A 72089-nucleotide genomic window follows, 5' to 3' on the forward strand; every position below is an offset into this window, starting at 1 on the left:
AACAAGACATGCGCATGCAAGGCCCATGCGTGGACAAAGGCCATGCCCTTGGTTACTTGGTGAGGTGCCGCACGAAAGAAAAGAAGAGGGCTTCAAAATGCTTGATGTGACCCGCCCATGAAGACCTATGTGGAGAAGCCTGTGGACGTGCATGTTAATTGGGGGGAGTAGGTTTTGCTTTTGGGGTATTGATTAGCTAGTTTTTTTTTTTTTTAGCTTTGCTTGGAGAGGGGTTGGCGGTAGCAACAGGGAAGTCTTATGGAGGGGGGACCTAAGTAAAACAGCAGCACTGTTGCTGCAATTCTCCCACCACTCCATGGCCATCTCTCTCTCTCTCTCTTACTTTACCTTTCAATTTCAATTTTGTTTTTCTCTCATCATTTACATTATCTTTTGTTTTAATTTTATTTCTTGAAGTATTTTAAAGTTTAATTTTTTTCTTTAGTAGCGTTAATTTTTAATTTGTGTTTTTTTATTTCCTACTTTAAAATAATTGTTCTTTTGAATTTTGTTTGGGAGTATTTAATTTAATTTGTCTTTTTCTTATTTAAATACTGTTTTAGGATTCGAATAATTGCTTTGGGTATTTTATTAATAAAGTTTGTGTTTTTATTTATTTATTATTATTCAATAATCTTGTTAGATTTTTATTTTGCTTGATCTTAATATAAAATCTGGTACTTTTATTTAGTTGGGGTTTAACTATTAGTTAGCATAGTTGGCCTTTATTTAGTTGAATGATTGCAAATTTATTTCTTCCATTATTCCGGTATTGAATCTAGCATTTACTCAGTTATTTTTATGCGTGTTAAATCTTTAGTTAGGGTTTACGTTGTTTTAAATTCAATTACAAAATCTCAAAAACCCTAAGAACTGAATCAGAATTATGTTCAGTAAACTTCTTTTCTTATTTTCTTATTTTAGTTTTACACAAGTATGGAATTAATCTACCCTCCATGAGAAGATGATCTGACCTTTGAACTAATTATTACACGACAGAACTCCTATACTTGGGATAGCCTTTGCGCTACTCATTTTTAGAGTGAGTCAAGTTTTTGGCGCTGTTGCCAGGGAATGTCAGAATTAGTTTCAAACTAGTGTTTTTCTCTTTTATTTTAATTTTCCTCATAAAAGAAAAAAAAAAAGTTTTGAAGAAAAAATATGGCTGCACCTGCATCACACACGCTTATGGATTTTTTGTAACCTACACGAACCACTACACCATCTTGCATTCCGTTATCTGATGATGTACATAATTTCACGATTAAGCATGGGATGATGTCAGTGATACCTCAATTCTAGGGGATGGATTATGAGAGTCATTACCATCACTTGACGGACTTTGAGTTGGCTTGCTTGCACTACTTTTATTGGAACTGATGAACTTACTAAATTTTTTTTATTTCCTTTCTCTTTGAAGGATAAAACAAAGATGTGGTTCCATTCTTTGAGGCCTAATTATTTTTCTAGTTGGGCTGATATGCAAAACAAATTTTTACATAAAGTTTTTCCCTTACAGAGAACTCAATTTTTTTTCAGAAACAAATCAGTTGATTCATGTGAGTTGATAAGACATTTCCTGAAAGTTAGGAGAGATTTAGAGATCTGGTTAACATATGTCCCCACCATGGATTTGAATTATGGTGCCTAGTCAACTATTTCTACACTACGTTGACTCTTGAATCGAAAGAGTTCGTTTATACTATGTGTTCAGGAGATTTCTTCAACAAGGAGCCTGATGAGGCATTGGATTTTCTAGATCATTTAACTGAAAATGCTCAGCAGTGGAACACTAGGATTGACAGAAGACCAACTGCAACTCAACCATTAAAGGCAATACATGGTGGAGAGTGGTATAAATTGAAAGATGATGTTGATGTTGACGCACGTATAGTTGAAATCACCAGAAGATTGGATGCTATGGAGATGGAAAAGGAGAATAGTACAGAGCAACTTTGGAATCAACCTCCCCAGTCCTATGCACCACCTTATCTGCCATCATATCATTAGGCTGCCTTTCAACATCAGTATTAGCCACATCAGATTTCTCAGATCTGTTCTTTAGCAGTGTTTGCTCCACCGATGAAGTCTCTTGAGGATAGCATGGCACATATGGCTAATACACTCCAGAAATTTATGCAGATTAACACTTAGACCATAAATGAATTGTCGGGTACCATTAATAAGATAAGCATGCAATTGAGTACCCTAGAAAAGGGGAATTTCCAGCACAACCTCAGCCTAATCCTCAAGTGTACCAGCAACAAGTATATAATGTCTCAAGGAATTCTCTTAAGACAGGGAAGGGCGTTAGTACTTTGAGAAGTGGAAAAGAAGTTTCCTAACTTGAGATACCCATCGACAGACAAATAGTTGTCTCGACACCTAAAGTTACAGCTGAGATAGATGAAGCCAAAGAAAAATTAGAGGAAGCGAGCTCATAATTGAAGAAGTTAGTTAATGTGGAGGTCGAGACTAGTAAGGAATCGACTTGTGGTTCCTTATCCTCGGGGATTGACAATCGTGGAGCCGTCATCCTCTACTAAAGTAAATGTTAGGGATTACAATGCTGAAACAAATCTCCATAGCAGTAAGGTGACTAGTACACCCAATACAGAAGCTGATCGGAATGGTGAGAGTTTAACTTTCAAGGAATCAGGTAAAAATTCTAATGTTGATGCTTTTGAAGAACCGAAGGTAACTACTCTAACACCTTTGCTTCAAAGACCGGTTCTTAAAGAAGCGAATTTCCTGGAAAACTGAATAAAGATCATTTCTTGTTAAAACAAGGAAGTCAATCTGCATATGTTTTGTCTGGTACCTTAGAGAACATTGATTTATTTGAGGCTAACTTCTCTGCAGGTAACAAAATTGATTCATTGTGGTGGCTCAAATTTGGAGACTTGCCAGTTCAATTTATAAACCTACACCCACCAGATGAAATTCCTCCCGAACCTCCTCCAGACATACTATGATGTTTTTATTTCCTTTATTTTTCATTTTGTTTTATCTTGTTATATTTTTAGTTTATTTTTAGGCACATATGCCTTCAGTATGAGTCTTTCTTTTCCCTTACTTCTCTACCCAAGTACTCCTCTACTTCCCTCATTATCATCTTTTCCATTTCCTCTATGCTTTTACATTGAAGACAATGTTTCATTTTAGTTTGGGGGGGGGGGGGGAGGGGAGAGAATTTGCATGTGCAATTGTGTGCTTCCATGATAGAATTTTAATGTGATATTTGCATGAGATGTGAGCAAGGTTTAGACAGTTGGTCCACACTTAGAAAATACTGGTATTGAGCTCAGAGCATGTTGAATTCCTTATTTGTGAATGTTACGTGGTAAATTTTTTCTTTCTTTCTTTTTGAGGACATGGAACATATAGAATGTAGTGCAAATCAAAGTTTAAATCAAAAGAGGACTTTATCCATTTCATTTAGTTGCAACCAAGGGAATGATGTTGAAAGTTTTGCTACACACACTACACAGGTTAGAAGACTTAGAAAGATTACCTTAAATCATAGGAATGCCTATTTATAGTTGTTGTGATAATGGTCGGATAAAGGATGCACAACGAAATAAAACACAACAAGCAACACAACTAGTGTATAAAAACAATAAGAACAACAATAACACAAGAATTTACGTGGTTCGACAATACTTACATCCACATAAGCAATCAGCACAACAATTTCACTAAGAAATTATAGAGTACACAATACACTTCTCAAAATAATTTTTCATCTGTCACAATATACTCAGACAAGTATAAATAGACTTTCCTTCGGAGGTTCCCCCCTAAAAACCAACCAACTTAACATTCAAATTCAAATTTTGAATTTCTATCTTGTAGCCTAGAAACAAAATTGTTGACGGTTTTCTAAAATTTCCTGAAACTATCAATGGTTTGAGATATCGAGAGCATTTTCTAAAGATGTCTGAGATTTCAGTGAAACCGTCGACGGTTTTCTCCCAGAATTCTAAACTATGTTCTTCTCATTGTATAACTTAGTCATATGAAGAAATTAGTCACCATTCACAACAATCTCCACCTTGGCAAATTTCTGCCCCTTAGAAGAATCACAAAAAGCATAGCCCGATGCTCCATCTCAACCTTAGAACGTTAAGTTGGATTTGTCTCCCTTCTAGCACTTGGAGACATGAAGTAAGTCTAAGCAATGCTTGAACTTTTCAGAAGTAACCAATTTAGTTAAAATATCCACTGCATTTTCAGATGTGTAAACTTTTTCCAACACGAGTTCACCTGAAGTAATCAATTCATGAACCCTGTGAAACCTCACATCAATATGTTTAGTTTTAGCGTGGTACACTTGATTCTTTGCCAAGTAAATGACACTCTGACTATCACAATGTAGCACCATCTATCTTACTGTAATCCCAGCTCTTTGACCAAAACGGTAAGCTATAAGGCTTCCTTTGCAGCTTCGACAACTGCCATATATTCCGTCTCAATCGTGGACAATGCTACCAGAGATTGAATTATGGATCTCCAACATATAGGTCCTCCTACAAGTGTAAAGACATAACCCGTTGTAGACTTTCTGTCATCCATATCCCCTGCATAATCAGCATCTACAAATCCTATAACTGAAGAACAACCTTGTTGCTTACCGAACATGATGCCATAACCTGATGTATCCCATAAGTATTTGAATATCCATTTGATGACTTCCCAATGCTATCTTCCTAGATTAGATAGAAACTTACTTACCACATTCACAACATGTGCCAAATCTGGCCTCGTAGACACTATGACATACATTAAACTCGCCACAATGCTAGCATAGGGGACCTTTGACATGTCCCGGATATTATTATCCATACTTGGGCAATCTGCAGTAGACAACTTAAAATGACTCGCTAGAGGTGTACACACCGATTTTGCATCAGCAATGTTAAACCTCTCCAACACCTTATGCACAAAACCACCCTGAGATAACCATAACCTCCTTGCAGTTCTATCTCGGCGAATCTCCATCCCAAGTATTTTCTTGGCTGAACCAAGATCCTTCATGTCAAATTCCTTATGCAATAGTTTTTTTTAACTAATTCACCTAAGTAAATATTTTGCAGCTATCAACATGTCATCGACGTATAATAACAAAAAAACAAGAGAACCATCATCAAGTTTGTTCATATATACGTAGCAATCATACTCACACCTTTTGTAGCCAATCTTGATCATGTACAAATCAAATCTTTTATACCATCGCCTTGGAGACTATTTTAACCTGTAAAAAGATTTCTTCAATTTGCAAACTAAGTTTTCTTTCCCTGGTTCACTGAATCCCTCTGGGTGCACCATATAGATCTATTCCTCCAAGTCACCATGAAGAAACATCATCTTCACATCCATTTGTTCCAAATGAAGATCATAATAGGCTACCAACCCCAACACAATCCTGATAGAAGTATGTCGAACCACCGGTGAAAAGATCTCATCATAATTTATTCCCTTTTTCTATGAGCATCCTTTTGCCACCAATCGTGCCTTGAATTTCTCTTATTCCTTTTCTGAAATTGTCTCCTTCTTCCTATATACCCATTTGCAACCTATCGGTCTCTTCCCATCTAGAAGCTCCACCAAATCGCAAGTTTGATTTTTTTGTAATGATTCCATCTTTTCAATCATTGCACCCATCCACCTACCTTTCTCCTGGCTGTGCACTACCTCTTGAAATGTAGTTGGATCGTTGCAACTAGTAAGAAAAGCATAAGACACTAACTATTTAAACCTATACCTTTGGCGGAGTTCTGATAGTACTTCTAGATCTTCATATAGGAGATTGTCAACTTGCTGGTTTCCCGAGCTAGAGCTCCCTGCAACCATGGGACCATGATCATTTCCGTTGCCTAGAACTTCCAACTCCACCTGCACAACATGTTCATCACTACCCCAACTTTCTGGCTCCTATTTCTGTTCATCACATTCTTGAGTACGCTTCACCATAGCTTTCTCATCAAAGACTACGTCCCTACTAATCACCACCTTATTTGCCACAGGATCCCACAGCTTGTACCCCTTCACACCCTCTGGATATTCCAAAAAGATGTTGTCGGCCTAACAAAGCTTACAAATCTTGTTTTGATGATAACAAAGCAAAGGATCTTAACATGTTTTGCTAAGATACATTTCAGGGCTCAAAAGCTTTCATGAAAAGAGATCAAGCTCAAAAGTTTTATGACAGATCATGTTTCTAAAGGATCAAGCTTAAGTGTTTGTAAAGAAGCTCACATGAAGATTATGCTTAGCCCATAATGAAACAAAAGAAAATTGAAGAAAGAAAAGCTTGGATTCAAAGATAGAAAGATCTTATGAAGCTTAAAGTATATTGAAGCTTGAAGACAAGATGGACTCAAAGAAAGACAAGCATGAAGACTTAAGTGCTTAGAATGTCAAAGTTTTAAGAAGTCTTTATGTAAGTACTTCAAACAATTTCAATATAGATGCATGAAACTCTTAGGTTAATTACTTATATCTAGATACCTTTTAAAATACTTGGAAAATATTTTTATAAGGTCAAAAGTTATTTCAAAAAGGTTAAAATTATTTTTGGAATGAAAAGCACCAAAACAGGATTTTCCAAATTCTATTCTTTGTCCTATATCTGCATTGATATGCAATTTTCTCTATCAACGAATTTTTATCTTAAAAAATGATCAACATGAAAGTTGTAGGATGTGTTCTTAGATTTTTGTTGATATCTGGAATGTCTAATTTGGAGTTGTATATAAAAATTTATGGTCAAACTACTAAAGGGTGGTCGAAAATGTCAAGCGACTGACCATATCTGTTTAGGCGACTGAACATCAGACAGAACCTATCCAAGTGACTGACCCATCAAAGACCAATCGATTAACCCTGTACTGACTTTAAAAATACGCTAAAATTTAAGGCCTATGTGACTGACCCAATACCTTAGTTGACTAAACTTCGTTTTTCAAATTTAAAACAGTGTGGGAAACTTTCTAAAAGTGATTTCTTGGCCACCAAACTTTGTGAAAACTTAGGGAATACTCTAAGCAACTTGGGCAACACGAAAAATACTTTTTAAACTCTATAAATACATGATTAAAGCCAAGGATTAAATACCAACAAGTAGCAAAGCAATCTAATTCTCATACTTTCAAAAAGCTCTCTTATTGAATACACACTGTTGAAAGTTCTTGCTAAAGTATAAAAGCTTACAATCATTATATTGATATTTCAAATCTAAGATCAACTTCCAGTGATATTTATCTTGAGCTTCATCTTTCTATATTGTTATTTAATTGAAGTATATTATTTTCAATTGTACTAATATGCTTTTGTTGAGAGTGTCTTTGTACACTAATTAGTTTCTTGATTTTCTTGACAGTTCAGGATTGTTGAATCGTTGTACCGAGCGTGGGGTATCACTTGGAAAGAGGGCTCCACCCTAGTTGAAGGAGTGTATCAAGCATGGGGTATCGCTTGGAGAGGAGGGCTCTATCCTATTGAAGGAGTGTTGTAAAAGGTTTGCTCCGCCAAGGAGTGGTATAGTGGAATCCTTAGGTGTGTTGCCTAAGGCGAGGACGTAGGCGGGTATAGTCGAATCTTGTAAAAATTCTAGTGTCTCTCTCTCTTTCCCTAAATCTCTTTAATTTCCCGCACATATATAAATTGTGTGGATGAATGTTTAATTTGAGAAAATTAACTTGTGATTGGGAATTGTAACGGGAGTACGTTGATTAATCTTTGCGGAAACTAAAAAGGGAGTACGTTGAATGATCTTTGCAGAAACCAGATTTAAAAGCTCGTTGAAATTTCTGATTTGTTTCATATTGTAAAATCAAGCTTATCTTGTTGATTGGATTAACATATTCAAGAAGTAATTCTCTGATTTTGAATATCACAGCTGAAAGGAATTTTGACAAACTAATATTGTTCATCCATACAAGATTAAATTTGTTTGAGATATTATCTAATTATACAAAGGATAGTTGGTTATACTTGTGGAGTTACTGAATTTAATCTTGTACAGTAAATTACTTTATTAAAGCTAGTTTGTTGAGATCTTGAGTGATTTTCAAATATATTGACTTAATAACATCATATTAATTGTTGGGTAATGTAAATAAGGTGGTTGATAATAATTGTATCAATATCAAGTAAAATTGAGTTGTGATTGTAATTAACTTAAAAGGGTTATACTAGGTTAAAGTTTCTAAAGAAATTTTTAAATCCCAATTCACCCTCGCACGTGGGAGTACACCTGATTTTTCAGATGCAACAACGAGACTTCGAATCAAGCTTAGAACTCTCTTCACTAGACATGTGAACATAGGCTAGACACCCGAATACTTTCAATCTGAAGTAGTTTACTGCATTTCCTGTCCATACCTCTTATACCACTTTACCCTCTAGTGATGCCCTTGGTGATTGGTTTATCAAAAAACAAGTCATACTAATTGTCTTGGCCCAGAAGTTCTTCGATAGCCCTGTATTAAGCCTAAGACATTGATCTCTTTCAGTTAGAGTCTGATTCATCCTTTTAGCCACACCGTTTTGTTGAGGTGTCTGACGAAAGGTAAAGTGTCTCTAAATGCCCTGCTGCGCACAAAACTCCATAAACTGAGAATCAGCATACTCAGTCCCATTTTCCGACTTCAAGTATTTGATTCTGCTCCCCATTTGGTTTTCCACTTCAGCCTTCCAAATCTTGAAATTGGCAAATGTATCAAACTTATGCCGCATGAAATATACCAAGACTTTCTGTGAGTAATCATCAATAAAACTCACATAATACACATGTCTACCCTTTGATGCAACTCTAACTAGGCCCCAAACATTGAAATGCACATAATCAAGAATACCTTTCGTTTTGTGAACAATTAACTTGAATTTTGCCCTGTTTTGTTTTCCAAGTACACAAATTTTGCAAAAATCAAGCTAATATGATTTCAAACCCTTCAAGAGTTTCCTCTTGTGTAATTATTTCATACCATGTTCCCCCATATTGCAAGATGCATATGCCACAAGACGGTCTCATCAAATTTAGCATCCACGACTACAGTGCCACATACAACAATAGTTCCCCGCAATGTGTAGATATTCCCTTCTAACTTTTGCCCTTTAATCACCATTAGATTTACTTTCCATACCTTCATAAATCGACCTTCGGACTTGTAATTGAGACCATTACAATCCAAAGTGTCAAGTGATATCAAACTCTTTCTCAACTCCAATATATGTCTTATATTGCTCAAGGTTCTCACAGCACCATTAAACATTTTTATCTTAACACTTAATATGCCAATGATCTTGCAAGAAACATGATTACTCATAAGAACTGAACCTGAATTCACTAACTAGTAAGTGTTGAACCACTCCTTGTTTGGAGTCATATGGTAAGAACAAGCCGAGTAAACTATCCAAGAGTCCGTAAGGTTATCCGACCCTAATGAAATTGAAAGAACATCACCATCGCTGCAAACTGAACCTCCTTCTTGAACCACATGTGCTAATTTTGAAATCCCCTCATACTTTTCAGCATTTCCTTTCTTCCAATTTGGACACTCTGGTTTAATATGCCCTTTTTTACCACATTTATAACATCATATTTCCTTTTTCTTATTTGATTGATTGTGGGATTTCTGACTTGACCCACTTTTGAACTTTCCTTTGCCACGCTCATTATGACCTTTCACCACAAGTCCTTCTCTTTCATCACATATTTTCAGCCTTTGATGAAAATTCAATAAGACACTTGTTACCTCTTCTAGATCAAGAGTCTCTTTTCCCCACGTAAGAGTGGCAACTAGATTTTCATAGGTATGAGTCGACGGCAAGGAGTTCAACAACATCAAAGCTTTGTCATCTTCATCAAATTTAACATCAACTCTCATCAAATCACTTATGATTTGATTAAAGGTATTGATATGTTGATCTAAGTTTGATCCTTCAACCATCTTAAGCCAATAAAGACGCTGCTTAAGAAAAAGTTTATTGTTGAGTGATTTGGACATGTACCGGCTTTCTAACTTTCGCCATAAAGCCGCTGGAGAATCCTCCTCCATCACACGATAGAGCACTTCGTCATCCAAATACAAGCGCACTGTAGAAGTGGCCTTTGCTTTCAAATCTCCCCATGTTGCCTCATCAACCCTTCCGGTTGAACGTTAAGTAAAACCTTAGTCATTCCTTGTTGCACAACAATATCCTTGATTCTCCTCTGCCATAAACCAAAATTTTCGGTTCCATCGAATTTGACAATGTCAAATCTTGTAGAAGATGATCCCGATGCTATAACAAGAATCTCTCTAATACCAATTTGTTGTAATAATGGTCAGATAAAGGATGCACAGTGGAATAAAACACAACAAGTAGCACAACCAGTATATAAAAACAACAAGAAAACAACAACACGAGAATTTACATGGTTCGGTAATGCCTACATCTATAAAAGCAATCGACACAATAATTTCACTAAGAAATTATAGAGTACACAATACACTTCTCAAAATGATCTCTCATATGTCACAATGTACTCAAACAAGTATAAATAGACTTTCCTCCAGAGGTTCCCCCCAAAAACCAACCTATTTAACATTCAAATTCAAATTTTGAATTTCTGTCTCGCAGCCCAAAAGCAAAACTGTCAATGGTTTTCTGAGATTTCCTAAAACCATCAACGGTTTGAGATACCGAGAGCATTTTTTGAAAATGTCTAAGATTTCAGTGAAGTTGTCAATGGTTTCAGAAAAGCCACAAAAAACTGTTGACGATTTTCTCCTAAAATTCTACACTATGTTCTCCTTGTGTAACTTAGTCATCTGAAGAAATGAGCAACCATTCACAACAATAGTCTATACAATGGCATAAGAAAACTCAAGTTTGAGTTACACCTTGATAAAGGAGCTTAAAAGCTATTAAATGGGGATGAGCATATGAGGTTGTTTCCAATTTACTTGAAGCTTTGGCACAAAAATTTTTCAGCACTAGTAAGTTAAGTAATTTACAAGATGCCAAAGAACTACAAAAGGAAAACAATGTTGCTTGAGATCTACAAAAATAGGAGGAAAATCAAGAAAACTTTTATCTTTGCACTTACTTGGAAATTATTTATTTAAATGAAAACCATTTCAGAGGAGCTAATATAGAAAAAAGAAATGCTCTCATTGTTATGAGTAAACTTGATTGATTAAGCTAAAAGAGACTTTGCAACATGAGAATTACATCACTAAGGGAATGGTCATAGATGGGAGAAGATTAGTTATATGAATGCTATAAGAGTTTATGTATGAATTTTAAGAAATCAACATGAAGAACTACACAATTACTTAAATAAAGTAACTTGTTCAATTGAAGTTGATGTCCTACATAAAGTTCATCTCTCGATTGATGATTATTTGAAAATTTTTATATTAATTAGTTATGGGCACACACTATGCGTAGAAAGGATTCTTTATTTTTTTTAAAAAAAATTAAAAATTAAAAATAATATATCAAATAATTAATTAAATAACATAACTTTATGTTTGGAGAGACCTTGAATTTGAATTTGTATTAGATTTAAATAAGATGTGATATAAAATTGTATTGAAACTTGTCCAAATCCACTAAATCCAAATTCAAGGTCTGAAATCCACACTTCCAAACTTAGCGTAAGTGTATTTTGGGATGGTTGTATATTGTTATAGGGATATTTTTGGAAAATTATGAGCAATTATACAGATAAATTTGACATAATTATAACGATATTTTGGGATAGTTGTGCGTAGTTAAATGAATATTTTGAAATAATCATTGATAATTATAAGAATAAATTTAACATTTTTAAAAGAAAACACCAAAGGAGAATCCCGATTATAATGTTAGAGAAGAATTAAATGATAAGTTAAATTTGATGTCAGTGTTTTAGAAGAATTGGTTTTGCCTACAAGGTATAATATTGAGAACATATTAAAAGAATGATAGCTAGTATATAAAAGCACAGTAGACTAAATATGAAAGTTATGACATAAAAAAAATCTACCTTATTACATAGTAAACGACTATAATCTTATACAATGCTAAAGCTCATGTAAAGGAATTTTCTTTAAATAAAAGCCTTGACGTATTAGTCAGCCTTATCAAAAGAAAATCTTTATTATTAAATTATTTTGTGAATAATATGTTGAAATATTTTTTAAAATATTTAACATTATGTGGGCTTGTCTCACCTTGGAAAGAGTGGAAAAAGAAAAGTCATTAATAAATGATAAGGTAAAATAATCTTTTAAAGTTGGTTAAGAGATAGTGTTAGTGTGTAGTCTAGTACACCCTAAAATGGTATTTCGCACCGTTCGCACACGCACACGCACACGTGCGCGTGGGCTGTAGGGCACTAGTGGCGCATTTAGTTAGCGCACAAGCACTTAGCACTTAGCGGATGACTTAAAATTAATCCTATATTTTTATAAGATCAAGTAGTGCGATCTGAATCATATAAATAATCTAACGGTCAAAATAATTGACTTTCGAGAATGTCTCGACCAGGGTACGACCAGGAGACCTTGGAAGTGCGACCAGGTATTCTGAACATGAAGAAACAATTGGTTTTCCAGAATATGTCGACCAAGGCTCGACTAGGGTGTGACTAGGTCAATGCCTGGTGCGATTTTAGAAATTTGCTTTGCGAATGAACAAATGTAACTTATCGAAAAATGTATAATTTTGTCTATTTAAAGACAGAATTCATTCTAAGAATAATATAAAAAATTCGATCATTCTCTCTTTCTTTTCCACTCATAATATTTTTACAAATTATATTTTTATTCAATACTAGATTCTGGTTTCTATAGAAACAAAATTTTAGAAATTTGTTCAGATACTTTTAAGGGTGTTTGTGATCAATTTTTCACTTGTGTATAACGCAAACTGATATCAGATTATATTTTATTTTGGACTTCATTGTATCGTGGAAACATATTTGCTGACTCAATACACATCGATCTGGTGGGGGCAAATAACATTTTAAGGAAAACCACATTATAACGTGCCTTGAAACGTTTTCTATTATGCATCATTTTCTCTCTTTATTATTCTACATAATGTCTTATCTTAAATCTTATATGTAAGTGAAACGACTTTGCTCCTCCACAATTTGCACAATAAGGATTATTCTTAGTGGAAGATGCATAAAAGAATAGACGCTACTTCTAGTATTTCCACTAGTCATTTAATACTATATTTTGAATATTTCTTGTAATATTAATTGAGTGCTTTCTATAAAATTTGTAATTTGTGTATGTTTTATGTTTGCATTTTTAGCAGTATTAATAAATTTCTAGTTAGAGATGTGATCTATTCTATTATATATATGATGATAGCGCCAAAGGGGGCGAAGACTTTGACAACGCCCACTTTGTCGTACATGTTTCCTCGGACAGCCAAGCTTGCAAGCGGCAAAAGACTCCAACCAGCGAGCTAGCTGCAAGGGCAAGCCAAGTGAAAGGAATAGCCGCTGTATTACCTTATATTGTCTCTTAGCAATCGAAAAAGAGCCTAAAGTAGTAAAGAATATATAAATGTTCTATTTGTATAAAGATGTTATTAAGAAAATATAGACACAATTTTAAAATTTAAAAATAACTACAAAAATCTCGCATTATTTCTAGTTTTTCAAATTTTTTTAGAAATATCTGAAAGATATTTTTATTATTTTTAAATTTTTATAAATATTATAAAATTAGAAAATAATATAACATTTTTCTTATTATTTTAAAAACTAAAATAAAAAATAGAATTACTTTCCATAATTGAACTAATTTTTATATGTGAATTATGTGATTTTACTCTATTTCACTCTCTTTTTTTTATTTTATGCTAGTTGATAAAAAATTAAGATAATGCTATTACTATTTAGGACCTCTTTAAAAATAAAACAAGTTTGTGGGTAATGCTGTAAATATCAAATTGCTTAGGCACATCGGACCACCACGTGTGATTGTCTAAGAGCACCCAGTTTCCTGCCCGTGGGGCCGACCGTCAGCGTGGCAAAGCAGGAGTGCAATGCAGCGGGGCGCAACTTCGCTCCTCTCTGGTTCGTACTCGCTCTCCGGCTTTATTGAAGGAAGCAGTTGGGTGTTTTACTAGGAGCATGTCCTTCTCTTCAATGGCGTCTTCTCTGGCAACAGCAGCTTACGCCTCGGCCACTGCATCTCTCACCAAACCCTCGCCTTTCGGTCTTCAGGGCCATCACCATGATTCCTTCTCTAGGCTTTCATTCCCTCTCTCTCCTAAGCCCAAACTCCGCTTCGGCTCCAAGGTAAACTTGCTTTTGAGATCTCTCTCTCTCTCTCTCTCTCTCTCTCTCTCTCTCTCTCTCTCTCTCTCTCTCATACTTTTGTTGTGCCTCGCTGTCCTTTGCCCTTTGTTTGTTTTCTCAGAAACTGAGGGTTGAATTGTATCCCGAAAATGAAATTTCGTAAATTTAATAGTTCTTAAATCACTTGTATTTTCCTACGTTTTCTCTGCGGCGAACTCCAAAATTTTCTTTTATAAAATTTCTATTTTTGCTTTTGCAATTTGTGTTGAGGATTCTCGGTTTTTCTTGTTATTTAAAAAATCTTGTTTCTGTCTATCTAGTTTGATTTATTCTGGATGCTACTCCCAGTTACTGTTGTTTTCCTATGTGTTTGGATTGGAATTAGTTTTGATTGATGGATGATTTGCAGTTTCCCTTCTCCTCCTCCTGAATAATGCAATCAATGGAAAAAAAAATTGTTGCATGTACCCTGAGGATGCTAAAATTAGTTTTTCTTTTTCATTATATTTTTTGTGTTCTTTGATAATGTGCCGCGGGGGTGTGGTGTGCTTTCTTTGCCAAAAGGTAAATTTTTGAGTACAAGACTTTTTTAGAAGTGTATTTGAGAAGTGGATACAATTAACTGTTGAATGGTGGCATGAAGGGAAACTTGTTCCTGTGTTTGTCCAGGTACAAAAGTTTTAATTAGTTGACAATTTAAGTTCTTAATATATATATGAGTGTTTATATGGTGCCATGGTGGTAGGAAATAAGAGCAGAGAAAAGAAAACAACTTAATGTGTAATATTTTAAATTCTAGAATGGCATGAATGGAAACTTGTTCCTGTGTTTGTCCAGGTACAATAGTTTTAAGGTGAAATCAGCTGTAAGTTGACAATTTAAGTTCTTAATATATACATGTGTGTGTGTGTGTATTTTGGTTTATATGACTCTGCCATGGTGGTAGAAAATAAGAGAAGAGAAAAGAAAACAACTTAATGAGTAACATTTTAAATTCTAGAATCAATTTACTTCTGTCTTTCAAATTTATAAAACTAGATTGAGCATATGGAATTAGATATCATGAGTTATGTGTATACTTAGTTTAAATATTGGCTGCATAAAAGTTTGATTTAGTAAGGCTTCTAGTAAGAGTTGTGTTATACAAGGGTTGTTATGAATTGTACTTATAAGCTGAAATATTACAATCTTTCTTGTGTTGCTAGCTCTGGTTAGCAGGCTAAAAGTTGAGCTTTGAAAATCTTTGGATCATCATGAGCATGTTTATGAGACAGGGAAAGGTTGAATTTTGGGTATTTTTTTGGGTGAAAATTATGGGTGTTCTTTGTGCTAGTATTATTATATCACTAATGAGGTCTAATTTGTTAATTTCAGCTGTCAGAATAGGTTGTTATTAGGATTAGTAATTGTTTGTCTATAAGATATAGATTTTGGACTTTAGAATGCTATTTATAATTTAAAAGGTTCTATGACTTCCTCACAAAGCTTCCGTTTGTTTTTGGAATATTATTTACTTTTGGAGTTCCATTTTCATTCTATTTTCAATTGTTGTTCTTTTGAGTTTTTTTCCATTTTTATCCTCGTAAAATTTTATTTTGGAGAAACTTGGGTTCTTGATAGCTTCTTATATCTTGTAGTATTTTTCCTGGATGCTTTTTGCTTGTATTGGAAATTTTGAGTTGATAAATATGGTATGTGGAAAAAGGAAAAATGAGATTCGAATCTGGAAGAGTTTGATTAACAAAATTTGAGTGTTGTGGTTGATTGTTGAATATATGTGAAAATGCGGGTTCTTGTATGTGAATGGGAGATAGTTTTGCATACAAGTAACGGAATGTGGCGGAGGTTGCCAAGAGAGGAGAACCAGGCAATATTTAGGAGCTCAAGTGTCAAGTGGCAGGAGGATGACATGGAGATGATGATGGTTCTAAAGAGAGAGAAGTTCTTGGTTAGAGAAAGAAGGTCTCTAGTGAGAAATGATGGCCAAAAGATCTTCCCAGAAGGGGTGAGAAGGGTGTTATTTATAGTGCTAATTAGAAGCGAGGCTATTGTCTGATGAAGGAGGATCATGGTTGTGGATAAGATTTTGACCATTGGGAGAAAGACAATTTGAGTTGTCCAACAGTATAAAGACACAGTTAGAAAGAAAAACAATAAGTAACTGCCATGTGTCATGCATGGGTCACACTTAAGCTAACTAAGGAAGGGTTAACGGGGTTGGGCCACCCTTAACAGAGCCCGGTTTGAGCCCACCAAGCCATATCTCTCTACAACATCCTTAGAGATTTGGTTGTATGGCAGAACCTGAATGGGGATGATTTTTAATTGTTGTTGTTGTTTGTTTTTTTTTTTTTTAAATTTTAAATTTATATTACTTAATAGCAAAAGAAAATTTCATTGATAGCAAAAGAATTGGCACAAGAGAGAATGAGATATCTTCTGAAATAGACCTGGAATAAATGAGAAAACGACTGAAAAATGATTGTGTCTTTTTTAGCAAATTTATTCCTTTCTGCTTTGTTACGTTTGGACAGTGTCATTTGGAAAGAAAAATCGCCTCAAAAGTCAACGTGTTCTCTTGGATTCCAGTTCTTAACAAAAATCAATACCAGTGATTCAGTGACTTGCTACTAGCAAGAAGGCTGTGAAAGGTATTCAATCTAGACTTGTGTTTGTGCAAGTCTTCAAAGGAAACTAAGCTATTTTTATGGAGCATGTTTTCTTGATGTTTGTGTGAGTTGTGGTTTCCAAAAAAAATTTCATGATGAATCTGAGGGGGTTGGTACTTTGGTGGGAATAAGAAGGGAACTGTTTTGTGGTGTTGTGTTTGTTTTGCTATTTTTTCTGATGTTGTTTATGACACAGAATTTTTTGGGATTCGTTTGCCCTTTTTGCTTTTCTCTGCGACAAAAGTTTTATCTTAGCTTCTGTTTGTGCTTTTCCTTTAGGTTGAGTAATTCTTTGAATGACTCGGAGAGAGTGGATGGTTGTCATTTGTATTTTTCCCCTGTTTTGGAAGTCGCGTTGTTCTCCCTTTTCTATCCAACTCTGAGTGAAGCAAACTTGCAGAGAAAGTTACTTGGGGAGACTAAATATGGCTATCTTTGGCTTATATTGGAGATTAGATCCTTCAAGGAAACAGGCCTAAACTCTTTGAAGCCGGAGAATATAAAGTTGATGAGCTGCATAACAGTGAAGAGCGGGATCTGCAGAAATTTTGCTTCTGCCTGTGACACCCATACATCAATAAGTCTCTAAATTGCGGAAACCTAGCAAGCAGCACCAAGAAGTCAGGTTTTTCTTTGGCTGCATCAGAATGCTTATACATGAATGCTAACCTAAAATGTATTGTGGGATATTGTGGCTGATGCAAACTGGGAATGGACATTATAATGATATTCGACAGTTACAATAACAAGTCACCGTGTAATTATTCAATTTGCTTATCTTAGAACTTCATTATTTTAATTTTGAGGTTTTGTCTTTTTTTTTTTTTCTTTTTGATAACAAAAGAATTTATATTAGATAGAAAGAAGAGAAGGTGCAATATGCAGGGGTGAGGAGTCCACCATAAAAAAAACACTCAACAGAGGAAAATGAAAAAAGAAAACGAAAAAACACAAGATCTCAAAATAAAACTAAACAAAATTAACCAAGAAACCCCTCTTTCAAACCCTTACCATCATAACTGAACTGTTCAAATTCGCTAATTCCCTTTGGTCCTTCATCTTTTGTCTTTTGCCACAATCCAAATGCACTTCATTTCCTCCAATATCAGTCAGCTTTGAATCCATTTTATCCAGAAGAGTTTGAGATTCCAACTCTTTCTTTGGAATCTCGTCCATAGGTGTGGGCAAAATTCCATCCCTACACTGAAGGTTATTCACCAACGCATCATTATCAAAAATAGAAACTCCCTCCAAACCTTCCAGCGGGCGCAGATGGATATAAGATAAATTCCCTATTTCATCACAGGAATCAGAAGCATACACATATTGTTCTTGAATCTTATCCAACAAAAATCTCCCACCACAACCAAATCACTATTATGATCATTTTTTGAATCCGAAAATTCCCTAATTTCTTTACCACCTTACCTTTTCTAGTCTTAGTCCTACATCCGACATTCTTCTCAGCATTATGGGCGTCCACAATTCTGAACTCTCTTTTAGAATCTCTCCTTAGCAGCATTAACTACGCTGAAGAAGCTATGTCATAAATTGGTACCCAGTTATACACCTAATGGTGCCCCTTAGTTCTGTTTTTCATGAAGTAGAGTTTTGATAATTCCATATTTTATGGCATCTGTGATGCATGTTTAATTAAACTACTCTCCATATCCCTTTTGTATAAAGATTTTTGAATCATAGCAAATACTGGGCTTGGCTGCATTGATTTTTGGTACAATATCTTGGCATGCCAGATATAGAACGAACACATGACATTCGTTATTATTTATGGGAGAGGGGCTAGTTTCTGCTTATTGTATCTTTTTGGTCTAGGTAGGGTATCAGCTCTGTGAGAATTGTTCCTGGGGTCCAAATAATTATTTTTTCTTTGTCAACAGTAGCTTAAATTTTGACAATCCATCTATGCTTGTTGATTTCTTCAATCAGGGGCTGATGGCCTGTTACATCTTACTTTGCTTGAAGATATGCCTGAAGAACACTAATTTTGATGTATCTGATGCAGTTTGTTAAGGTTAAAGGATTGCTCATAAGTTTTATGTTTTCTGGCTGATTATTTCAAATATTATACTTGAATTTCTGAGAGACAGGCTGTTTGGTGTTTAGTTGGCCAGATAAAACTTGAAAGTGGAAGCATAGGATTGGTGCATGGGCAGGAATTCCTGGAGATTTTTTATGCCCTTGCTTGGTTCCAATGCAGCAGCAGTAAAATTCTGGTCCTGTTGTATTGATATTATGCAGTTGGTTCCTTTGTCCCAATAGCAACACAATCTGAACCATTCTTCCCTTTTTCTGCACATAAATCGGCATAAGAAATCTTTTAAAACCATGATGGAAGGGGCAGGCCTCCAAGATTCTTTTGATATGGGAAATTAAAAATGAGCATGCTGTTCAATCTGTGATTTTAGTATTTCTAAGCTTTATTATTTAGGATTTGCATATAAGAATTGTCTGCACAGCCATTTTCTAGGAATGTGCATCCCAGCAATGGAAAGCAGAGATTGAAGCTGTTTCTTGTCATCTTGAAAAAATGTAGGATTGCTTTTACAAAGTACCATGTTTAGTTTGTGTTGCAAACGAGTAGGATGGTTTTGCAATTCCTCATGAAAAAACAGTAACTTTTCCTGGCTGTACTTTAACAAAGCAGAGTGGCCTAACTTTGTGATACAGCAGGAAGTTTGCTGAGTGGCTTATAACATGATTGATAGATTGACTCTTGATCGTATGAGTTGGAGTATTCATTTGCTATTTGTATCTGTTAGAGATTGGGGAAAGCTTGCTCTCTCTCTCTCTCTCTCTAACATACATACATACACATAAATCTGCAACACGAAGGTTCCTTGACATGTTGAATACAAATGTTCTTTTCTAATTTTTTTTTTCTCTATTTCTATTGTTTGACATGAGAGCAATGCTCTAATTTCGGGATTAAAAAACATTGATGGAATTCTTTTTATTTTTTATTTTTTAGGGGTACTGTTTTTGAGGTTGTGACTTTTATTAATGTTGTAGTGGAACTTTGTATTGTAGGGCTTGCGATCTAGTCGGAGCCATTCCACCCTTTTGAGAGCTGAATTGAATGAGGTAAGGTTTTTCTCGTGGTTTTCTTTCAAAGAATTGTTTTCGAACTTTCATCCCCTCGTGGACAAGTTTTTGGAGTCGTCTCTTGGCTTCAAGGTTGCCGTTGATGGATCCTCAAGTTCTGCAGCTGATCCTGCTAAATCAGAAGTGTCACAACTTCAAGCAAAAGATGGTAAGCCCTCAAATGTGCCAATTCCTGCAGCTTCGGCATCAGAAGAGTCAATCGCTGAGTTTTTTACTCAAGTTGCAGGCCTTGTCAAGTATGCATGCTCAATCTGACTGTTCTGTGAATGCCCATTTGATTCATTCCAAAAGAAGGTTGGGGCAAATTATACTTCTGTCTCTTGCAGGCTTGTTGATTCAAAAGATATTGTGGAGCTGCAAATGAAACAACTCGATTGTGAACTATTGATCCGCAAAAAGGAAGCCTTGCCTCAACCACTTTCTCCTGCTCCAGGTTTTATGCATGCGCCCCAACCAGCAGAATTGCCACCAGCTTTCCAAATGGCACCAGCTGCTGCTGCCCGAGCAAGTTCTGCCCAAGCTTCTTCAGCCCCAACCTCGGTAGCTTCTTCTACTCCTCCTGTAAAGTCAGTCAAGTCCTCACTTCCACCTCTTAAATGCCCCATGGCCGGGACATTCTATCGCAGTCCAGCACCTGGTGAACCTCCATTTGTGAAGGTGATTTTTTTTCTCTTAGTTTTTTACTTGGAATATTTAATTTTTGTTTGTTGCTTCTTCCTCCTCTTTTTGCTTTTTAAAATTGGATTGTGTTATTGCCGTGTTCTTTAGGTTGGAGACAAAGTACAGAAGGGACAGGTCATGTGCATTGTTGAGGCCATGAAACTGATGAATGAAATAGAAGTATGTCTTATTTCAAATCTCAATTTATAATTTTTTAAGTTTTTTTTTCCTAAATTTGAATTTTATTTATATTTTTCTGCTCCATTTTACTTCTATTGACTTGGTCAGCGTATTTCTGTTTTTGATGTTTGTTCCCCTTAATGTTCAAGTTCAGTTCGTTTAAAGACATGCCATTGAGTTTTATTTATATTCTAATATTCCATTTTACTTCTATATTAAATTGGTGTTAAATTTGTTTGTTTGCTTTTGGCTTATCTTTGTATAATTCTGTTTTTGATGTTTATTTTCTTTAATGTTAAAAGTTCATCTGGTGTAAAAATATGCCAGCGTCTTCTTCTGTTATGAGGAAAATGAATTGTTGCTAGACTGAAAATAAGGGCTTCAACCATGTCATATTGTGCCATTTGAAATGTCAGCTAGAGCTCAACTCTAAGAGTAGAGCACTCTGCCTGTGCTGGACCCCCAACTTGAGTTGGTCAACTTGAGGAGTATAATGCTCTGCTTATGTCCTAAACCAACCCATGCTCAACCCCAGATTGGAAACTGAGGCTGGTGAAATCAGTTGTACAACTTGGCCAGAAGAGTTACTATCTTGAGTTGGGTCCAAAATTAGAAAAATCAAAGTAAATTTAGAAATTTAGGTAGAACTTCAGTATTGTTTCTGTGATGTAGAAGCTGGATTGCAATTAAAAAAAAAAAAATTGCTGACAAATGAAGAAATTTTGGCATGATGGAAGAAATTTTTTTGTTTTGTTTTGTTCTTTTTTGGTGGGTAGGGGAGGGTAGGGAGGGGCATCAACTGCTCTCCAACCTTCCTAACTTAAATTTTTTTTCTGCTATTGGAGCTTCCAAAATTTCTTTTTTGTTACTTTTTGGTTCATCACTCCCTTGAGCGGCTTATTAGGCTTGGTATCACAGACCCCCAAAATAGGACTCAAGTAAGGGTCGTGCGGCACTCGTTGAGAGCTCTCTCTTGACGAGTCAGCCAAATCTCACACGTTCAAGCTTGCAAGCACGAGCACCAGGTGAGTCTCAATACTCAAGAGAAACAAGGAACAATATGATATCACACGAGCAATATATTCACATACACGGAATAAGGCTACAACAGTTAGGTATATCACAATCCAAGGCAACAAAACACAATAATGAAAAGGACTACTTGTATTATTCAAATCCAAAAGAATAATCATACAAACGTTAACACAAATAATCACATATTCATTCTAAATCCCTGGAGAATACAATTATAGCAGTATCTCTCTCTCCCTTTTCCCCATTACATTGTCACTCCCTAACATCCTCCCCCCACTCATTTTATCGACGTCCTCGTCGATGTGTTGTAGAAGGCCTCCTCACTTTGTTGATGTTGAAGCTGATGTTGTTGTCTTCGAATTTTTGAAATCTTCAATCTTTTGTATGGCATGCTGAAGGTTTTCTGCTTTTTCCCAGTTGTTCTCTTCTTCTCCTAGCCTTATCCACTAAACCAGATATTGTTGTTGTTGACGACCTTTTGCATTGATGACTCTGTCTGCAATGATCTCCTGAACATCTTTGTTTACAAACTGCCTTCTGGAAATTGTTGATCTCTTTATCTTTTGTTGGTGCGGATCTGCTTTATTTGTGTGGAATGACTTTAGGTTGCTTACATGAACTATGGGATGGACTGGTTGTCTGTGGCTCTTCAGCCACACTAGTTGTTCAAGCCGATAAGATGCATGCCCCACCTTCTCGATCACTTTGATTGGACCTTTGTAACGGCGTAAAAGTCTTTTATCCTTGCTGCGAAGAAATCGAAATGTCTCTGGCGGCACTTTACAAGAACCACATCTCTTGTTTCAAATTGTTGTGGTCGTCTCCCTTTGTCAGCCCATTTCTTCATGCGCTTCGATGCTTTTTCTAGTTGAGCTCGAGTGACTTCGATGTTTTGCAACCAATTCTTTGTGATTTGGTATGCTTTCAGGCAATTTCCTTTGTATGGACCATCCAGAGTGTGTGGGAGAGTCGGTTGTTGCCTTATCACAATCTCAAAAGGGCTTTTATTAGTTGCAGAAGATTTCATAGAGTTAAAACAGAATTGTGCCATGTCCAGTAAAGGAACCCAATTCTTTTGATTTGAGTTAACAAAATGTCGCAAGTATTCTTCCAGTATCCCATTAAAACGTTCGGTTTGACCACCTATTTGTGGGTGGTAGCTGGTGGATAGATAAAGGTTTGAACCCATCAAGCGAAAGAGTTCACCCCAAAATCCTCCAGTCAATCTGACATCCCTATCACTGATTAGGCTTTCTGGAACACACCAATATTTCACCACATGCTTGAAGAATAGCTGAGCTGTCTTCTTTGCTGAACATGACTTCGAGACTGGTACGAAAGTTGCATACTTTGAAAACCGATCAATCACCACCAGAATCATGTCATATTCCTCTACTTTTGGTAATGAGGAAATGAAGTCCAAAGAGACACTCTCCCATGGCCTTGCAGGAACTAGCAATGACTCCAACAAACTTGAGGTCTTCTTTCTTTCTACCTTGTCTTGTTGACAGATCAAGCAAATTTTGGTATAACTCATCACATCGTCTTGCATATTCGGCCAAATGCATGAGTTCTTTGCCATCTGGGATGACCAACCCACAATGTATCATGACACTCTTTTAGTAAGGTTTTCCTTAAGTTTCCCGCTTTGGGCACGTAGACTCTCCTGCCTTTAGTCATTATCAACTCATCTTATACCCATAATTGTTGTGTCTTCCCTTCTTCTATCAGTTTGCTTAATGCCTGCGCCTGCTGGTTTGTTCTTAAATGTTTCTTGATGAGATCTTTCAAAGGTAACGACACCCTACTAGTTGATAAATGACTTATGAGTTTCAATGCTACCAATTCGGTTTTTCTGCTTAAAGCATCAGCTACTTCATTTGTCTTCCCTGCTTTGTATTCAAAATCAAAATTAAATTCAGCTAGCTTCTCCCCGACGGGCTTGTTTTGAAGTTAGTCCTGGTTGTGACAAGAAGTGAGTAACTGCCACATTATCGGTTTTTACCACAAATTTGGACCCCAAGAGATAGTGCCTCCACACCCGGAGATAGTGTACCACAGCGAGAAGCTCCTTTTCCTGCACTGTATAGTTCCATTCGGCACCCGTTAATTTTCTACTTTCAAAAGCTACCGGATGCCCTTCCTGTAAAAGAACTCCCCCTAATGCAAAGTCTGAGGCGTTTGCTGGTACTTCAAATGACTTTGTCACATTAGGAAGGATCAGCACAAGATCTCCTACAATCTTTTCCTTTAATTCAATAAAAGCTGATTGACACTCTGCTGACCACCCCCATGGTACCCATTTCTTTAGTAAATTTGTTAACGATACCACTCTTCTAGAGTACTCCTCTATAAACTTTCGATAGTAGCTGGCTAGCCCCAAGAAGGATCGCAGTTGTCTAACGGATGTAGGTGTTCGCCATTCATTGATGGTTTGTACTTTTGCTGAATCTATCCGTATCTGACCCTCTTCAATTATATGCCCCAAGAATTTAATATGCTTTTGAGCGAAAACACACTTCTCCCCTTTTACATATAACTGATTTTCTTGGGGTTTTTAAAAAACCTTCCGAAGGTGATCTTTATGTTCTGCTAAGGATGCGCTGAAAACCATTATGTCATCAAGGTAAATGACTACAAATTGATCAAGGTAGTCTCGAAAAACCTGATTCATTAAAGAACAAAAGGTAGCATGTGCATTTGTTAACCCTAAAGGCATGACAAGGAATTCAAATGCTCCATACCAGGTGATACAAGTGGTCTTAGGTTCATCTCCTTCTACAATGTGCACTTGATGATATCTCGATCTCAAGTCCAGTTTAGTGAAATATTTAGCTGTACTTAACCGGTAAAAAATATCAGCAATCAACGGAATGGGATACTTGTTGCGAACCGTCACCTCATTAAGAGTTCGATAATCTACACACAAACACAAACTTCCATCTTGTTTCTGCTGGAATAACACTGAGGCCCCAAAAGGTGCTTTTGATGGGCAGATGAACCCTGTTGCAATTAGATCATTTAGTTGCCTTCTAAGTTCAGCTAACTTAGGCGGCGCCATTCAATAAGGGGTACGTGCTGGCAGTTTTACCCCCGACAAAAGCTCAATTTCATGGTCAATTTGTCGTCGAGGTGGTAAAACCCTGGGTAGCTATTTTGGGATTACCTCCTTGAACTCTTCTAAAACTTCCTTAATTTCAATTGGATATTCGCCTATTTCTTCATTTTCTAAAACTACTAGTAGAACCACGAAAGAAGGTTCTCCCCTTTTTACTCCCTTCTTGAATTGGAGGGCCGAAAGTAATTTCCTCTCATTGAAAGTGTTGTAGGCTGTGGGAACCGCACAAGGTGGATCTCCCATTATCACAAGACAATCCGAAGTTGGGATCGGCATTAAGCGTCACTTTAAGAAAATCCATCCCCAATACCACATCAAAGTCATCGAGGGGTGCCATGGTGAAGTCAACTGTTTTAGATCATGATCCCATTTGGCAGGCTACTTTAGGTGCCACACCCACTGTGGTTAACGCTTGAGAATTCACTGCTTTCAACTTTCTCACATCCTTGTCTACTTGTAATTCTAATCATTGGGCTTCTGAATCAGCAATGAAATTATGGGTGGCCCTTGTATCAATCATGGCCTTGATTTTCCTTCAATTCAAAAGTAGATCAATGTACATTAAGCTCGTCTCCTGAGACTTGTTGGTAACTACTTGGCGCTCTAATGCCCCCAAAAATCTCAATGCTCCCACCATATAGTCTGTTTTTCTTTTGGGGTTGCTGTCAAGGTTCGGTTTCCCCTCGAAGAGCCTTTAGAGCATTTAAAGCCTTTCGTTCAGGGCACTCCGCCACTCGATGTGCTCCCATGCAAAGGAAACATGAGACTGGAAACCGACGCTCCCCATCACCTGTTCGTCCGCCCCTCCACTCCCTAGTCATGGGCGCTCCTTTATCTTTCGAAGAACTATTTATTTCCTTGTCCCTTCCCCCATTTGTGGGCTTATACACTTTATTGGGTCTGGAATCATTATTGGCGGACATGGGGAAATTTCGCTTCCCAGAATTGTCTGAAAATCATCCAACCGTTCAGTAGCGGTGAGGGTGGAAGAGAGATCACTAGCACCTTGCCGGTGTAGTTCATTCTTTGGCCATGTCTTCAAACCACGGAGAAAATGAAATAGCCTATCTGATTCGGTCATGTCTATGATGTTCAACATCAAGGCCTGATATTCTTGTACATAACTCCTTATAGAGCCGGTTTGTAACAATTCCATTACTTTGCACCATGCTATGTACTCTACATTTTCTGGGTAGAATTGGGTCTTCAACACCTGTTTCAACCCCTCCCGAGTGTTAATGACACTTTTTATGCTGAATATCATTCCATTTAGTTCTCCACTACAATTTAGCATCCCCAACAAGGTATACGGTTGTCATATTACCCGGTCCTTTTCTAGATCAACTCGTGAGCACATGAAGTAGTGCTCCATATCAAAGAAGAAATTATTTAGTTTCTTTGCATCTCACATACTCCCAAAAATTTTAGGTTCCGGTACCTTTAATCGAAAACTCTCACTTGGTTCCGCAATCGGCCTTTGGGCTATCTGTGCCACTGCATTCACTTTTACCGTCATCTCTTGTAAATCCCTCTGAACCTGGTCCACAACACTCTGGACATTGCCCATCTCCTTCAAATCTTCCTTCAAAGCAGTGATGGACTCCTTAACATCTTCTGCAAGGACATCAAAATTATCCATTAGCTCCCGCAAGGAGGCCTCAAGTTCTATTGGCTCTCCCCGTTGGGATGAAAGAGATGGCAATATGCCCTCAATATGTTCCTGCCTACTCTCAAAGGCTTCCAACTGCTCGATACTCCTCTAGAAGGCCTCAAGCTCTATTGGCCTTTTCTCCAGGGATTTTACACGTGGAATGAATTTTTCAAGTTCCCTAAGTCTCTCCTCAAATTTTGATACCCCATAGAGATTTCCTCTAGGGTTTTCTTCAGCGGCCTCAAGCTCTGTTGGCACGCCTTTCTCCTTTATCAATGTTGCCACCAACCCTTGGAGTTCACAGCACGTTGTCTCCAAAGTTACAAGTTTTGTCTCAAGCGCCTCAATGCGCTATACTTTACTAGACTTTTTTCTCATGTTACCACTCATGGTGCTCGCACACACTGTGCTCTGATACCAACTGTCACGGACCCCTAAAATAGGACTCAAGTAAGGGTCATGTGGCACTCGTTGAGAGCTCTCCCCTGACGAGTCAGCCAAATCTCACACGTTCAAGTTTGCAAGCACGAGCACCAGGTTAGTCTCAATACTCAAGAGAAACAAGGAACAATATGATATCACACGAGCAATATATACGCATACACGGAATAAGGCTACAACAGTCAAGTATATCACAATCCAAGGCAACAAAACTTCATAATGAAAAGGACTACTTGTATTTTTCAAATCCAAGAGAGTAGCCATACAGACGTTAACACAACTAATCATATATTCATTCTAAATCCTTGGAGAATACAATTATAGCAGTATCTCTCTCTCCATTTACCCCATTACATTGTCACTCCCTAACACCTGGGCTACACAATGAGAGTAGCTTGGTCCACCTCCCAAACTCCTCGCTACCACATCTCAAGTTTTCATCTGAAGACCTATGATATAATTGTAGGGTCTTCTCCAAAGTTCAACTAGATTACGACGTAAAAATGTGATCAATGTTGCTTTAAAAAAAAAATTAGAACATTTTCTATTTTTATCTTTTATTAAACCCAAACCACACTCCAATTCTCAAAACCACGATTGACTCTACATTCTCCTCCATCTAAACCTTCATGATACGAACAACTCAGTCGCAGTGTACTAATATAAAGTTGCGGTAAATTGCAATAATGTTATGAGCTATTTTGGCTCATTGGTGTTTGATTAGTTGCAATGAAAGTTCAACACATTTATTAACCGACTATTTGAATAAAATATTTATTTTTCTGCTAAATGGTTGGTTTGGGTTTTTGATTCATTAATTTAATTGAACACTATTTATTATATCATTGTTTCATATAATTTCTATTTTGTTAATTTTTTATTATATAGATACATACATTTTTCCCACATGCATGACATAAATTTGTTTCTTGTTCGATTTTCTTTAATTACAAAACATTGTTTGGGTACATATTTCTATTTCTGATAGTTTATTTATATTTAAAATTCCAGTAGTTTGTTCTTGCCTCAGTTATCATGCTTTTACATAAATTTTCCTTAAAGATGCATCACAAGGTCAAAAATCTTTGTTACCTACATACACTTTATATATATTTAATAAAAGAAATGTATTAGGAGAGAAGAAAAAGTGACTACAAACTATTGGAGGACAAGGAATCCTTTAAAGGAACCAAAACAAAAGGAAAAAAACATAATAAAAAACTAAATTAAAGAAACCCTTTTAAAGGCCTTTCTATCATAATTTTTTGAACACTGCAAGTTTGCTAACTGTTGGCCCTTTCCGACTTCCACCATCCTGTTGAACTTCTTGATCTACAGGATCTGATGAGCACAAGCACATCTTGTCCACTGGTAGTGGAGCTTCTAAATTGTTCCTACTAATCTCCTCTGCAGGAGGGACAAGTTTAGGCAAAACACTGTCCCCAAATTTACCACACTTATTGGCTGTTGTTCTTTATCTATTGTGTTATTCTGAAATACACATACCCTCTAAACCTTTGTGCAGTGTAGCTGACACTTGGGGAATATCACCAGCCATATAATAAAAATCAGAAACATATCCACCTATATTGTTTATGAAACTCATCCATTAGTAATCCACATCACAATCAAATTGGATATTGAATTCACTTTTGTTGCTGGAAACATCAACCGAATTCTTTTTTCCTTGCACCAATCTCCCTTACTACCCTTCCTTTCTGAACTCTCCTTCAAATCAGTCAAACCTTGCTCAATATTATGATTGTCATCTAGGGCTGGGCATGGTTTGGTTAACTGAACCATAACCTCCAAACCATTAACTGAATCGAAGTTTCAGTTTGCTAGAAAATGCAAACCGAAACCAAATTGTTTCAAAAGGTTAATTGAAATTTGGTTAACCATTTTTAAGACCAATATCCAATTGCTAACTGAATGGAACCATTGGATCTAATTTAAATATTAATCCACTACAACAAACAACAACAACAACAACAACAAAACCAAGCCTTAGTCCCACTAGGTGGGGTCGGCTATATGAATCCTTTTCCGCCAATTTATGCGATCATGGACTATTTCTTTTGATAGATTTAAGGATATTACATCCTTACTCCACTATCTCCTCCCAAGTTATTTTAGATCTACCCCTACCCCTTCTATTGCCCCCTATAGTAACTAAGTCACTCTTCCTCATAGGTGCACTATGTGACCTACGTTGCAAGTGTCCATACCATCTCGTCCCTCCCTTATCTTATCTTCTATAGGAGCTACACCTAACTTACCACGAATATGTTTATTCCTTAATTTATCTTTCAATGTTATACCACTCATCCATCTAAGCATTCTTATCTCGGCAACTTTTACTTTTTGGATATTATGTTTCTTCGTCGCCCAACATTCCGATCCATATAACATAGCTGGTCATATAGCTGTCCTATTAAACTTCCCTTTCAATTTTAAGGGTATTCTATGATCGCAGAGTGCACTTGAAGCACTTCTCCATTTTATCGAACTTGCTTTAACTCTATGCATTACATCATCTTCAATTTCTCCTTCAGTGTGCATAATAGATCCAAGGTATCGAAATTTACAAGTGCTATTTATTTCTTCATCATCAAGTTTAACTTTGTCTCCAATATTCCTCCTATCATTACTAAAATTACATTTCATATATTCTGTCTTATTTCTACTTATCCTAAAGCTTGTAGATTCCAAAGCTTCTCTCCATAATTCTAACTTAGCCTCTATTCCGTCCCTAGTTTTGTCAATTAATACAATATCATCTGCAAACAACATACACTATAAATTAATATTTTTTCTTCTATAATAATCTATTTGTAGATTTTAAAATATTCATTATTAAAATATCGACATCAATCTTAGCGTAATTACAAATTTTTTTTTAAATTTAAATTATTTAAATTTTATATGAAATTATATATAATATAAATTTTTTTATATGTTTAAATATATCAGCTGGGTTTGTTTAACCATGGTTATTGAATGGGCTGGACCAAAACCGAACCGATTACCAAAAATATTCAAAATTCCGAACCGAAATCAAATTGGAGAAATGGTTAACCAAATTTTTGGTTCGGTTTTTATGGTTTGGTTTGGTTTGGTTTTTCAGTTTTTCATGACCACTATCATCTATATTTCTTTTTAAAGGTTTACTCACCCAAAGAGTGCAAACCTTGGTAGGCTCAGCCTTTTTGCAGACCAATAACAGAGACGACTCTAATATCTCCGGCATAAGGACCATGTATTCTCTGCTCTGCATCTACATTCAAATCCTTCGCTCCTTGAGTAGACAAACTCTTTTGCAAAATTCTGGCCTTTCTGGTCCGTACTAGTAATTCCACAAGCACCAGCTACCAATTATTGATTATGACAGTCAATGCTTCCCTTTTCCCCACAAATCAAGCCATTCAACCCTTGAGAGGCCTCTTTGTGCTATTCGCTTTCATCTAGGGTTAATAAATTATCAATCTTCTCTCCTCTAGTAAGCAACAATTAACCTTCCATTCTAGCGGCATATGAGAACCTATCGACTTCCAAATATTTGTGCTGGACATGGCAACTGCTGCTTCAAATGACCCAAATTCAACACTATAGTAAAGCATCCTGGCCCACTCCACCCAATTGCCATCCTGTGACCTCCTCCAACAGTAATCCTAGCCGCCGCTTGAGCTAACCTTCTATTTCCCATGTGTACATGTGTAGATCCTTGCACATTTGCAATCTGCTCCATTTGCATTTCTCCACTGCATTTTGCGCATAATCACGCTTGATCTGCCATCACCTCACTACCCCCAGATTATTTTTTTTTAAAATTATCAGCAGATAGAATTTTATTAAAATTGCATCAAGGGGATGCCAATCCAGTACAGCAAACAAAAAAAGGATCACCCACACTGCAGGGTGTTATGCCAATCAGGGATTACGTAAGGATCATTCAAAAACTGCCCACTGTGCGTGCTGGTAACAGTGGAAAATCACTGATCTGCACTGAGCTGTAGAGGAGCGGCCGCTCCTTCGAAGCTTCTCCTATTTCTTTCCTTCCAAACGTACCGAAAGATGGAAAGGGGGATGAGGTCAAGGCTTTTCTCCTCTTTGGAGGCTCAGATACCTTCTGAGTAATAGTTCCTCTCACACAGAGCTGGCAGTGGCTGCTGCATGGTCAATGAGAAGGCCATGCTCGAAAGGTTCCTGGTCCAGTGGCAGTGCAGGAGGATGTGGTCTATGGATTCAGCATTAACCATACGCAGAAAACACCTGTTAACGAGGGGCAGCCCCCTTTTCTGCAAGTTATCAAGGATTTAAACCTCCTGTGCAAGAAAAGCTACCTTTTTGGGGGCTGCTATGTTCCAGATGTAAATTCAAGGGAGGTTGCTGTAGTTTGTCCCCAGAGGGGAGAGTTTCATGTAAAGAGATCTGGCCATGAATCTACCACTGTTCTTGAGGATCCACTTTGTTTCATTGGTGTCTTTTCATACTGGAACTTGTACAAACTGCTGTGAAAGTCAGTGACGTGATCAAGTTCCCAATCAGCCATGCTTCTAATCAAGGGAATGTTCCAAAAGGTCCTCTGATCTGAAATCTGAAGATGTTGACTGATGGGGGCATCCTTATTGCAAGCTAAGCTAAAAATGATGGAAATTTGGCGCTCAGGGCCCAAACATAAAACTAAACATTGTCCCTGTTTCTGACTCAAAAACTGATAAAGGGGGAAAAATCGACCCAGGCTTTTATGATGTATTTCCAAACCTCAACTCTGTAGGATCCTCTTTTGACATAAGTGGTCCATTGATTGTGCTAGCCTTTTAGATGCAATGACTCCTTACCAAAGGTGATCTTTTTCCTTCATGAATCTCCATAGCCATTTTGGGCTTTATTAAAAGTATAGAGGGATTGTGTCCCAAGCCTCCCAAAAGAATAGGTGTGTTAACCGCCACCCACTTGACAAGGTGGTATTTAGATTCACCACCCCCCTCGTCCCTGAGCTCCCCTCCAAAGGAATCTCCTTTGAATTCTTTCAAGCCTGTTAGCAACTGAAATATGTAAAGGACCCACCTTTTGAGAAGAAGTTCCTTTGACAGCATACCAACCTTTTCTCAAACTTCGCGATTATGGCATCGAAACTCCTTTATCTTTGAATTTGTCTCTGAGAGGGAGACCAAGATACTTAATGGGAAAGTGCCCATCTTGCAGCTCAGAAGTCAGCTTGAAGCCACCCCACCGCACCCCACCCCACATAGCTATCCCAGCTGGAGTAAACTCACTTTTCCTCAGTTTCGCCTTGATGCCTGAGACTGCCTCAAACCTAACCAACATCAAAGGTTGAGTATTTGGTGGGAGTCTTCCTAAAAACAAATGGTGTCATCCCACAAAAAGAAGTGAAACTTCCATAAACCTCCCATTTTTACCCACCCTGAGACCTTTGAGGAGCCCTCCTTAGGTAGCTTTCTTCAACATGAGGCTTTACTTTCCATCACCAAGATAAACAAAAAGGGGGAAAGGGGATCACCCTGCCTCAAACCTCTAGAGAAGCAAAAGAAGTCAGATGGGCAGCCACTAATGAGCACAAAGAAGCTTGGGGTATTGATGCATGGTGAGATCCATGTGCACCATAGCTCTCCAAATCCAATTCTCCTAAGGATACAAAGAGGAATGATTCTGTTAACATGATCAAGAGCTTTCTCCATATCAAGCCTGCATAACCAACACCTCTCCCCCCCTCCCCCGCCTTTTTTTTTCTCTTTTCTTTTTCTATCCTTACAATAATCATCCATTACGTTTGCAATAAGGGCTACATCCATGATCTTCCTGCCAGCCATAAAAGTGTGTGGGTGCTGCTTAATGGCTTCTGGGATGGCCATTTGAGCCTCACAGCCAACACTTTGACCTGGATATTTTAGATACTTCCCACAAGGCTGATTGGGCGAAAATCTTTGATGGTGCAAGCCCGAGCTTTCTTTGGAACTAATGTGACAAAATTGGCCTTAATGTGACTCATGAATCAACCTGTTCTACAGAACTCTGCAGAAATGCTTAGAATATCATTATTGAGAGAGCCTCATATTGCTTGATAAAAGGCTAAGGAGAAACCATTGGGTCCAGGCGCTTTATCCCCATTACATTCCTTGAGGGCTTGAAAAATTTCCACTTCAGAAGAAGTCTCTCAAACCTCGCCACAGTGGAAGGGTTAAGATACCTGAAGTTGGTTCCATCAACTGCTGGTTCCCAGCCTTCAGATTCTGTATAAAGGTCCTCGTAAAAATTACAAATGCCCTTTTTTATATCCTCTTCAACAGTCAAAGTGTCCCTACCAATTTCAGTGCTAGATAAGGTGTTGAATCTTCGGTTAGCGTTCGCTGTCTGGTGGAAGAAAACTAGTGTTTAGATCCCTCTCCTTGAGCCATAATGCTCTGAATTCCTGCCTCCATGAGATCTCTTCCAGATTAATAATCTCATCCAATTCTTTCTTGGGTAAAAATTTTCTGGCCTTCTTTTTGGCATTGAGAGCTTGTCCTACCTCCTCTTCTTCCAGCTCTTTGATGCCTTGAAGAATCATGGTCTTTTTCATTGGAACATATCCAAAGATACTTCTGTTCACAACTTCAACCCCTTCAATTCTGAGACAAACACAAAGCTGGCTTTCCCCTTGAAATGGAGAATAGACCACCATTGCCGAATGAGGTTCCTGAAACCATTGTGCGTGAGCAACATGTTTTCGAATCAAAAGGGAGTTGGCCCTCATTTCACTCCTTCCGTGCCAAAGAGTGTTATGGAGATAATTTGGGATAATTAGGCTGTAAATAATTTAGTTGAAATATTTTAGTTTATATTTAGATTGTATATAGCAGAAAATTAGGCTATAAATAATGCTGAAAATCTGGCATCATGTAGGCGCTGAAAATTGGCTGAAAATCGGGAAACAACTATGTAAATCTCTTCTATATAATGAAAGCAAACCCGATGGAAATGGCATTCAGACCAAAATTAACATGGTATCAGAGATGGTTTGTAACTCTTGGTGAGCAACATTATAAAAAAAGTTGAGGCGTGAAGCTAATTCTCTTGACGTGCTGACAGTTGGAGGATCAAGTGTGTGACTGAGGCCAATAAGGATCATCTATGCTTAGAAGATGGATCCAAATAGGGTCAAGATGTGGGAGTAAGATTGGTTCAGAGGCACGTGTAATGCAATCCAAGGCACGTAAGGTGCGGTGGTAAGGTCCACTTGAGCAACTATTGGAGATTAGGCTTACTCCTATAAGGGAGATGGTTCCGTTCAAAGGGGAGCAATTGGAACTCATAAGTGAGGGGGAAGATTGTTGAGAATTCCACCTGTGAGTTTGTCCCACATTGAAAAAATTGAGTGGATGATGGGTGCTTATATACATGGTTGGGCCTAAGACCCAATAGGCTTAAGCTTTTGGGTCAATTTGGTATTCAATCATGTGTATTAAGTCTACCCATGGACTCCTACGGTGCCAACAAGTGGTATCAAAGCCCCTCTTCCGATTCCGTCATTTTGGTCTAATCACTGGGTGTGATTCTCATCGCTATTCTTAAAAAAAAAAGAAGAAAAAAATTTTTTTTTCTCGGTTTCAGCAAGTTCTTTCTTGCTTTTTGTGGGTGTCAGCCTTCTATGTGGTGTCCACTTTGGTAATTTTGAGTTTTGTTGGGGGCTTCTAGAATTTTTTAGTTACGCACATTGTCCTTGGTTGCGGGCTACCCGTCTCGGTGTTTTTCTCATGGTGACTGGGCATCTTTGTGGCTGTCAGAAGCTTCTGTGCTGGTTAACAACTTCGATTCCTCTTCGTGTGATTGACGAAGGTGTTGTGTTTCTTCCTCTATTGTGTCGTTTTTCACACAGGGCAGGTATTTCGAGTTAGGCTTCTGTGTTTGATCTGGGTCTTCCATGTTTGATTTGGGCTTTTTATTTCTACTGGGCTTTTGTAATATGGTTGTGTCTGTGGACCTCTTATTATTTGGGTTTGGACCTGATTTGAGTTAGGCATGCCATTTATTTGGTTGACTGCTTGGGCTTATTTTTTTTAGTGCCTTTCATCATGTCTATTGAAAAGACTATTGTTTGATTTACTGGAAAGAATTTCCCTACATGGGAATTCCAATTTAAAATGTTCTTGAAAGGGAATGATTTATCAAATCATATTGATAGTTCTGCTCAAGTTCCCACTGATGAAAAGGAATTCGCACAATGGGAGGTCAAGGATGCTAAGGTAATCTCTTGGCTGTTGGGGACTATTGTGTCTCACCTTGTGACCAATATTTGTTGTTTTACTACGACTCAGGTTATGTGGTATTATCTCTACTGTATTTACCACCAAGATCACAGTGCTTGGGAGTTCCAATTGGAGTTGGAAATTAGTAATTACAGTCAAGGTAATTTTCCTATTGAGCAATTTTATTCTGGTTTTATTAATCTTTAGAGTGAGTACTCTGCTATTGTTCATGCTAAGGTTCCCCCTACGACACTCGTGGCTCTTCAAGCAGTTCATGCTGAGAGTCAACGCGATCGGTTTTTGATGAAACTTCGACCTAAATTTGAGCTTGTTCGAGCCAGATTTTTGAACCGTAATTTGGTTCCTTCTTTGGATATTTGTTTTGGAGATTTATTGTGTGAAAAACAACGGTTATCCATTCAGATGGGTATGACCTTTGAGAAGGTATTTTCAGAGGTTGTGAAAGTAACATATGTAGCACAAGGGAGAGGGAGGAAAACGTTGTAGTGTTTCAGTTGCAAGGAGTTTGGTCATATTCCTTGCAACTGTCCTAAGAAAGTTTGTAACTACTGTAAGAAAGAATGCCATATCATCAAAGACTGTTGAGTGCGGACTTAAAATCGCCAATTCCAAGCTTTTCAGGCTGCTATTCAGTCCTCTTCTTCTTCTTCTTCTTCTTCTTCTGCGCCACCCACTGTAAGCTTTGATTCGTCTGTTCTCACACTAGCAATGGTCCAACAGATGATTGTGTCTTCTTTTACGACCTTAGGCCTGCAAGATACGACTACTAACTCAACTTCTTGGATTGTTGATTCGGGTGCTTCTAATCATATGACTTATAATATGGTGGGTCTCCATGGTGTTCGTAAGTATAGAGGCACGCAAAATATTCAGATTGCTGATGACAGTACTCTTCCAATTATTGTTGTTGGTAATTTGGGCTCTTCATTTTGCGATGTTATCTCCTTGATTGTCTACCAATTTGATTTCTGTTGGACAATTGGTAGATAATAACTGTAATGTTCATTTTTCTTATGGTGGTTGTCTTGTGCAGAATCAAGTGTTGAGGACGGTGATTGCGAAGGGGCCTAGAGTGGGACGTTTATTTCCTTTATAATTTTCTATTCCTAATGTTGTTTCTATTGTTGTACGGCTACTGCCAATAATAATGAAGTCTGGCATAAGAAATTTAGATTGGCGATTTTGAGGCCGCACTTGACAATCTTTGATGATATGACCTTTTTTGTTGTAGTAGTTACAAACTTTCTTAGGACAGTTGCGAGCAATATGACCAAACTCCTTGCAACTGAAACATTACAACTTGTTCCTCCCTTTCCCTTGTGCTACATACGCTACATTCACAGCCTCAGAAAATATCTTCTCAAAAGTCATACCCATCTGAGTGGATAACTGCTGTTCTTCATGCAATAAATCTCCCAAAAAAATATCCAAAGAGGAACCGGATTACGGTTCAATAAACTGGCTCGAATAGGTTAAATTCAGGTTGAAGTTTCATCAAAAATTGATCGCGATGACTCAACATGAACCGCTTGAAGAGCCACGAGTGCTGTAGGGGGAACCTTAGCATGAACAATAGCAGAATATTCGCTCTAAAGATTAATAAAAGCAGAATGAAATTGTTCAATAGGTAAATTACCTTGACTGTAATTACTAATTTCCAACTCTACTTGGAACTTTCGAGCGCTGTGATCTTAGTGGTAAATATGATGGAGATAATCCCACATAGCCCGAGCCGTAGTAAAACAACGAATATTGGTCACAAGGTGAGACTCAATCATCCCCAACAGCCAAGAGATCACCTTAGCATCCTTGACCTTTTATTGTGCAAATTCCTTTTCATCAGTGGGAACTTGAGCAGAACTACCAATATGATTTGATAAATCGTTCCCTTTCAAGAACATTTTAAATTGGAATTCCCATGTAGGGAAATTCTTTCCAGTAAATTGAATAATAGTCTTTTCAATAGACATGATGAAAGGCACTAAAAAAAAAAAACCCAAGTAGTCAACCAAATAAACAACAAGTCTAACTCAAATCAAGTTCAAATCCAAATAATAAGAGGTCCATAGACACAACCAGATTACAAAAGCCCAACAGAAATAAAAAGCCCAAATCAAACACGAAAGACCCAGATCAAACATGGAAGCCTAATTCGAAATGCTTGCCCTGTGTGAAAAATGACACAACAAAGGAAGAAACACAATACTTTCGTCGATCATACTGAGGAGTTGAAGTTGCTGACTACCACAGAAGCTGCTGACAGCCACAAAGATGCCCAAGCACCATGAGAAAAACACCGAGATGAGTAGCCCACAACCAAGGACAGCGTGCGCAACTAAAAAATTTTGGCAGCCCTCAACAAAACTCAACCACCAAAGTGGACACCACAGAGAAGGCCGACGCTCACGAAAAGCAAGAAAGAACTTGCCGAAACTGAGAGAGAATTTTTATTTTTATTTTATTTTATTTATTTTTATTTTTTAAAGAACAGCGATGAGAGTCGCATTGAGTGATTAAGACCAAAACGACGGAATCAGAAGAGGGGCTCTGATACCATATTAGATTACCACTTTACCTAAAAGCTTAAGCTATTAGGTTGTGGGGCAATAATGTATATCAAGTTTTAACACTCCCTCGCACGTGTAGCCCGACAACACATGGAGAGATAAACACATGATAAATAACACCCATGATAGGGAATACAATTTTTTTATTTTTTATTTTTTTTAAATACCACAGTAAATGCGATTATAGTCGATCCATTTAGATATATTTTCTCTGTTCCTCACTTATATACTGAGGTAGCCACCCAAGCATGTTGGCAGAAGGCCATGCAAGAAGAAATCCAAGCTCTTCAAGATAATCACACTTGGGATCTTGTGACTTGTCCCTCTGGTGTCAAACCTATTGGTTGTAAATGGGTGTACTCAGTCAAGTTTCGGTCTGATGGGTCATTTGATAAATATAAGGCTTGTCTCGTGGCTCTTGGGAACCGGCAAGAATATGGTATCAGAGCTGGTTTACAGGAGGTCCTGGGTTCTAGTCTTGTTGCCCACGTTTATTTTGTAGTGTTTAAAAGTGATGTTCATTTTTCTCGTGGTGGTTGTCTTGTCCAGGATCAAGTGTCGAGGACGGTGATCGCGAAGGGGCCTAAAGTGGGATGTTTATTTCTTTTACAATTTTCTATTCCTAATGTTGTTTCTTTGGCTTGTACGACTACTGCCAATACTAATGAAGTTTGGCATAAGAAATTGGATCATCCAAATTTTGTTGTCTTTGCTCATCTAATGAAACATGGGTTTTTTGGCAAAAAAGATTCCTTTTCTTCTTCTCCTGTATCTTTTGATTGTGCTACTTGTCATCTTGGTAAAAGTAAAACTTTACTTTTTCTTGTGCATGGTAGTCGTGCTTCTAATTGCGTTGAGATTGTGCATACTAATGTTTTGGGTGTGAGTCCTGTTATTTCTCATGGTCAGTATCATTATGTTGTGACGTTTATTGATGATTATAGTTGATTCACTTGGATACATTTTCTATGCTCTAAAGCTGACGTGTTTCTATCTTTCAAAAATTTGTTGAGTTTGTCGAGACACAGTTCAGTACTTGTATCAAAACTTTACGCTCCGACTCAGAGAAGGGGGGGGGGGGTAGTACATGTCTCATTCTTTTCAGACTTTTCTTTAGAAAATGGGGATCATTTCCCAGCGTTCTTATCCTTATATCCCTAAAAAAAATGGAGTCGCTAAGCGTAAGAATCATCATCTCTTAGATTTCGTTCGTACTTTGTTGATTGATTCTTCTGTACCTTCTAAGTTTTGGGTAGAAGCTTTATCTACTGCTGTCTATTTGATCAATCGTTTGCCTACTGCCACTCTAAATTATGATTCTCCCTATTTTTGATTATTTGGCATGTATCCTGAGTATCAATCCTTTCATACTTTTGGGTGTGTTTGTTTTGTTCGTCTACCACCTGTTGAGCGTCACAAGCTTGCTGCCCAATCTGTCACGTGTGCCTTTATGGGATATAGTCCTACTCAGAAAGGATTTGTTTGTTATGATGCTCATGCAAACAAATTCCGGATTTCTTGGAATGTGATTTTCTTGGAAAATCAACGTTTCTTGTTGTCTTAGGTTATTTCAAATACTTCTATTACTCTTCTTCCCGCCTTTGATGATGTGTCTTCTTTTGAGCGATTTAAACCAGGTGTGGTGTATTATCGACGTCCTCCTCCTTCAACGCCCCTTCCAGGCACTGATTCGTCATCTGATTCTGTGGTTCCTTGGCGCTCCACCCGGGTTACACTCCACCAGATAGGTATGGTATTCCTCATACCTCGCTTACTGCCACTCTCTACACTGTTTTGTTCCTCACTCGTATACCCAGGTAGCCACCCAAGCATGTAGGTAGTAGGCCATGCAAGAAAAATCCAAGCTCTTCAAGATAATCACACTTGGGATCTTGTGACTTCCCTCTGGTGTCAAACCTATTGGTTGTAAATGGGCGTACTCAGTCAAGTTTCAGTCTTATGGGTCATTGGACAGATATAAGGACTGTCTCGTGGCTTTTGGGAACTAATAGGAGTATGGTATTGATTATGAAGAGACCTTTGCACCTGTTGCCAAAATGACTACTGTGTGGACTATCTTGGCACTTGCCGCGTCGTGGGGGTGGTCTCTCCGGCAGATGGATGTGAAGAATGCTTTTCTACATAGGGGTTTGAAGGAAGAAATATATATATCTTCACCTCTTGGCATGTTTGCTTCACCTTCCTTGGAGGTTTGTCGGCTACGCCGATCCTTGTATGGACTGAAATAGGCTCCGCGTGCATGGTTTGATAAATTTCGCTCTACCTTGCTTGGTTTTCATTTTACTCAAGAGTCAGTTTGATTCCTCTCTTTCTCTTTGCAAGACTTCTCGAGGAATTGTATTGCTTCTGGTATATGTTGGTGACATTGTGATTACTGGCTCTGATATTGAGTTAATTAATCAATTACAACAGCATCTCAAGGCCTCTGTTCACATGAAAGATCTTGGTCCCCTGCAGTACTTTCTTGGCCTTGAGGTGCAGCTTACTCCGATTGGTATGTTGTTACTCTAACACAAATACACGCAGTAAGTCATTTCATTGGCTGGTCTCCAATCGGGTAACTCTGTTCGTACTCCCTTGGAGGTAAATCTTAAGCTTCGTCGGGAGGAAGGCGAGCTTCTATCAAATCCATCCTTGTATCGGCCGCTTGTTGGGAGTTTGAACTACTTAACGATTACTCATCCTGAACTATTTCTTTTGTTGTGCCGCAAGTCAATCAATTTATGCAGGCTCCCCGACATCTTCATTTAGCTGCTGTCCGCTGCATTATCCGATATCTGAAGGGCACCTTTACATGCGGGTTGTTCTTTCCTAATGAATCTTCCTTACAGTTGGTAGGGTATGGTGATGCTGATTGGGCCGGATGTGCAGATGCTCGTTGCTCTGTTACTGGCTGGTGCTTGTTCTTAGGCAATGCAATCATTTCTTGGAAGAGTAAGAAGCAAGACAGAGTTTCCAAGTCCTTCGTTGAGTCTTGAGTATCGTGCTTTGTCTTCCGCATGCTTTGAGCTTCATTCCACTCCTCTTCATGCTGATAATACCAGTCGTATTGAGATCGCTGCTAATCCTGTCTTCCATGAGCGTACAAAACATATCGAAGTCGATTGTCATTCCATACGCGAATCCTTTGACAAACAAGTGATTACTCTTCCTCACATTTCCACCAAACGTCAAACTGCAGACATATTCACTAAAGCTCTCTCAGCACCGGCATCAGTTCTTGGTTGACAAATTGATGCTTCTTGATCTACCAGCATCAATTTAAGGGGGGATGTTAGAGAGATAATTTAGGATAATTAGGCTGTAAATTATTTAGTTGAAATATTTTATTTTATATTTAGATTGTATATAGCAGAAAATTAGGCTGTAAATAATGCTGAAAATCTGGCAGCATTTAGGAGCTGAAAATCGGGAAACAGCTATGTAAATCTCTTCTATATAATGAAAGCAAACCCGATGGAAAGGGCATTCAGACCAAAATTAACAAGGAGTACAAGGAAGTAATCTGAGATGGGCCTAGGTTGGAGACTCTTAACTTTGTGGAAGTGAATTCCCCAATCTGCAGACTGTCAAAAAATGAGACTCCCTAGAGTTGGATTAAGTGAAAGTGCCACCCATGAGTGGCAGATGGATGAGGGCTTTCTCATTGATGAAGTCCGGAAACTCTCTTATGCAAGTGTCATCAGAGTTACCCCTGCTTCTTTTACAAGGATAAACAACCAAATTGAAGTTTCCCTCAATGATCCAATGAGCAACCTGCTGCTTCTAATGCCCCAGAGCTCATTCCATAAAAGCTGTCTTGAGGGACCTTCACCTGGACTGTGGACCCCAGTGAGCATCCACTGGAAGTTATCCTTCAGGTTTGTAAACAAGCAGGAAAGAAGAAGGAACTAAGAATGGTCCACAATTCCACTGCACTATGCTTGGATAAAACAAGAATAAACATCCCCTGCACTGCGATCAGCTCAAAGGGAAATCCATACATAGGCCTCCTGTCCCCATAAACTTTTGACCAAATAATGCCAATCAAAGTGGGAGCCTTGTGCACTGCGTACGACTTTTTTTTATTTAAATATAGTTTCCCGCAAATAAACAATGTCACCTTTCCAATCTTTGAGAAAAGGACTTGGTTAATGTCCTTTTTGATTGATCATTTAGCCCCCATGTTCCATGAGATGAGCTTCCTCAACATGAGTTCACCATAGGACCCTGGCTGCTGCTGGCTTCCCCCTTGACAGAGTACCCTCCCACTTTTTTTGTAATTCATGAAAATTCCAATCGTTTTAACTCCCTGTTGATGCTCATCTTCTCATTACTGCCCATGTGTTTTTTGATGATAATTCTCCCTTCCTCCCTTATCTTTTTTTTTTTTTTTTTTTCAATTTCTTCAAACAATTTCGAGCCTGTCTTCCTAGCCTTCATAGATACTCCGATGGTTTTGCTAACCAGCTCCATCTTCTGGATAACTCAACCAGGGACCTACTTCTTAAAACAGGTACTGTGACTCTAAACCTTTCAGCATCTCAAAGTTGGGGGAAGGGGGGTTGCCCTGCAAAGCTTCTAAGAAGTGTTGGGAGGCTGGAATTGATGCCAAGCCTTCATAACCAGCCTGAGAATTGGTGGACTCCAGATCCAGGTCATACTCATTTTCCTGAGTTCCTGCTTTCCGTGTGAGGGGTTCCTGTAGAGTAGCAAGCTCCCCAAAACTGAACGACATCTTCTCAGCGCTAGGCCTGTATAAAGCTTGAAAGAGGTGAAGTAGCTAGGGTTGAGAAGGTGGCCTGGGGTTAGATGCTTGAGGGGGTGAGAGGCCAAGGAGAAAATGCCCAATAGTTGTGCTAACAGAGCCCCAGTCAACCTTAAGGTCAGGGAAGGAAGAGAGAGATTTGGGCCTGAATGGGTCTGGCCTAGAAATTTCAAAACGATGGTCAGAAGCGCCCTGCGTACTGTTTTCCTGCCAAATAATACTCATGAAGAAGCGTGCATGTGTGGCTCCAGTTGTTGTCCCGGAACCTTGCAATTCTTATTGCTTCTCAACAGCCAAGGAGAACCTCAAGGAGTTACCAAGTGGGGCAAGCACACAGTTCCTCGTTGAGTTGGAGTTGGGACTGCTTTGAGAGAGAAGGGCACCTTCTTCTCCACTCGTGAGTTGGTTGGCATCATCTTTCTTGGTGCAGAGGCTTTGGACTTCCCCTTTGATATGGGAATCACTCCTTGACCTAGCTCGACTGCCGAAGACAAGATCTTGTGCCAACACTAGTTGCAGCCCTATGGGAAGGTGATGTTTCTCTAGCCATGCTATTTATCTCCATTAGGGCGAGGTAGTTACCATGTTTGTTTCCATTCAGTTGCAGTGTCAAAGGTTTCCTCCTTGTTCCTCATTTGACAATGCCGAGGTGTCATTGTGGGTATTTTGCCTCTCAACACCCGAGTCTTGAGCTGTGAGGAACCACTTGATCTCGCTTATCTCCAAGAAGATTGAAATCCTCCTGCCCCTTTGGTATTCTGGGATTCTGAGGAGGTTGATGTTCCCGCCTTCAAGAACCAAGCCTTTGGACCAGTGTGTGTTTTGCGTCTCCTCCATTGGTAGAGTGAGAATAATCTCAGATGATTTATTTGTTTCTCATTGAAATCCTACTCCTCATCTTCCTGCTGTACTCTTGAACTAATGACACTAGTAGTAGGAGAAATCAACTAAACCAGTGAACGAAATTCTTACACAAAATCTATTCTGGTTTTCTCCTTTTGATCCACCTGGTTTTTTTTTTTTTTTTGTGGATCAGTAAATATATATATATATATATATATATATATATATGTATATTAAAAGCACATCAAGGGGATTCCATTTGAAGTACAAGAAATCAAACACCCTGAAGGGTGTCTCAAAAATCAAAATTACATTAACTCATTTGCTACAAGCCCACTATGTAAATTAGTAACCACAGTAAACCACTGCTCTTTGCTGAACTGAAGCGTCATGATTGAGTTTTTGAAAACTCTTCTGTTTGACTCTTTCCATACACACTTGGTATATACACAGAAAACAGCTTCCCTGATATTACCATTTTTGTGGTTCAACTTGCCGTCCAGTACATCAACCTGCTTGGACCTGTATTTAATATGTTTATTGCTTTATAAAGCAAACTTTTAGTGTTTTTTTCTCCTCAATAAGCACAGATGCGTAGGGCCTCTAATTTCTAGTGCAATTTGAGTTCGAATGAGTAATGGCTTACATGGATATGTTAGACATAAAAAATTGAGATTTGTCTGTGTGTTTCACTAGTACATTTGCCATCTGTGTTGTATAGGGGATTTAAAAAGTGAATTAAATATTTTGGTAGAGAAAGAAATCTATCAAGAAAGGAGAAGCACTCCTGTCCTTCAATAGAGAGGAAAAAATTACAGAATGAACTGCCCATGGTCCTCATTCAAAGAGACACCCTGTAAAATGCCAAAACCTTCAGCCCGAAGAGAAGCTAGAAAAACACCTTATCCCAAACGAAGTAGCAAGGCTTGAATCTTTAAAAATCCTATGGTTCTTTTCCTTCTGTCAAAGGCTGAAAGCAAAAAACCAAGTTTGTCATCAAAGTACCACTGAGTGAACCAATTTGACCATCTTGACACTGAGTGAGAAGAATTTTCTGTTTGAATTGTAACATCATCAAAGCTATATAGCCGTCTGACTGGGAATTAAGAAAATGCTGGCTTTTTCTTGTTAGAAGCTGAAAACATCAAGCAAATAACAGAGCTGATGCCTTGTTAGGTTTTCTCAATGGCAACAAACCATTAATATTAATTTTGTTGAAAATTGAAGTCTTGGTGAATGCCTTAATTTAAAACAGAACATTTTCCCTCCCAATTTGTTCTCTCTCATGGGAAAGTAAGATGGTAAGAGGATTTCAACTGCTACAGCAGAAAAGAATTACGAGAAAAAATCCTAGAATTAACCCCTTTCCAACATCTGTCAATTTTTTTTTTTTTTTTGAATAAATTTTATGCAAAATCATATCATTAAAAGGTGCAAAGGGGGTGCCAACCCAAGTACAAGAGATCATTCAAAAATTACACAACAAAAGTCCAGCACAGATTGATCAATGATAGCACTGTCTACTGGACAAAAAAGAAAGCAATTTAACCACCTATTATGATCTTTATACTAGACAATGAGATTCTGTCAAAGATCCTATTTCTCTCCCTGCACACAAGCCAAACAATGATGAGATATCAATCCTTTTCACATGTCAAGGCCCAAATCTCTAGAATAATTGGACCTAAGATTTTGTAATGCATTGCAGACTCAACATTCTCAAAGGCACAACCAACAAAATAATTGGTCCAGAAACAATATGAAAAAATTATGCTGAACTGATTCTTCATCCTCCTTGCACATATGGCTTCTGTTACCAAGATCCCCCACCTTTATCAGTGATTATCGATTATTAAATTCCTTCTCCATGCTGCTTCCAAGGCCAAGAAATCAGCTTTGCTAGGGCTGGATGAATTCGAAATTATCATCCAAGGAAACTTTTTCTTTCTCCAACTCTAGTTTGTTCTAGTTGAAGATTGTTTATTATGCAAATGAATGAACTCATGAGCCCATACTGACCCGAGCTACCAAGATTCTCACTAATAGTTTGATTCTTTTTGGAACCTCTTATTTTGAGATCTAAGAGGTTTTGTTAGGCAAAAGGTGAAAGAGGCTATTACTAATATTGCTTTAATGTTTTTTTTCCGACCTTGAGCATTAGCCTAACACTAAATTAAGGTTAAGTAGTTTGAGTTAAATAATCCTATGCAAAAATAGCCCCTAATTTTAGGCACACTATAGACTATCAAGCTAATTCAACCTTATTAAACTAGTCCATAAATGGTTCTAATTCAAGCCTAATAAATATGTCCAAATTGAGCCTATAATTGAGCCGCTCACGAGCTATTCCCATTCATCTTCATAAAATTGGGCTTGGAAACCACTCGTTTACATAATTTACGAGTCTAAACAAGCTCTTACCGAGCTGAGCTTCTGAACCGTTCGTGAGAAACTTGGTTTCTTTGCAACCCTAATTAGAATGGAGCAACTTGAAAGGGCTGACCACCCATTTATTAACTCTGGAAGCAAAGGGAACACGATGTTGCTTTCCTAATTGACAAGATTCACACTCAAGAATAGACACAAAACTCAAAAGTAGGAACTAGCTATTTCAACTTGTCGAATGAAGGATGGCCAAGGCAACAATGGGTTTGAAGTGGTGCAGCACCAACAATGTACGTAATAGGAAGAGAGAGCTACTCAAAGTCCACCAAGCCCCAATCATCTTCCTTTAGATCCCAAATAACAACATAATTGAGAGATAATGGTATGTAACAATTTAATGACTTTATAATTTTACTAATAGACATGAGATTGAACGGGGGTATAGGAATGTACAAAACAGAAGAAAGATACCAAGGGAGTGTACAAAACAAAAGAAAGATACCAAGGGAAAAGAATTTACAGTTTCCATCCCTTTAAATTGTAGTTGAGGACCCATCAGCAAGGGTAACTCAAGATAGATTTTTTAAAAAAGTCTGTTACACCTGTCATATGGTAAGTGTGGTAGAATCAATAACCCAAGGACTAGCAAAAGAGATACCAGCTGTCATGTAGGCTACAAAATAACCTTTCTGAGCAAAAGATGCCATGTGACAAGATGCTTGTTGGGATGCCTGATATTGTAGTCTCTAGTAACTTTGAATGCTCATCCTTTGAGACAGTTATAGTACCCTGTTCACTAATGGCCAAACAAGTGAATGGTGAGTGAAAATAATAGTCATTTATATCACCGAATCTTACGATTTGATTCTTGATTCCGATTCCCAAAATTGGAATTCTGATTCACGATTTGAATCTCTATTTGACAACTATGCAAGCTTCTATGAAGTTTCATGCACTAGCGTGTGGGTACGTGTCACGAGTGGAAACACTTGCATCTTATAAGTGCCAGACACTAGCTGTAGCATTCTTTCTTAAATAGTCATGTTAATGTATATCATTGTTTCACCACATGGACAAGTTCTTAACCATCGAACATGGAGTTAAGCAAAAGCATTAAACAAGTATGCAAGTACACAAGAGTTGCACAATAAACTGTAAAGTAATGCAATTCAGTATTAATACCTTTGTAGGCAACATGTGTTTAGTGAGAAAGGCTAGTAGGCTAAACACGTCTACAAAAGCTATTGAGTTTTACAATATTTGATGAACACTCACCCTCCCCTAGAGCTCTTTATGATATTGTAGTTCTAGCACTAGGAAACATAAAATTGACCGAGGTGTCACTCTCATTTTCACACTAATGCATAAACATACTCCTTGAATAAAACATATAGTACTATTTACATGATGGTTACCCATCCATTGTATGCAAGATGAGGGGTCACAGGTAAGCATAATGATTTGAACAAGCTTGGCTTGCTATAGTTGGCCTTGCCTGCCTTTGACCAGTGTGTAAGGGTGTGCTGTAGCCACTCCAGCAATGGTACTTTAGTGGTTTTCGTCCATGGAATTTCCAGTGACTGCTATGGCTTTCCAGCATCTTCTGGCTGGTTTTCAGGCCAATTGTGGGGGTTTTAGGCTTTGGTTTGACATTTGGTTGTGACAATTAGGGTTTAGATCTTAGAACCATGCTCTGATACCATGTTAAGGTATTGGGTAAATTGGGTGAGTCAATCACAATGATAGGTCTCACCCTCTATTTATAATGTATTAAATACATGACAATGACAATATTATCCTTACTTTTACTAACACAGCAGTAACATACATCAGTAATACTAAATAACTAAAGTTTATAGGTAACATCATTAAATTTGAGCAAAAAGTAATGGGTAGAGTTTAGCTGCTTGACTTTTATACTGAATTGATGTAACCATGCCCTTGATGCATTTTTTTTTTCTTTTTATTTCTCCTTTTCTCTTGCTTTCTTTGTCTTAATTTTGCAAACAATTATCATTGGATGTTAACACGCTGCTATATTACTGGATGCAAGTTTAGTAGTCAACTGGAAGTCTGGAATCATATCTGCTTACTGGCAGTGTCTTGTCTGTAACACAGTTTTCTTTTGGACTTTTGCATTGGAGTTGTGGATTTGAACTTCAAATTTATTTTTCTTTCTTTAGGCTGATAAATCAGGAACAGTAGTCGAAATCCTTGCAGAGGACGGCAAGTCTGTTAGCATCGATACTGTGAGTGTTCTTGGCTTTCTCAACTCCCAGTGATGATTGACTTTCAATTATGCATTTATTACGTTGCTTATTTTGACTTTTATTTTGTCTTTTACAGCCTTTGTTTGTTATCCAACCTTAAGAGCTCAAGTGCTACACGCACAAGTAAATGGATTTAGTGGAGATTAGGAGGTCAATGTTTTGCTTGGTATTGCTGTTTGATGCAGCATTATTTTGGTTGCGGCATAGGATGTTTTGCTTGGAACGAGATGCAAGGTAGAAATATTTATGAATTTTTTATTTTTTATTTTTTTTTGTTTCCCATTTTTCCTTATTGCAAGTTTTGTTTCCACAGTTGAGAATTTGTCTATCCATTTCTGGATAATGCCAGGTGGTTGAATAAGTTTTGAACTTTCTTTGTATGAAACTATGAATAATGGTGAGATAATTGTTGGTAGATATGCATAATTAGATCCAATAAAGGGAAAGTATGCAACTCGTGTTGAAAAAACCCTTCAGTAGTTCATTCAAGTTAGCCCGAATATCATTGAAACAAAATTGCTGGCATTGCGTTAATTCAATTCTAGTGTTGCTTCATGCAGCTCTCTTGATTATTTGTGTGCCTTCTTTCTTGACAGTGTTACACCTCAGAACACATGATGAGACATGGATTGGCATGAATACTGAGTTGTAATATTTACCTATTATTTAATTGGTTTATTCAAAATTTTTTCTTTATTAAGTCTTAAAATCTAGCTGGGCTTTCAATTATTAAATAGTGTGGAATGGTAAATTAGTTTTTGTACTATTAGCTAAAGTGTGTTTTAGTTCGAGTAGTTCTAGTTAGTACAATTAGACTTATTAATTTATTCATTCGAAGTTTGTTTAAAATAATTTAATGGTGTTTATGAATTGGAGTGAGAATAAAGGAGAGACTTGTCCATCCCATGAGTTAGTCGTTCCATTTGGGGTTTGGATAGTATTGATTATAAAAAAAAAAAAATGTAGATATTATTTTTTTGGATTATTTTTATGCAAATTATGCACCTGAAATTATAATGAGAAGTCACAATTATTTCATGATTGAAATTTATTATTACTATTTTTAACAAATAATAATAATAATGCAATATATATAGAGTGAAATTGCTATTTTATGTATGTAAACAAATTAATAATATTTTTAGATTTGATCAGGATAATAAATATTATTGCATAAAATCAATAAGTACAAACAGATAGATTTTACTTCGATTTGAGTCGGGCCTCGGAACCGTTGAATAACTAACTATAATATAGCACGACTCGAATGAGTCCTTTCTGGCTTTGACATCGAAAAGATGGGATTTAGTTATGAGGATTTGCTTGAAAATTTTAATGCTGTGTTTAGGAGTTTAGGATTATGAGTTTTATACACTCGACTCTTTCTAAATAAGGGCAGTGGATAGAGTCTTGGGAAAGGTGGGGTGCGAACACAGGTAAATCTGCTATGGGGGTCATAGGTAGGATGCCACAGCCTTCCCCCAAAATAATAACAGTAATAATAATTTATGATTTCACAGCATTCATAATTATGCCATCTTTGTGGGGAACATTCTTAAGACATGAATGAGACTGGAGGAAGATTGGCCTGCCAAACAACATTGTACTCATAGCTATACCAAATTGTTGAGGGCGATGTCAAATTGGATTAGAAGTTTGTACAGTATCTATCCTACCTACTCCCCCACCATATGAAGACAAGTACCCATCCAATGGAAAGACAATGACTTTCACTCTCTTTTAATTGCTGAATTACAACCTAAATTCATTTTTTCTATAAGAAAAAAAGAAAAGAAACTTAAAACCTATTTTTTTTCTTTCTTGTTTTTGCCTCTTTGATCTGTCATATTGACTTAAGGAGTTCAGTTCTTAGAATGTTTGATAAACTTGGCTAAAATTGTTCTTACTTTCTTCTTAGCCCGATCCATATAAGAAGGGTAAAGAGGTTCAAGTATGAGTTGTACGTGACGCATCAAAAGAAATGACCCAGCCGAATAAGCATATATTATAGAAGGGTATGTTTTTTTTCGTCTCAATACGGCATTTTCAAAATGTCTCTTTCAATATTTTTGGTTTTTTAGGAATGGTCATTAGGAAGAGTAAATCAATGAAAATTTTTTAGGTTAAACCACCTAATCAAGTCGCATTTTAGAGTATATCTTTGAAATTTGAATAATTTTGAATTAAAAATATATATTTAAGTAAAAACCTTCCTAAAAAATCACGGGGGACCATTCAAAATCTAAAGATGTAATTAGCTATTTAAAATGTGATTTGGTTAGACGATTTAACTAGCAACGAAAGAAATAAGGGCACCTATTAAAGGTCAACGTGATAATAAAAGGACAAGAACCATTAATGGGTGTTCTATATTATTTTTTTATGAGAAATTATTCATATATATCAAAATTTGTTTGAACTTTTTAGTTTTCATTATCATCACAAATAATATAAATGGCCTTCATTTTATTTATTTCATGATCTCATTCACCAAAAACCTATTTAGATCTCTTCTAATACCTCAACTTTAACACATTTTTGTGAGGGAGCTAGTTCTCCGAGGTCTTGCTAGTTCAAGCAAGGTTATCTTAGTAATTTCAAGTTTAAGTAATTTCTAGTTTCCAAAATAAGCATGATTCTTAAAAGATTATTTTTTATGGCATAATTCGTTTTTCCACACAGTTTAATTATTATTACTGTGATTTCATGTTAATTACAATTAGAATTCTTGTTTGTTTAATTTTATTAGGTGGGAGCAAGGATAAGGCCCGAACGAAAGATTAATATAAAGTAAAAGTGATTCTTAAGGTATGGTAAATGGTAAAAAAAATATTGTTTTGCTTTACTAGTAAAATTTACATGAATATTGATAATTTATTTATATAAACAAATTGGGCCAACATATTTATTAATAAAATATTAGCTGAACTTTATATGTGAAGTTAATTCTGAAAACAAATAATGGGTAAGCTTAAATAATGGCTACTAAAAAATAGTGTCTAGGTAACTTAAATGTGCATAAATAATATTATTTCGAATATTGTTTGATGCTTAGAGTGTCATTGTTTTTATCTTAAAATAAGTGGAGGTAAATAGTAAATTTTAAAGAGTAAACCTTTAATTTTTGAAATTTAAGATGGTCAAATTTTTATATTTGGTGGAACACATTAGCAAACTTGTGTTCAAAAATAGTGAAGTTAATAATTTAAGCATCGAACATTCTTCTAAAGCCCTATTTTGATCACGCCCCTTTGTTTCCTTTGGAAAGGTCGAGATAAACTCATTTCACTAAAATGAGTTTTATTTTGTTTTATTTTTAATACTATATTCTTTGATTTCAGATTTTGTGATAACCATACCCTTTAAGTCATTATAAATTTAAACTATTTTGATAAATTAGTATGACTTGCTTTGTTTTACATTAAACATGTTCATACTAGTCATGTTATTCATAATTGAGTTGAGTTAATTGATTTTGGGAATTTCATTTGAATTATTAGTGGTAAGAGGGGCTTAGATGAAAGTAAATTATGAGACATATGCTAAAATATAAAACATTAAGAGTTGGGGCAAAGAGAAAAAAGAATGGTGCATGCTAAAATCAAGCGTAACACCTAATAGCACTACAAACTAGCAATAGCCCTCGACAGCTCTAAAAATCAATAGTTGACACCTAGTGCAAAAATGACAACATTGTAGGACCCTTGTTGCCACCATCTAGTGCAGTCCTACCATATATTTAGCCTAGAAGAAGATACTTGGCAAGTAGCTAGCAAAAAGTAGTTTTTGCCTTGACCTTTCTAGCCCTGCAAAGTAGCCTCAACATGGAAAAGTACAACAAACTCTTGCTGTAAACCCTAGTTCTAGAGAGAGAGAGAGCGTTCAGCCAAAAATAAAGAAAATTCAGAGAAAATTAGGAGAAAATATAGGAAACGCAAAGGGAAACTTAAACTAAGTTTGAAGAAGCAGAAAGCAAGATACGTGTTATTAATTTTTCGTTTATCATTTAGGGATTTTGGGTATTCAAAGGAAATAAGGGTAGAAACTTGCATATGGTTGAATCCTAATTAGGGAGATTTAAGCTTGTTGTTTATAATTATTTGATACGACTGCATGTATGTTTTTTTAAAGATATCATAGCTACATAACTTGTTTAGTTGGGAAATATCCATGTGATAGATATTCATCTTATAAGGACAATTGTTTTACTTGCTATGTAAAAACTTGTGTATATGTATGTTGAATTGTTTATCATGTGAAATAGTCGGTACCGTGTATTGTTGTTGCTCTGATACTGTGGAATTAGAGTAAGTAGGGATTGTTTCTCCCTTGGGTGAAAGTCCCTAGACCTCTAGGGGGTAATCCTGTGTTTAGTGGTGCTTGCCCAAGTTGAAATTTGGCACTTGTTGGGATTTTCACATTTAGCGGTGGTTGGTTAAGCTGGAATTTAACACTTGTTTGGGATAAAATATGCACTTAGTTAGGACAATGTTGTTATGTTGGAAAAAATGTGCACATGCTTGCTATTTGCATGTTTTGTACATGATGATAACTTCAGATTAGAGATTGCTTAGAATAAAGAGTGTGTTCATACACCTTATGATTATGCATGCATGTAAGAAATCATGTGTTATGTATTAAAATTTTTGTTTGAATAAGGATGAATTCAACATGTGTACTGAGCTTATGGTTGCTCACCCTATTTTTTAAATAATTTCACATTTGAACTAAATGAGAGCTTCACTTGTTAATTTCTCAAAGAGATTGTCATTTTCTACACGTATCATGGGTTGCTAGGAAGATAATAGGGATACTAAGTATGTATCTGGTTTGGTGGTTATGTATGTAGACTAGGAAATGTGATTTTTTTTTTAATGTAAAATACAACCTAATGTGAAGAGTTTGTCACTGAAAATAAAACGCTTTTATTTGCATTATAAAATATATGTATGTATTCTTATGTATTCAACAAATGTTTACTCTTAATATGTTTCTAACTTGTTTTCAAAAGATAGCTTAGTAAAATAAATTCTTGCTTAAGTCTAGTGCTTCCATCGAATGTTAGATGGAGTAGCTACCGGTCACATGCCAAAAACAAGAACGTAACAAATTTAATATGAGATAGTCTAAAGTTATCCAATCATAGACCATACATATCATTGTGATTCTTGGATTATATATATATACACTGTTTTGGAAATAGATTTATTGTAAGTTAGTTTAAATGGTATTTTTATTGAAAGTAAAAGTAGGTTGAAATTAAATTATGATTGTTATTAGAATATGGGTGGTTGGGTAATCCAAATAATTACTAATTATTATAATTTATGGTGGAGTAGTTAATGGAGAAATTATTTGAGTTCAAGATTGGCAATCTGGAAGGTAGAGTTGCAAAATGAATATTTGACATTATTTCATATATTGAATATTTGAAATGGAAAATAGTAATCATAATAATATCAATTGTAAAAAAAAAAAAAAAAGCAACTTTAGTATTGGTTGAGTGATATAAATTGTGATTTAGATAATTTGGATTTAAGTAGATTTATACTAAAATCAATATAATTTTATGTTACATGTCTTTTAAATTCACACAAATTCAAATTCTAGCCTTTTCCCTAACATAAGATTAGAGAATTAGTTCTGAAAACCAATATTAACATTTATTTTGTATGAGTAGTTTTGATATTAAAATTTCTAAAATAAAATTGTTTTATTAATTGTGTTTGGGAGCATGAATTTTAAATCTTAAATATGTGATATACCCTAAATATACCAAGGTCAAAGGGTCAACTTGTCATAGGGTAGAATTAAGACGTAACAACAATCAAGGTCATCAACATTCAAAGACAGCTACTTAAAATGGGTCAAACACCATAAAGGCTAAAGTGATTCACGCCCGCGCCATAAACAGTTGGTGTCAACTCCATAAAGGCCAGAGCGATTCATGCCTACGCCATAACTCGCCAATAAATGACATTACATCCTCAGGTCAAATTCCTCCGCCATAAATAGGGACTCAGGTGGAGAGGCCAAGGTATCTCATTCATAACCACACTTTACTGTTACTTGATACCTCTCAAAGCTAATCCCTGACTTAGGCATCAGAGTGATCCCTCTGAGTACACCCTGGATCCTCTAAGCCTTGCTTATTTTTTTGTCCTTTTCAGGGGATTGAGATCGGAAGGTCCACCGGAGGTTCTTCAAATTTTTATCACACAACAGTTGGGGCCGTTTGTAGGAACACTTCTGAGAGGTGCACATCCTATCTCCAATCTCGATTCTTGAAACATGGGTACAACCACCAATTCCAAATCTGACCTTGTTGCGGGTGATCAGTCACTACAGTCCGTTCATTCTGCACCTGGAGACCATTCGGGATTGACAAGGGAAGAATTCCTTGTCTTCCAAAGGAGAATGGAAGATATGACAGCCTCCCAGAAGAAAATGAAGGACATGTTCAACCTACTCTTACAACAAAAATGGTAAGGGAGAACTCGTCCCCCACTACCATCGGGTTGACCACAATTTACCTAAGAAAGCAGAAAACCCAAAAGAAAGTGATGAAAAATCTATCCCCACAAAGAAGGTGGAGGACGCGAACAACGTGGGAGTTAATAAGCAACGATCGAATGAGCTAGAGGAAAGAATAAAGAAGATAGATTAGATAGAAAAAATGATGAAAGAGGGTCGAACCAAACCCTCTTATAAAGATGCCTCCTTAAAGTCGTTAGATCCACCCTTCACCAAAGAAGTGATGGATGTCCCGTTGTCTAGCAAGTTCAAAATGACAGAAGTACTATGCACCAAAGAAATTCAATTAGTAAAAGTTTTGTGGAAGAATCACGCCATAGAGGAAGCTTCTTGGGAACTTGAGGAGCAGATCAAATAGAGATACCCACAGTTGTTCCAAGAGGTATAGAGGTACTCAGGTAAAGTATAATAGTTAGATAAGTTTCTATTGCAAGTACATATATTGATTTTAGTTAGTAGATAGTTTTTAGTTTTATATGTGTAATTTTCCAGAACATAAATGTAACCACGATATTCCTCCGCCACAAGTGAGGACAGGAAATAAAATAAGTAGACCCTTTTCTTTTACGGAATGATGGAGTGTATAGATGGAGATACAGATAGTAAATTTCAAGGACGAAATTTTATGAGGAGGGGAGAATGTAACAACCTGGGAATTCTTACACAGGGCCTCGTCAACGAACATAGGAAATTCGTCGATGAGCGCATAAGTGGACCTCGTCGACGGAGACAAGTTTCGTCGATGAGAAGATACCGAGAGAGGGTTTTAAGCAGATTGAATCTCATCGACGAGGGTGCAGGTTCATCGAAGAAATTTCTACAGGACTCGTTGACGAGGTAATGTGTCTCGTTGACGAATCCAGTCCTATAAATAGCTGAAACTCGAAATTTTAACCAAAATTTCAACACAGAACTCTCCTCTCTCTCTCTCTCTCTCTCTCTCTCTCTCTCTCTCTCTCTCTCTCTCTCTCTCTTCTACGACTCCCTCCCCTTCTCTCTTTGATCTTAGCCCCATTTCTCTCCAGATTGAAGATCCGAGGCCACCACGAAGCTCTCGGTGAAGTTCTCTGCAAGTCTGCCAGAGTAGATCGTGGGGAAAGTTGATTTGAAATTCATTCCAAAACCAGGGTAAGGTATTTTATTTAGATTATGCCTTCGTTGTAGTTATGAGAAATGTTGTAAGTAAGAAAATACTGATGTTTTGTTTTGAGGATATTGAGCTAGGAACCCTGCGGGTATAGGGCCAGAATTTTAATAAGGGTTTTTCAGAGTTAAGGTAAGAGAAATATGCTATGCTAGGAGATTTACTTACATTATCAGAATTTTTATATATGTATGCATGTATACCAGATATTATACAGGATATGAATTTTTTTTTAGAACATGTGTGGCCTGAGCATATGATATTGATATGAAGTTCTATGTAGTTTTTCAGTATTTTAAGTTATACAGATATAGTTAGATAATTGTAGATTTCATACAGACATAATTTGCATACATATACAATTTATTTCAGATGATTATATAGACAGTTATATATATATATATATATATATATATATATCAGTATATAGATATTTATTCAGAACGGTATATACAGTGTATAGAAAGTTATGTTTTCCTAAATTCCATAACATTTAGATTATACAGAAAGAAAGTGCAAATAGAAATATAGAAAAAAAGTACAGACAGATTACACAGTTATAGCATCAAGATACTACAGATATTACAGTATTTACAGTACATCAATATAGTGTTATGGTTATTTTAGAAATATAATGAAAACAGTATAAAGAGTATAGTATGTATATATATATAGTATCAGATCCCTATGGAAAGATTACAGACAGATATAGTACAGATATAGAATACAGAGCACGGTACCATTACTAGATATAGATAGAGTGCAACCACATATCTCAGATAGTGTGTGGGTATCGTCAGCGGTGCTTGGAGAGTATTTATCTCCCCAGTTCGCTGGGTTGAGGGGGCCGGTTTGACGAGGTAGTAGCCAGTCCCGAGTTTAGGAGTGTTTGTAGTTTGGCCGGACTGGAGTAGTGTAGAGTATAGTGACTTACTTGGAGGGTCGACCAGGTTAAGTCCCGCACAACCCTATCATGAGGGGTTAAATCATGACATACAGAGTTGTAGGGAAAGAACATAGTTATGTATATGTATACAGTTTTACAGCTTTTATTGTATATAGTATGATATAACACTATGAATGATAGAAAGTTCAGATGATACAAATGTTTTAAGTTATTATACATGTGTTGTACAGAATTGCCAGATTATGCAGTTTTTAAATACTATTATTATAATTTTATGACTCGGTCGCCACACACTAGTAATAACATATTTCCACTTACTGAGCGTCAACTCACCCTATTACTTTACCATTTTTTAGCTGAGACAGTTACGCGAACAGATTAGGCTCGCGGATAGGAAGTGCACTTAATTACCCTGGTTGTAGGATGAGTTATGAAAGGGTTTTGTAATTTTGAGGTAGATGATGCTGGAGGGGTTTATTTTGTATGGTTATGGCTTGTATATACTGGAGTCTAGTATTGTACAGTATATATATAAATGGTTACATGATTGTGTTTCCGCTGCTTAGGTATGGATGTAGATATAAATATACATATAAAAAAAAATGGTAAGAATTTTGAGGATGTTACATATAATATGAGAACAATGAATGGGAAATGAATTTATGTGATATGTAATATTGAGAAAGGTCTCGGGGGATGGTGATACGTAACGCTTCGATGACGATTTTTGGGATAGATCTTGTGGGATGACGATATATAATGCCCCAATGACGATGATGTGGATTGAGGGACGACGATACATAATGCCTTAATCTCAACGAATGTGAACTTGAAAAGATGAATTTTATAGAGATAACAAATTCATAGTAAAGCATAAATGTATTATATATTGTAGTATTAAATTTATTTGGGGCGAAGTATGCACTCCGCTCGAGGGCTTGTTGAGAAAGGCGAGTGCCCTGATAGGTATCAGATGTAGCCATACTGGATTGTATAACGTATTAGGGCAAAGGGAAGTTACTTGTATGGGCGAGTAATCTTCCCTATTCTCGAGAACTTTTGCTAGTAAACATTTGAGTGAATGTGTGTGTGAGTACAAGATAAACTAATCACCTGAGAGCTTACTGAGTAAGGTAAGTGCACTGATATGCTTCAGTTATAGCCATAGGTTGCATAAGGTATCAGAGCAGAGGGGTGCTACTTGTATGGGCGGGTAATCACCCCAATCATTGGGAACTCTCATTAGTAAAATATTTTGCATGTATGTAAGTAGAGACAGAGAATGTTTTATAATTGTGATAAATTTTATAAATGATGACTATATATTTGTACACAAATCTCATGATCGCCACACACTGAAGCTAATCTATTCCGAATTACTGAGATATGTCTCATCCGATATGAAATTTTATCTTTTTTAGGATATTCGCGTGATCGAACTTAGTAAGCGCGGGAGTTGGCGTAGGAATTTTGAGAGAGAGAGAGAGAGAGAGAGAGGGTATAGACTGTTGAATATATATATATATATATATATATATATATAGGTTTTTTTTTTTTTTTTAATATTTTCAGAGATGTATATTAAATGTTTGTGAATAATGGATGTTGGAAATTACCTTTTAAGATTGTATATAGATGTAGAAATTCTAGTATATTATTGAGGAGTTGTTATTATTTCCACTATGTAAATGATGTAGAGTCAGATATTGGCAAATGGATCATATGGCACCCGGGCCCCACTTGGCGGGTTTGGGGTGTCATAAGATGGTATCAGATATATATTTTAAATAACATTCTGGACCCTAATTTCGGATTTGGGGTGTTACAATCATCCACCCTATAATTCTACTGTGTGTGTGTGTGTTGAGGGTTTTATTTGCAGAACAAGACTAAAGAAGAGGGATCATCTATGCACGAGACTACGGTAGAACTATACAAAGAAACCAATGAGAGTAAGACATGTCATGTGATGTTAACTATGTGGGGGCTTTTCAATCAACTAGAGTATGCCGTCAGTTGTTTTGAATAACCAAACAGCCCTCCTTACTCTGTCTTTTTCTTAAGCATTTTCTGCATCCAAGTCTCTAGATTAGTTGCATTCTGTTATTTATAGTTGTTTTCAAAATCTTTTCATCTACCCCCTTCTTTTTTGCGCACAGTTATCATTTTTATTATTTTTTAGGTTTTCTTTAAATTGAAGTTTACAATCTAAAAGAACTTTGAGGACATGAAAAGAAAATATTGGGCAGGTTTAGTTGTAGAAAATATTTTTTATTTTTATTTTTAATTTTATTTTCAATAAATTATAAACAAAAAACTTTTTTTTTTTTATCGATGTAAAAAAAAGGTTTGGTGAAAAAGACACTCACCTCCATGAGGTTTCAAACATCTAGGGACTTTCCCTGAAATTTCAAAAACCTCATAAACCTCGCTTGACGTTTGACTTTGGCACAAAGTTATAATTTTTATTTTCAATATTTTAGGTTTTCTTTAGATTGAAGTTTACAATTTAAGAAAATTGTGAGGACATGAAAAGAAAAGATTGGGCAGGTTTAGTTGTGGAAAATATTTTTTTTTAATTTTAAATTTTATTTTCAAGAAATTATAAACAAAAAACTTATTTTTTTATATTTTGATTTTTTTTAAAAATACACTAACCTCTCTTCAGGTTTGGTGAAAAAGACACTCACCTTCCTTGAGGTTTCAAAAATCTAAAGACTTCATTTGAAATTTTAAAAATTTCCAAAAACTCTCTTGACATTTGACTTTGGTGATACTCACACCCCTCAAAAATTTTATCTTTTTTTTTTTTTTTGGATTACGTACCGAGTATCCACGCGTCCGTTTTACGGTCCACGTGACTAATCCTGCGCCCCTTGAAGTTGACCATAAGGAACGCGTGGATACCACGTCCGTTTTACAGTTCACATGACTAATCTTATGCCCATTGAAACTTGACCATAAGGAAGTTTGTGTCTTTTTAACAAACTATAAAGGAGGTTTGTAGAATTCTTAAAGTCTCGAAAAAGGTCTTAAGAATTTTGAAATCTTATGAGAAGTTAGCGTCTTTTAATCAAATTTGAAGGAAGGTGAGCGGCTTTTACCCAAATTAAGTTTTAAAATTTGAAAGAACTTCAAAGAGTAGTTCTCTCTTTCCATGGGTCAGACTAATTCTCTTTCATTGTTTTTCTTTTTTCATCAATTGAAAGTTCACGCTGAGATTGAAGTACACAATAGGATGTATCCTTCATATACCATTCAGACACCCTTCAACTCCTACCCTAAGACTTCCAGTATTAAAACTAAAACATTTTTAAAAGACATATTACATGCATACAATACAAAGCCACACTTTAATTTCAATAAGTGTTTTGATAAAAGCATATGTACGAGACTTGCCATGTGTCATTGACTATGTGGGGGCTTTTTAGTCAACTAGAGTATATCTTTTGTTGTCTTAAATGACCAAATGACCCCCCTTACTCTCTTTGTCTTTTTCTAAACAATTTTCTGCACCAAAGTCACTAGATTAATTGCAGTGGTTTCAAAGTCTTTTAAAATTGTATTTTATACCCTACAAGTAGGGGTAACAAAATGGATTGAAACTCATAAGGGTGACTAGCGATCCGCCTGTTTAAATTGAATTTGAGTTTAATACAAACTGACCTGTTTATAAATGGATCAATTCAAACTCAGCCTGTTTATTAAACGGGTTTGGGTCTGGCCACCCAGCGGGTGACACGTTTATAGCCCGTTTAAAAAAAAAATGAAGGAGTGTTTTTTTTTTAAAAAATATATATATATATATATATATGTCATTTTATATGAAATGTTTAAATTTTTTTTAAAAAAAATAAATTATATTTTTTAAACGGACAGGTTTGGGTTTACATAATAGTTACTTGTTAATGAACAGGTCAACCCGAACCCGAACCCATTTAATCCCGACCCGTTTATGATCCATCCAAACCCGGCCCGTTAACCCATTTTGCCATTCCTACCTATGAGAATTTTACTAGGCCGATTTTACTGTGGAAAATATATTTTTTTATTTTTTATTTTTCAAGAAATTATGAAGAAAAAGATCATTATACTTCAACCTACAGATTCTGCTATTGATGTTAGGATTTTTATTTTATTGTATAATTTTCTTTTTGTTCATGATTATTATTTTACTCGATATAAGATATTTCCTACGAGTATGTCCTTTGGGCTCTCAAAGGAAAAAAATTTAGCTTGAAATACTCCTGCTCACAAGAAAAGAAATGATTATTTTACGTAAGATTTGAAATTCATTAATCCAACGATGACATGATAGGATTGGATAATATGAGATACAACATTTATGCCACATATGCTTTTATCAAAACATTTATTGAATTTAAAGTAGGTTGAAAATAAGGATGAGGAGCATGTGGGAGATGGGAGACTCCTCCCATTGTGAACTTATAATTGATGAAAAGAGGAAAACATTGAAATAGAAGTAGTTGGAATCATGGAAAGAGAGGAGGTCCCTAAATCAACAGCAATAACTTTGAAAATAAGGATGAGGACCATGCTCTATGGGAGGCTTGGCTTGGGGAAGATAGCTAACTAAACATGATGTAAAATGAAGGGAAGTTGATGGGTGTCCTTTTAATGATATTGGAATATTTTTTGGTCACACAATCCGTACATTTTTATGTGGAACTAGAGATTTGGTGACAATATAGTGAAGGATGATTCAACATATAATGCATTTGCATTCAAGGGAATATGACACAAGAATCAGGAATTTTTATAGATGAATTTAAGAAATGTATGTTTCATAATGGTCCAATTCTTCGTGTTTTTTTTTGAATTAATTGCATACCAATCCAATTCGTCCCCACAATCTAATGGCTAATAAAAAGAAAAAGAATATAAGATAATGTCCCTTGAATAATGATGTAGAGACCCGAATAATAATAATAATAATAATAATAATAATAATAATAATAATAATAATAATAATAGGGGAATTTGGTTTGGTGCAGACCAAACCGTCGACGCTTTGGTGGAGTTCAAGAAAATCGTCGATGGTTTCGAATTACCGAGGGTCATTAAATAAAAATGTGGTAAAAATGGTTTGGTTAAAAACCAAATCGTCAGTAGTTTCAGGGAAGCCGTCGATGGTTTTGTCTGGTATAGCAGCCTATAAATAGGATTTCAGCTCATTTCTTTTGGAAATTTTTTTTTTCTCTCTCTCTCTAGGCTACGGTTTTTTTCTTTCTCTCTCTTCAATTTTTCTCCAATCCTTAGCCAAATTGAAGAACACATACCTTTTCTATGTCCTAACTCTGATCCTCAGCTTTTTAACTAGAGTGGATTCTTCGTTTGGGCATCGTAGGCACCACTCTAGGGATAAGGTAAGGGGAATAGATCATGTCAGTTATTTTTGAAATAAACCGATTAAAATGAAGCATGTGATTACAGGAATGTTATATATGATTTTTTGAATATTGGGCATATGAAAAATGATGATTTTGGGTTTATTATATGTGTGTGTGTGTGTGTATGTGTATTTGGGAAAACTAAAGTGAGTAAGGGTAATTATTTTTTTTTTTCTATAATACCTATATTATGAGTTAAATAAAATTATGGAGATGATCATACCAATATTTTCAATAAAGTATATTTTTCCCAAGCAGTATATTATATTATAAATTATCACTCAAATCGTGTGGCATGAGAATGATTATTATTGTATAACTAAACCTGTTGGTTTTTATGGTATGGTATGATGAAAGTTATGGTTTTATAATGACCTCATAAAATGTTAAGAATAATGTGATTTATGAAAAAATGGTTTTATATCGATATGTGTAAAATGATGATTATGAAATGACAGTTTGATACCAAGTTGTGAAAATGAGATCATGTTACTGTTTTTATTATATAGATTGTATTATATGGTATAAGAACTTTGATAGACCAATTATGTTGAGAGCACGGTACCGTAACTAAAGATAAGTCAGTGCAACCACACTATTTAGAGAGCGTTGGTAATTAGATAGTCGATTTGGCCTGAGAAGAGCAGGATACCCCCTGGAGTTTGGACCAGGTTGAGGTAGGCAAATTGTACTTCAAAGTATGTTATGTTGACTTAACTTGGTAGGCTAACCAATGCTAAATCCTGTTTTCGGACCGCAAAACTCGATTATGTGAGGTTAATACATGATGTTATATGATTGTCCAGTCAGGGAGGTTCTTATATATATATATATATGTGTGTGTGTGTGTGTGTGTGTGTGTGTGTGTGTGTAGATTTATGTAAACAGAGAAATTATTGAGATAAAACATGTTTTGAGAAGAAAATGAATATTTTCAATTATATAGGTGTGAATATAAATTTCAAATGCTATTTCATTTAAAGTTAAATTAATGGTTATATTTTGTTTACGTAAAAAACTCATTTGTCACACACTGATAATAATATATTTTGTCTTACTGATATGTGCCTCACTCCAATAATTTTAATATTTCAGAAAATCCAGGAAGTCGAGCTTAGGGAACTTCGGGGCGAGACTAAATAGTTTTGGGTTGAAGTAGGTGCTTGTGAGACACTGATATGTACATGTATATAGATATGTTTTGAGGTTTAGAACTCTGGTATAGTTTTTAAGGTTTGATATATTTCCGCTACATGTTTTAAATTGAATTATGGACAGCTGTATCCAGTACCCCACTTCGGATTCAGATCGTTATAATGATGGTATCAGAGATATATGTATGGAGAATATCATTCCGAGCCCCACTGAATTTAGGAAACGCTACAAATGATCCCAAACTATGAGCACTCTAAAAGGAGAGATGACCAACTACTCAAATAACAACAAGACCTAGAATGAGTTTACCCGAAACCTTCTAGACTAGGGAATGAGACCCAATATATGAGGAATATCTTTGGTTAGAAAATTCCATGTGGACTAAAAGTAGAGAGCCACCTAAACCTTTATTCAATGTAAATGAAAGTATGCTGCCTAGCCCACTATCACTATCGTAAGCCCTTAACAATAGTTAAAACTCCACTTTTTTGACTTTGAGTGAAGATAATGATAATTGCCTACAACTCCCACGCAAAATTTAAAGGGAGAAACTCTTTTATTGACTTAGAAATTGAAGGGGTCAATGAGTATCATGAAAATGGAAAAAAAAAAAAAAAAAAGGTTTTGATTAATCTTTTCTACAAAATTGTTTTTAGGATTGTGTCCCAAAAGCAACTTGTTTTAAGAATTTTATAAAGAAAATTTTGAGTGAATTCTTGCACAATTCAAAACAATAAAACCCTTTGTTGTTGTCTCCATGTTATACTTTTCTCCTCTTCTATTATTACTATCGACAGCAATTAATATTAATGTCAGAGGCCTAACAATAGGCGAATTAGAGAAGTATATGCCTTTGATTAGTTAAATACCAATTTTTTATTTTAAAAAATTGAGCTTGATTTACTCATCCATTTACAAATAGTGTAAATCATTTGATGGACAAAAATGCCTATATATTTTTCAAATATACCAAAATATTTTTTAACATAATGAAATTCAACCAAATTTATCCTTAAAACAAAATTGCATATAGTGCAAATTATTTTGTGGCAAAAACTTATTATTTTATCATTGTAAATTGATAAAATATTCTTAAAAGTAATGAAAAGTAATCAAATCTGTACTATATGTAAAAGTATAATTCACATTCTTAAAAATTAATAAAATTCAACCAAATATATGCCATATATAAAAGTATGGATATGTGGTATAAATTCATTTTGTAGATAAAAAGAATATTATTTTTCTAAAAGTAGGACACAAAACATGTTAAGAAAATAATGAAGCTCAAGAAAATTTAGATAAAAATTCAATATCATTCAAATAATAAGAAACTTAACTTCTAAAAAAATAAATATTAATTATAAAATAATAATTTAAGTTCCTTTTAAATAATGAAAGTCAAATTTATCTTAAAAAGAAAAAAAAGCTCATTAACTAGCCATTAACGAAACAAAAAATAACATCTATAAAGATATTAGTTAAAAAAATCCCAGTTTAAAATATTTTAAAAAATAACTAATAATCAATAGATAAAGAAATTGTGCATTAAAAATATCAAATTCAATCGATAGGTCTCTTTATATAAAGTTAGCATGTAAATAAATCAAAACTCCAAATTTGCAGACACACAAAAAAAATCTTATAATTTTTAAAACAAGTTTTATATACGATTATCATAACAAACTTTTTTGCTTATGCCGAGTTTTGAAATTAAACATTGCATATATTCATATCTATTCCAACACCAAAACATTTTTATGATTATAATGATCTCGATTTACTTCACTTCTTTATCTCGATAAGAAATATCTCATATGATATTCATGTCTACTATATGATCAACTCAGGGTCATATGGATAATATAGAGAAATATGGAAATCAATATAAAAAATTATGCACCTTTCTTGCTAGCGTCACCCTTTTGTCTTCTTTAGTGCATGATAGACTCGGTATCAAGGCATCAACTACTACCTCTACAATTAATATTCAACGCAAAGAAGTCACGGGTGAAGGTGCCCAAACTGCTCTCACCTTAAACACATTATAATATCTCTATATGTTGTTTATTCATAAAATATGATGATGAGAAAAAAAAAAAAATATTGCTATGACTTTGAGTTAAGAAAACATTTAAATAACTTATAGCATTTTTAATAGAAGAAGTTCTATATTGAGAGTTCTTATATATAAACTTAAAAGGAATGAAGGTGATTTATTTGTTATTACATTTTTTAGTGGTGCCACATAATTAATGTCATTTAATATTCATCATAAAAATATATTTAAATATAATATTTTACAATTTTATTTAATATGTTCTTATCGTGCTACTTTTATATATTAAAATTGATTATACATATATTTTTATGTGTTTCGTGTGTTGTAGCATTCTTGTGTCTATGCCAGTATCGGTATTTTATAGTCATACAAAAGTATTATGATAATACAATGTCAAATTAGTCGAAATACATTGATAAATTATTTAACTATTTCACTTACCATAACACATAACATATGTGATATATTTAGCCTTACGTTTCGGAACATAGATTTAAGATCTTAAATTTAGATTTTAATATGGACAAAATGAAATATAATTTTATATTATATATTTTTAAAAATTCACATAAGTTCAAATGTAATGCATTTTCTAAATTTAGGAGGATTATTGTATGCATAAAATAATGTATTAATTTTATATTAAATATAAATTAAATGCAAGCTTTTAGTCCTTAGCCAGCCAGTTGGGACCAAAATAGAGTGAGGCCCATTGTGCAATCCATTTCCACCTTGCGTGTGTCGGCCGCGAGAAATGGAAATACTCACAGCTCCAATTTCCTGGAACCAAACGCCCCCGAAAGCATAATGTTCCTCTGATTGAAGTTCCACAGCCTGTGCCTGCCAAACCTTTGACGAATTTTCTCCTGTACTTTTCGCTGGCACCTCTCTCCCTTCCTTTCTCTCTCTGATTTCCTTCGAATTTTGATGATATTGCATTGAAAATTCGTTCTTTCTCGCGACCCAAACATGGGTCCTCTTCCAAACCCTATTATGTTCCCTCACTTTCTCGCACTTTCTCTCCTCGCTGTCCTTTTCCTTTCCCTTCCTTTCTCCTCTTCGTCGAACTCTTCTTCGTCAATCTATGATGTCCTTCGCTCCCACGGCCTTCCTATGGGCATTCTCCCAAAGGGTATACAGAACTTCACCATCGACGCCACCACCGGCCGTTTCGAGGTGTATCTGGACCGATCCTGCAACGCCAAATTCGAGAACGAGGTCCACTACGATTTCAATGTTTCCGGCACCATTAGCTACGGTCAGATCGGGGCGTTGTCTGGCGTGACGGCGCAGGAGCTCTTCTTGTGGTTCCCCGTGAAGGGGATTCGTGTGGACATCCCCAGCTCCGGGCTTATCTACTTTGATGTTGGTGTAATCTACAAGCGATTCTCTCTGTCGCTGTTTGAGACTCCGCCAGATTGTGTGGACGTCGGTTCGCCCGATCTTTTGTTCCGTGATGGCCGAATCGTTTCAACGGAGTCCAAGGTTTGTTCCGTTCGTTTTAGGCGATATATATATATATATATATATATATATATATATATATATATATATATATATATATATATATGAGAATTATGGTTGTTTGAGTGATTTTCCATTGAATTTTTTTTATGAGCACGTATTGATGATTCTGAGTAAATTTGTTGAATTTTTTTTCTTTCGGGAGTTTTCTTTTCTTAATAGTCTTTGGTGATGATATTTAACAAGTTGAATTCGGGTCAGTGCCTGAGTGCAGCCTTTACATGATTTAGCTTGTATTTCTGAGTAAATTTGATGATTCTTATGTTAAAGGTTTCTGTATTCCTTATTTTCTTAATAATTCTACAACATTCTCTTAATTGATTTCAAAGTCAGCGTATAAGTTTTTCATTTATATAATTCAGCTTATTTTGGTTAATTGTGATTAACGTTTTGAGACTTTGCATTTATGCAACTGATGGAAATGTCTGTAAAATTGAGGAGTTTTAGTCTACAGCTTCTGAGTCTGAAATTCGTTGGTAAAATATTTGTTGTTTTTGTTTCCCTTGCCACCTGCATAATCTTTGATAATTCCTAACTGGTTGAGCCTAAGATTGGAGTGTGAAGTAGTTATAACTTTTGAGTTGTGTGATTTAGTTGTAGTGGAAGTTTCTTTAACAAAAGAGGCTAGGTGCTGTTGCTTACTAGTAATGGGAGAGAAGTAGAGATGGTTGAGATGAAGTTTGGGCAAAATCTTTAGGAGCTTTGGCAGCTTGTGGCAAGTAAGGCAGGGGCAGGATAATGGACATGGATGACTAGAGAGGTGTAGGTATGATGTATGGATTGAGGTATGAAGGAAACAGGAGCGGGATGGACTACTGTCATTTATGTTTTTGTTCCCAAGGGCAAGGGACATCCCAGCAGTTAAGAGTTTGGAATTTCTCCAGGTTTGAATCTTGGAAGGGGTATGGTATGCAACATGTCCTGTGACCCACTTTGCAGTCTAGGCTTGTGCCACCAATTGAACCGGAAAGAAAAAAAAAAGAAGATAGGCTAGGTTTTTCTAGAGAGAAAATCATGAGAGAAGCTTTGATGCAAGAATGAGAAGGGGACGACTGGTGCTTTTTGGAAAAGGAATGACCAAAAGGATGATGTGTGAAAAATGGTTTGTGGGTTGTATTCAAGATCACTAAGAAGCATTAAGGTGATGGGCTAGTGTTAACTGGCTCTAATGTCAGCTCATGTTGCTTATTTTCTTTAATTCATCCTGGATACTGTGTATTAATTAATCATCTGGTCAGAATCTCATAACTAATGATACGCTGGTGCCTTTCTGTGCTTTGCAAATTGTTGATTGACTTCTCGATTACAGCTTGATCACTATTTCTTGATACCTATCACAGCATCACCACATATATTAGTCAAACATTAAAAATTATTACAATAATGAGCATGGGCCAATAAATAAATGGTATCATGTGTGTATTAAGAGATTCAGTCAATGCATTCCCTTCAGTTATGGCTGATTAATGAGTAAGTGTTATATTAGAATAATTAGCTCGTTTCTGTCATTTACATGCACTTTTGTGGAAGTGTGATCAATATATGATATTTTGCATTGAAAAATCTTATGGATGTGTGAGAATTGCGAGTATATTTGATGAATCATGTTGTCTGTGCTGGGTTTTTAATTTTTTATCATTTATGCTCCTCCCTGCAGTGAAAGGAGCACACTTTCTGAGGGAATTTTGTGTAGTCTTTTATATTAATTATTTGGAGCGTAGCAGTGCCTTCATTGTGGTTTTACATAACCATAAGGTGAATATGCATCATCTAGGATGATATTCCATTACCACACAGCTTGTTTAAGAACAATTTCAGAGTTTGACTGAAATGCATCTCCAAGTTTTTCCTGTAGCTTATGCAGATGGATCCATTTGTGTAATGGCCTAATTTTGAGACATGTTTCTGTACATAAAATGATATCACACAGCTTTTTTAGGAACAACTTCAGAGTTTGACTGGAATGCATCTCCAACTTTTTCCCTGTAGTTTATGCAGATGGATCAATTTGTGTAATTACCTTATTTTGAGACATGGTTCTGTGCATGAAATGATTTGTAATTTGAAGTGGAATTATTCAATTTTTATGGGACATCCAGATGTGCATATATGTGTGTGTGTGTTTTACTTCGTCAAGTGTGATGGTGCTAATGCTTTTGTCATTCTATTGCAGAGTGAACCATTAGAGCTTGGGTATGAAATTATTCCACACGGTGTGCTGAGGGCTGTGTCCTAAACTGCAGTGGCAAAGAATGAGATGATTGAAGGTTCACAATGGCTCAATCAACCTGCTGGTTTTCTTCTTTTCCCTTGGGAGGCTGTGTCAGGAAGTCCAGTTTGCCTGATCTTATGCTTCTGTGTGTGCTTGCTTGCTGTACATAGTTTGCCTTTTTGACCTTTTTACCTTTGTGTATGCGGAGAGAAGTAAGCAATTTTGATTGAGAGGGAGGGAGAAAGAGAATGATAATGAAGATTGGCTCTTACCCTCATGTTTGGTCCGTGGAGTGGAATGAAAAGGAAATGGGATTGAGTATGAAGTTGAACGAAGAGTGAGCAAAAATCAAGTGATCAATTCAATTTTATTCCATTCTCACGTGCCAAACATGTATAGAGATGAGGAGCCAGTCTAATAAATATGTAAGATATGTGTTGTTGGTTGTTTGTATTCCCATACAGATAAATATGAGTGATCTTTTTTGAGTTTTTATATTTGGATATAATTGTTTGTCTCTCTCAATATAAGTTGAAGACAAGTTTGTGCTTTTCATTTTAAATCAACATTAAGATTATGCCCCCACTTCACTAGGGGGAACACATACATATCCTGCATCTCACCAATTACTATCTTTTGAAATTTGAATTAAAAAGTTTTCTAAATTAACAAATGTTAATGACACTTATGCTATGTTCGAAGGGACTTTGGATTTGAATTTATATTGGATATAGATAAGATGCCATATAAAATTATATTGAAAATTGTTTATATTTATTCAAATTCAAAACTAAAATCTGAAACTCATGCTTCCAAATATAGTGTTAACTAATAATTTGTATTAATGACACTAAAAATTCACCTCTCTCTCTTTGAGAGAGGGAGAGAGAACATTGGGGCACTGAGTCTTGAGCTCAATGTTCACTTTCAGCATTTGCAGAGGACATGGGTTCTGGGGGTTAAGACTTAAGAGTAGTGCTGGAAAGCTCAGCCTCTTTGGAATTGCAGAGAACAAATCCCAAATGAAAATCAATTTCTGTTTGACTCACTTGCATTAGGGTTTACAGAATTGGAGGAAAATCCAGTTCTGCCACTCTATGGTGGCTTTTTTAGTTGCCCTTGGGCTAGCACTAGCGGTAATGATAATGGTTATTTTTATTTTTTTATTTTTTTGGCACTGTGGTATCCTACCTATTGCCCCCATAGAGGCCAAAATAGTGAACTTTCCCCCACCCACTCTCCGACTCCTATGCCAGTGCCTCAGCACAAATACCTTCACCTCTAAAATTCAGTTCCTGCCCTTTGGACATTATATAGATATCATGCAATACAAGTAAGCAGTAATTGAAAAATGGATAATGTTGAATTTGCAAAATAAATAAACATCTCAACTCAATCATCCAAAAATAAATAAATAATGTTCATACCATTTTGATTATTCAACTCCAATTGCTTCACTTTTGACTCTTTTGAGAAGAGAGAAGAATGGAGCTTTAACGGCAGAGTCAATGTTTCATGGTTAACTCTGTGACTATGTCTTCTCTCTCTCTCTCTCTCTCTCTCTCTCTCTCTCTCTCTGAGTTACGAAATGGCCATGGCACCTTTGCATGTTTAGGAAGTGATTCGCGAAGTTCTTTGCAATGCATTTTTCATGGGGCTTCATTTAACTGTAGATTCAATGCTCAACTGTTATTGTGTGACTATCTTATTTGTCTCTCTCTTCTCTCTGAGTTACGAAATAGTCATGGTGCCTTTGCATGTTTGGGAAGTAATCACAAAGTCTTACCAATGCATTCTTCACGAGTCTGTAATGACAAATTTGATGCTTTGTGGTTAATTGTATGACTGTGTACTCTTAATCACCAAGAGGAGGCTATCCATGATACAGACTAGCGGACAATTCTGCGCATCAAAGATCCCCCCGATCTATTATTAAGGGTAAGCAGACGATTTGGTAATTAATTGGTAAGTTTTTCAAATAGGCGAACTGTCAACCGTACGTGTGGGTCTCCCTGCATGTGGCTCATGCCATTCGAGGTGGCCTAACCTAGCATTCATTCACAAATCCTATAGTGAAATTGAGACTGCTTGACCTCGGGGGCTAATTTGCATGTAGGCAGCGCTATCTGTCATACCGTTGACTCTATCTATTCATTAAATTTGTTTTATTACATTATGTAGGCTCGCTCCATCTTTTTCCAAGAATTCACGAACTTCCCTTTTTTCCATAGGGCATTCTCTAATAGGGGAAAAGCCTTCCATTTCCATCAAATGACCCATTTTGTGCGAACGTGTGATAACGTCAGTGAAATGAATGTTGTATTTGTTTGACAAAGTGAATTGCATGATTTTGAACAAATAAGAGAAGCATTTATCTATGAATAGATATATTTATAAGAGGTAAATGTATGTGTTTGAAAATGGGTTAGTGAATGAATATGAGGGAAATGCATACTTTTGTGTCACGTGGCAAGCTTGTTTAGAGTCTTATTCTTACCTACATTTCTTGTCTTGTGCTTAGTGTAGGGTTTACCTTTCAAGTTAAGTAGTACCCTACAGGGAAGAGGAGTGTGACTCCTTGCACATAATAATATTTCCTTATGATAGATATAGTAGGATTTACATAGAAAGCTCTTTTGAAAAGAGTGAATGTTCATCAATCACAATAAAGCTCATTACTTGTTATAAGCATATTTAGCCTACTTCATTCTTTAAACAAATGTCACATATAAAGGTGTAATAAGATGAATTAGGCCGCTTTATTATTCGCCATATGATTCCCATCTTTACTTCATTCTGCTTACTGCTTACCATGTATTTTGTATTTGATGCTTGTCAATATGACCATATGGTGAGTTTGTGGTTAT

The 72089-nt window shown here is 36.3% G+C and overlaps 2 protein-coding genes across 2 annotated transcripts; both read left to right on the forward strand.

The window, feature by feature from the left end:
* The first annotated feature begins 13972 nt into the window (after positions 1-13972).
* LOC131152973 (biotin carboxyl carrier protein of acetyl-CoA carboxylase, chloroplastic) lies at positions 13973-48749 on the forward strand. The gene is made up of 7 exons (XM_058104961.1): positions 13973-14293; positions 20011-20064; positions 20158-20321; positions 20412-20742; positions 20854-20925; positions 48187-48252; positions 48350-48749. Exons 1-7 carry the CDS (start codon positions 14126-14128, stop codon positions 48371-48373), a joined length of 879 nt encoding a protein of 292 aa, XP_057960944.1. The 5' UTR covers positions 13973-14125; the 3' UTR covers positions 48374-48749.
* A 17406-nt stretch (positions 48750-66155) lies between these two features.
* Positions 66156-69717, forward strand: LOC131152974 (uncharacterized). The gene is made up of 2 exons (XM_058104962.1): positions 66156-66971; positions 69184-69717. Exons 1-2 carry the CDS (start codon positions 66456-66458, stop codon positions 69244-69246), a joined length of 579 nt encoding a protein of 192 aa, XP_057960945.1. The 5' UTR covers positions 66156-66455; the 3' UTR covers positions 69247-69717.
* The last annotated feature ends 2372 nt before the right edge of the window (positions 69718-72089 follow it).

Source organism: Malania oleifera, chromosome 4, assembly GCF_029873635.1.
Source record: "Malania oleifera isolate guangnan ecotype guangnan chromosome 4, ASM2987363v1, whole genome shotgun sequence".
NCBI classification, from domain to species: Eukaryota; Viridiplantae; Streptophyta; class Magnoliopsida; order Santalales; family Ximeniaceae; genus Malania; species Malania oleifera.

Excerpts from the sequence above, each read along its gene's own strand:
- LOC131152973 (XM_058104961.1), top strand. The coding sequence starts at position 14,126 with ATGTCCTTCTCTTCAATGGCGTCTTCTCTGGCAACAGCAGCTTACGCC. Across the intron at positions 20,322-20,411 it reads CAAGTTGCAGGCCTTGTCAA|GCTTGTTGATTCAAAAGATA; the intron begins GTATGCATGCTC and ends TGTCTCTTGCAG. Across the intron at positions 20,743-20,853 it reads GTGAACCTCCATTTGTGAAG|GTTGGAGACAAAGTACAGAA; the intron begins GTGATTTTTTTT and ends CGTGTTCTTTAG.
- LOC131152974 (XM_058104962.1), top strand. The coding sequence starts at position 66,456 with ATGGGTCCTCTTCCAAACCCTATTATGTTCCCTCACTTTCTCGCACTT. Across the intron at positions 66,972-69,183 it reads TCGTTTCAACGGAGTCCAAG|AGTGAACCATTAGAGCTTGG; the intron begins GTTTGTTCCGTT and ends ATTCTATTGCAG.